At 31.3% G+C, this 72,089-nt stretch overlaps 2 protein-coding genes across 2 annotated transcripts in view; one reads left to right on the top strand and one right to left on the bottom strand.

The window, feature by feature from the left end:
• LOC143079557 (cell adhesion molecule Dscam1-like) overlaps positions 1–24,421 on the top strand; it is a 30,664-nt gene extending 6,243 nt beyond the window's left edge. The window contains exons 6-24 of the mRNA XM_076254965.1: positions 197–478; positions 1,801–2,112; positions 2,983–3,270; positions 4,246–4,383; positions 6,044–6,068; positions 6,503–6,570; positions 8,011–8,035; positions 8,922–8,983; positions 10,683–10,698; positions 12,020–12,081; positions 12,715–12,730; positions 14,514–14,575; positions 15,064–15,079; positions 16,752–16,822; positions 17,199–17,226; positions 17,891–17,961; positions 20,127–20,154; positions 20,531–20,601; positions 22,282–24,421. Coding sequence (XP_076111080.1) covers positions 197–478; positions 1,801–2,112; positions 2,983–3,270; positions 4,246–4,383; positions 6,044–6,068; positions 6,503–6,570; positions 8,011–8,035; positions 8,922–8,983; positions 10,683–10,698; positions 12,020–12,081; positions 12,715–12,730; positions 14,514–14,575; positions 15,064–15,079; positions 16,752–16,822; positions 17,199–17,226; positions 17,891–17,961; positions 20,127–20,154; positions 20,531–20,601; positions 22,282–22,352 — 1,712 coding nt within the window. The 3' untranslated portion in view covers positions 22,353–24,421. The remainder of the gene's footprint in view (positions 1–196; positions 479–1,800; positions 2,113–2,982; positions 3,271–4,245; positions 4,384–6,043; positions 6,069–6,502; positions 6,571–8,010; positions 8,036–8,921; positions 8,984–10,682; positions 10,699–12,019; positions 12,082–12,714; positions 12,731–14,513; positions 14,576–15,063; positions 15,080–16,751; positions 16,823–17,198; positions 17,227–17,890; positions 17,962–20,126; positions 20,155–20,530; positions 20,602–22,281) is intronic.
• Positions 24,422–40,696: 16,275 nt separating this feature from the next.
• LOC143079554 (synaptogenesis protein syg-2-like) lies at positions 40,697–71,804 on the bottom strand. The gene is made up of 19 exons (XM_076254962.1): positions 71,714–71,804; positions 65,974–66,294; positions 61,395–61,727; positions 57,374–57,706; positions 56,173–56,505; positions 55,222–55,515; positions 54,483–54,773; positions 53,031–53,324; positions 52,351–52,647; positions 51,580–51,837; positions 50,793–51,077; positions 49,100–49,417; positions 47,982–48,278; positions 46,758–46,892; positions 46,258–46,297; positions 45,584–45,642; positions 45,101–45,131; positions 44,396–44,469; positions 40,697–43,947 (listed from the first exon to the last, which is right to left on the bottom strand). The coding sequence occupies exons 1-19, from the start codon at positions 71,766–71,768 to the stop codon at positions 43,895–43,897; spliced, it is 4,101 nt and encodes a 1,366-aa protein (XP_076111077.1). The 5' UTR covers positions 71,769–71,804; the 3' UTR covers positions 40,697–43,894.
• Positions 71,805–72,089: the final 285 nt, after the last annotated feature.

Below are 72,089 nucleotides of genomic sequence, written 5' to 3'. Positions count from 1 at the left end.
GATTTAAGCATGCATGTTTATACCTAATTTCCTCGAGTTCTTAAAGAATAATTTAAATCAATGCGCTCAATGCACCAACAGCTCAGCTTAAATTTATCTTTGTTCCAAAAAAATAAGCTGAAAAAGATTGATGTATGTTTTGCATTGTACTTGTGAAATTGAATTGTTCATATTATTCATAATAACATATTTTCAGATGGTCCACAGCTATTAAACATTGTCAACCAGTATGATATTATGGAAGGAGATGACTTAATCGTGTCTCCATTAGTAGATTCTAATCCAGTACATGGATTGATATGGTGGACGAGACAGAATGATACAAACTTCAGACATGACAGTTCTGAACTAAAAATCAATAAAATCAATAGAACATCAAGTGACAACTACACCTGTTACGCAATGAACACCATAACTCCTTCGGGGATGGCTGAAATGAACAAAATAACTCAAAAGACGTTCTATGTTAATGTGCAATGTAAGTGTTCTTCAAAATCATCAAGGAATTTGTTGTCTCTTTTTATTCCTAGCTTTGCCAATGACTGCTTGATGATACATTGAAATCATATGTTAAATATTGAGTACAAACCAACAGTTGTAAATGAAGCAAAAGATAGGAAAGGGACATGCAACGTTATAAGTCGAAAAAAAAATGACAAGGCTATGGCTAATCTTCAGCACTTAATACTCATTTTCTTAAATTTCCTTCTGTGCAGCAACCCTCTATCAAAGACTTGGAATATCGTATCAACTTTGAGATATATACTCCGTATAAAGGCGCTGCTGGAATATTCCTACCAGAAAATGGAAAGTTTACAATTGAGAAGTTAGTATCATCTCTTTTGTCTTTAAGTTTTGTTTTCAATCGACGTTTTTTGTCAATATTTAGATATAAGTCAAGATATGAGGCATATGTACCTGTTGTATCCTTTATCTCAAGAGTTCGATAGAAAAGTGCGTTATATGGGATAGATGTTATTATATTGACTCACTTAATCTCACTCCCTATCAGTTTTTGAGACTCCGACTGTTCTTTTTCTTTCTGAGTATGTTTTTCACCGAAAAATATAGCAAAACAAGAATGTGTCCTCAGTACACGAATGCCCCACTCGCACTATCATTTTCTATGTTCAGTGGACCGTGAAATTGGGGTAAAATCTCTAATTTGGCATTAAAATTAGAAAGATCATATCATAGGGAACATGTGTACCAAGTTTGAAGTCGATTAGACTTCAACTTTATCAAAAACTACCTCGACCAAAAACTTTAACCTGAAGCGGGAGTACACGAATGCCCCACTCGCACTATCATTTTCTATGTTCAATGGACCGTGAAATTGGGGTAAAATCTCTAATTTGGCATTAAAATTAGAAAGATCATATCATAGGGAACATGTGTACCTAGTTTGAAGTCGATTGGACTTCAACTGAATCAAAAACTACCTCGACCAAAAACTTTAACCTGAAGCGGGACAGACGGACGAACGGACGAACGGACGAACGGACGCACAGACCAGAAAACATAATGCCCCTCTACTATCGTAGGTGGGGCATAAAAACAACATCTGTGCACTGCCTTTACGTTGAATTTCTATTTTAGATCGGTGCTGTAAATCAGATAAGAGTTATAATATAGCTGCGAATAAATATGTTAACCAATGAAAACAGATTGAAAGGATAAAGACTTAAAAATATAGTATTTTTTCCAAATATATAAAACGGTCCAATTTGTTTTAAATAGAGGTTATTTGTGTGTTTTCTGCTTGTGTAATACTTTGATTTTTTTGTTTGTGATTTTTAGTTAAACCGTTTGCTGACTATAGCAGTCCATATTCATCCTTGCATATTACTGCAAAGAAAGGCGGTACTCTTCTAATAAAAGTCACAATAACAGCTAATCCTACACCAAATATAGAATGGAGCTTCCAGGCTGAGGCGGATTTTGGTTCCTGCAATTTTAGCACATTATTATCAAACACTACAACCACTCGATTCCGTACTTCGTCATTCATAGCCTTCGATAGTGTACAAATAAGCAACTTTGGCGATTATACTTTCACAGCTAAAAATTCAGCTGGCAATTTCGTTCGCAGATTTTTCGTCACGGAAGAAGGTAAGTTATGGTAAGTAACTTAATGTACATGTGTAACATTGTAATTCGTATTGTCATTCATACAATTTTGTTTGTACTAAAATAGCTATTTATATCTCATCCTGTGAAATTCTGATCCTATTGACTATTTGAAAGTTATATCTGGTTAGTGGTATCTTCTATTATTATAAGAAAATTAACAGATAAAAAAAAAACACTTCTTGTTAACAAGAATAAATTCAAAACATAATTTTATACTAACAAGCCAAAGTATTTTCTAGGGAATTTTTTGTTTATTTTCTTACTTGATATAATCTTATTTTGTATTGTTATTTTCCTTTGTTGTACGTGTGTATGTCTTTTTTGGCACTCCATGTTACTATGCATGTTGAAACTCTTTATTCATAATAATGAAAATAAAATCTTTTTAAAAGTGAAGGATATTTACAAGGTTTTAAATTTGCAGTATATTACAATGTTTAGTTTGGGTTATATTTTGTTCAAAATATATATCAGCAAGTCAGTGAACATCAACAACTTTTTGGGAATAAGATAAAAGTGACTGGTCAAAAGAAAGGTGTTATATATAAGGACATTACGATGGCAAATTAAGTTCAATTCAATATGATGCTAGACGTATCAAAGTCAACCATTATAGAAATTATCTTTAGTTTAAAAAATGATACATTTGTATTGCTTTCATTTGCAGAGGCTGTAAAAAAAAAGACAGTAGAACGAAAATGTATTTAACATTTTATTTTATACTGAATTTTATATAATTATTTTATAAATATTAAGAAATTCGTGTTGTACGAACAAAAAATCATACTAATAGTATACAGATGGAGTCTTTCATAAAATAAATTATATATATTTATGGTTTTCTTGTAGTCGATGCCATACCACCCTCATTAGAATATGTTGTATGCAAGAGCACAACAGCAATTGTCATGTGGAAACTGATTTCTAACGGAGACAGATCCTTGAAATTTTATGTACAGTATGGTGAAAATGGACGAAACATTAAATCAGAAAAATTACAACAGGATTACACGAACCAGCTGATGGCATATACAGTGAATGGCTTAAATCCCAATAGAAAATATACGTTCTCTATCCTTGCTGTTAATTTATTGACCGAGTCTAAGTCCCGAACGGTCGAATGTTTAACTGATGTAGGTAAGTTGTACTTGTTACTATGAACATATATTACTTACAAGAATGTAAGTATAGATACTGGTGCTATCGAAAATTGATGATGATATGATCGCACATTTTTATCAATGTACTGGAATCTTGTGCAAATGACATGCACATGAGAGGTTTGGTTAGCTATAAAACTAGGTTTAATCCACCATTTTCTACATGAAAAAATACTTGTGGGGGTCAGACATATTACAGTTGTTGCTCAAGCGTTTGATAGGTTTAGCTCTCGGTTGCCATTTGATAATGCATATTCCGTTTTAGATGATACTCAGAGGTCGGTATTTTTGTTGTTTTCTCTTTTCATGGCATCAATTTGAAAGCAATTTACATTCTCTTTTCCTAATTATCATTGTAAATTTCACCGTAAATCCTTGTGATGGTACATGCTGATACGAGAAATAAAAGGTAATGGACTTGGTTATCTTTGTAGTTTTTTCGTTCCATCGTTATATTAAAGATGCCATCTTTTTGTATTTAACATGTTTAAATTTGTCTATTTAAAAAAATATAATGCTAATTATTATAACTATTTCTTTATAAAGTATATTGACTGCTTCAATGTCCACATTTAGAATATGTTCTTACAAAGCCTTATTTTACTTTGAGGCGTCAAAAGCATTGGCACATGTTTACACGAATACAAATAACCAAATGTTTTTAGTGCAACCATGATCACATTAACATTTAAGGGTCAATTGTAAACCTCGTTAACCTAAATTAACGCCAGAGTTATATAAAAAAAAAAGATAGAGTGCAGATAGTATGAACGTTTTGTTAAATATTGTCATTTAGTGTTTATTGTGATGGTCTTACATGCTAAAAAACAAAAATTCGACAGATACAGATAATTTGAACGTTTTAACGCTCAGTATGTTTGTTATTTGTGGCTCAATATTAATGCAATAAGTACATTCGAATTTATGACTCAACAAACATATTTTTTTATAGAATGTTTTGTTGCATGCTCAAACAAAGAGGCGTGCGATCCCGTAAAAGAACATCCTGTAATGTTTCAAGTAGGACTAGCAATGTTAATTGTTGGATTGTTGTTCCTTACTTTCGTGGCAGTATTTGTTGTCTGCAACAGTAAGTTTATCGTTTTACGGTAGTATGTTGACAAAAAAAAGATGTGCGAGTCTTCTTCGCCTTTGGAATATCCCACAAACAAGAATTTCTCAAATAATTGTGATACATCTACTTTCTATTTTACTAACGATATCTGTTAAACGTTGAACTGCATAAGTTTCAGGAAGTTATTCCTAAATATGATAGAATTTTTCCAGCATTCTATTACATGTTCTCACTTTGCAGCTCTATTATGATATAATGTGTCCAGTATGCCAGCATTATCCAAAATAAAAATCTCACTTTCTCTAAGGACAGCATGGACAAAAACAATAATAAACGTTGCATTTGTTTTAATGAAAGTTTTATAATCTGAAATAAAAGAATGTCAATAAGACGTAAATAATGATAGAACACTATAAGATGTATCCATCGTATTAAAAAGTAAAAGCAGAAAAATACTGATCTCCGAGGAAAATTCAATCGAAAAGTCCCTAATCACATGACAAAACACATCAAATGAATGGACAACAACTGTCATATTCTTGACTTGGTACAGGCATTTTCAAATGTAGTAAATGGTGGATTGAACCTGGTTTTTATAGCGCTAAACCTCTCACTTCTAAAACAGCCTCATCAAGTTCTGTTATATTTACAACCATGCGTGAACAAAACAGACATAATAAATAAAATAGTCAAAATAAGGGTACATCAGTCATCACTGTGTTACAATCTAAAAACAAACAATTTTACAAGAAAGCACACAAGAATCTATCAAATTAAAAACACATTTATTGCTTCGCGATATAGATCAGAATGGTCTTTGTATGAAGGTGTAAGAATAAAAAGGTCCTTAATCTAATATCTGACACAAGCATGCCTAAGCATTAATAATTGATTTAAATGTGCAGGGATACAATGTGATAATGAAAATTTTCTAATATGGATTTTTGTTTAAAATGATCCTTGTTTGAAATAAGTTCAGAGGAAATTAAACCTACTTCTTTTCTTACTGAAATATCGGCTTTCACGGTTTTGTGTAATGATAAGTCGCATTTTCAAACTTCATATGAACTACTTAAAAATGTACATAAGAGTTTTATGGTTCCTAACAAAAGTTCAAAATATAGATCTTTTCAACAAATTTCACTCGTTTACAATTATTAAAACGGTAAGATAGCACCGCTGATTCCCAATTAATTGCGATTAATATAAAGCTCTTCCCCAACTATACTGATTTAATATAATATGTGAGTATAACAAAAAGTTTTGTTATTCGATTTGTCTTTATTTCTTTTTCTTCGTTAGATTGTTCTAGATAATGGCTGTTTCTATTGCCTGAAATTCCGATACAATGAACAAAATTGTAACGTTTTACTTGTTATATTTGTGTGTATCTAAGTAAATGCTCATAATATGTTATCGGTAATTTTGCTGTCGAACAAAGACACATTATTTATTTTATGTTCCAAATATATTAGATATGTTGTTGGAAATCAGAATAAACCTTTGAAACTTCGATATTTTTTTTTGATAATTTTTTCATATTCATCTTTGGGTACAAAATGTATGTGCGCAACAGTGTAATAAAGATACATTATTCATGATTTGTTCTACATATGTGGTTGGAAATCAGAATAAACCTTTTGCACTTAGATAAATTTTTTTATATTTATTTTAGGTTTCAAGCATAGTGGATCAACTAAGTATGTATTAAATGGCATAGTTTAAAAGCACGTATCATTATTTGTATTTGAAAAAAAGTCACCATTGTGTTATTGAAAACCATTAATTAGATATTTGAAGAAAAAAAGAACGTGAAGAAATTAACCAATAAAGAATTATTCAACCCCACAAACATAATATGTATTTGAATAAAGTGTTAAAATTCATGTTTATGACAAGTATGAGAAAACAAAAATTCACATTTTATAGTGCAATATTTGTTGTGCAATTACACACACGTCCAATAAAATTACACTGAAATACATTACTTTGAATAATCAAGAAAATATAAAAAAAAAGAAAAAAAAAAAACATAATAAGATGATACGATATCCGATTTCTTGATTCTTTCTACAAAATTAATTTATTAATGACCGTTAAATAACATGAATAAGTTGATGAATAACTTTTACAGATCTGTTGATAATAAGGAACAAACAAGTAATACTATCTTAAGAAGTGTAGAAAACATGCCTGAGTTTGGTATGTACTTACTACATTATCATCAAATTGTTATATTCATAAAAGCAAAACTATATGATGTTATCATTTTTAAAAGGCTAAAACAAGTTTTAATGTGTTGAACGTTTTATTCTGTCAGTGTTTCAGTCACAGATGTCAGAAATCAGTTGGAATAAACTCGATATAAATACCAGTCATAAAATTACCCATATGACACGCGTTTCATCTACAAAAGACCTATTCGTGACGCTCGAAATAAAAATAATAAAATTAAGAAACAATTGATGCAAGCTATACTTTATTGTAGTTTTAACATGGGTAGGCATTATATTCGTGATTATTTTTACCCGAGCGATAGCTTGCAACAATTATTTCGATTCTGATTAGGAAAATTAAGGTAATTTCTAATTCCGATACGTATAAGGGTAGAGCTTGCGTGTAAGGTCTTCCATAAGCTTCCCTTTTTCCCTTGTTAACAAGCAAATGAATGGCAATGTGAGTCAGGAGTTTTGAACAGCCAATATGAACGGTTGTCGTATCTAGGTCAAATATGTCAATTTCGAATTGCAACACACGACAGTAATAATAAATTAATTAGTAACAACATGTCATCATTTAAGAGTTTGGAAGTGTTTTAAATTAATGAAATATCTTAAATACGTGCTAATTTGATAAAAAAAATCATTATTCTGCAGTGGTAAATATACACATGCGCAAACAAATTTTATTGGATTTAGATCATGGGTTAATTCACAAAGCCAAAGAAGCACGTCATATTAGAATGCAAAATAAAGCACGACATTGATAAACATTGAGACCACGCCGTTACTCGATTAAACATACTCGACTGGGTGATATGTGTGTGCAATGCGTGTTTTTCTTTATGGTGCGAAAGGATTTATCGGTTAATATGTTTTTAATTATTTTGCTTCCCGAGATGAAAATGACATGTCTCAGACAGACTAATATCCTGTAACAAAACATGAAAAGGGCAGTCGTTATTAAATAGTCCGTTTCTATGTATATTGGCGTTTATTTTTGTTGTGGTTCAGTGTTTATGTTGTTCCGTTGTTTCCCCTTATAGTTGATGTGTTCCCTCGGTTTTGTTTTGTGGTCTGAATTTGTTTGAGCTTAATTGTTTATGAGTTTTAAACAGCTGTTATACCACTTTTGCTTTTTTATAGCAACTAGATCACTCTTGTTGCAGCTTCAAGAGTACGACGAAAACATAATCGCCGAAACAAGTCACAGTACTCTGAAAAGCATTGTTTTCAAACGTTTTTTCAAAGTTGGCATAAAACAGTTTCTAATTATTTCATGTGTCTTCGGTTTAATCTAGCCTAGAGATCAATGTCGAAATTCATTTCTCATTGGAGCAAATAACCGTGATAAGATTGAGGCATTGTGAAAAAATTATAAGAAAAACAAGTTGTTTGAAATTGTCGTGATTTTTTTTTTCAGAATCACGACCACCTCAAGACCAAAGGTATTTATCAAAGCTAAGATACATATATAAATTATAAATTTGGTTCAATATAATAAATTATAAATTTGAATTATAAATCTGGTTCAATATAAGAAAATAACCTTATTGTGCCACTATGAGGATTACAAAAAATGGTGTGCAAACTGAGTCATTTCAAATCTTAATTCAAGCTCAGGTATTATAATTAACAATTGGGTTGACTTGTATAGATTGTGTACGAATATATTGTAAGATATCGCATTCCGTTGATCATCTGAAAACTTGAAACAACGATTTCTGTGAACAGAGGGAGTTATGATAACAGATAAAATTTGAAGTGAAACACACACACATATACATAAATAGTCTACTCTCGTATCAAGTTTCATAAGATATTTTGTCTAATAGCTAAATGTTCAATTAAAAGGCAAGGCTGACTGACCATCTTACATGTATGAAATTTAACTGTCTATAGATATCGTATTGCACGAGATTTGGTGGTAGAATATGTTTCTCTGATGATTTTTTAGACAAATTGAACCATTCCTATTAGTCTTAAAAGCATAATTTTTTTACTGGTTGCTAGTGGCTTTGAACTAACTGTCAGTTGACTGCAAATACTCTCAGATCTGTACAGAGTATCTTTTTGTTATTGGGATGTAAAATACCCGGCCATGTCCACTTTTTCCACGCGTGGCGAGTCTTAAGTTCTCGTATAAATTTGTATTAGAGTCGGGGAGTTGTCAGGTAAATTTCTTGTTTTTCAATCTTCATGGAAGTCTAAATTTCACACGTAAATGTCGGTGTATCTGCTGAGGGAATCATTAACATTTGATTAATTGAACATGAATGTTATATGACTTTTTTTAACCAACAATTTAGTATTTGTTTTGTCTTTTCTACTTAGAACAGATTCAGAAAATATTGCTGAAGCAAACACATACGATGAAATGCCAACGCTACCAAAAGGTAATTAATCTTTTTTTTCAAATCTAATTTCATCTTTGAAGTGTGCAATAGCTTTATAAATGTGAAACATCAATGTTTTGTTTAAGAAACGCCATTCGTATATTTTATATCAACACTTACATCATTTTAAAATGCTACTAGCTGTATAGAAGTCGACCAACTTATTACGTATTCGATTGTACCAGAAACTTTTCAATACACGTATCAAGAGGTATACTGAAATGTTATAAATCTAATCCAAAGAAAAAACTTGATGTACTGCATTTACAAAAACTGTTGGTGAATAATTAGTTTACATCTGCTACTTCTTAAATACCTCACTTAAATTTTAGAGCCCAGCCATTAATCTTTTAACTTCAATTGTATGTTTCGACAACTTTTAATTACATATCATTGAAATCAAAGGTTCTAATCATTCATTGTTGTAACAAAATAGAGACTATTTGGAATACATTTTGCTAATTAAGATTTGTTTTTTAAATTTGTGTTTAAATAAAACATTAACACAATTCATATTTTGAAATAATGAATTATTTATTCTTAACATAAACCCAACTGTATTATTTTCATTTGGACGTGACGTGAAAAGTACATTTGACGTTATTTGCACATATTGCACACATATTTAATCATGCTTTGTATGTATTGTTACTAAATTCCATTTGATGATTTTGTACTGTTTCCTGTTACCTTTTAGTCGTCTGTATTCGTTTCGAGATATAATATATTGGCCAAGTATACTTTTCCCAAGTTACCGAGTGAAAGAACCCTCCTTTTTTGCAAATCACCACCGCCGTCCAAACAACAACTTTTTTTTAAATGCAAATGAGACATCTAAAATAAATATTGATGTTCAATATAGATTCAAAACTTGTGATCACATGTTTTTGGGTACATCTCAAGATACATATACGTCAGCTTTTATGGTGCTATTGCATACGTTTTTAAGAGACCGACCTCTGGCCCGAAACCACAATTATTTCGTACTGCATTTCTTTTAGACAATAAATGCAAATTAAAAAAAATCCACCTGCGCTTTCTCAATAAATGTTTTACAGTGTGCTGTACTACTTTTGGGACAAATTATATCAAACTTATAGAAAACTTCATTGGCTCTAACTCAAAATATGGACAATTTTATGTTAAGGGGGTCTTGAAATCCTTTGACAGCTTCCGAAGTGCTAATTTTTAACCTTTTTCAACTGAACCAAATCACTTCTTTACCTTAAAATTCATTACCCAATTTTTTTGACAGTGTCATTTCACCCCTTGACTTACAATTTGAGGCATACAGCATGGAGAATACATTTGAAAGGGGTATAACAAAAATTGGCAAGTAACACACTGTCCACACTAGGGACTACATTCGTGGACAACGAAAATCAAGGGACGACAATTGTGGTCTCGGACCATCTATGAGTTGTATAAAAAGTTTTGAGAAGTAAGTTAAGCCAAGTTTCATACACGAAAACATATAGATATTTCAACTGCGTAGTCATAGTATAATGAGATAAATTAATAAGCAAAGACACTTGCAATTAAGTTATTGAATAAATGTTATGCATGGTTTTTTTTGGTTGAAGATCCTCTTATGATATTAATCCTTCCAAACACTCAAGCATTTTTTGTAAAAAAAGAGTATCCATCCATCATGTAGTGTATGTCGTAGGTTCAATTGAAATATTTGATTTCTTTTCAGATGTGGAACCAATTGAGTAAGTTTATATAAAAAGTCGCTCGTTGATTATCGTTTACGAATCCACTACTTCTTATCAATTCTCTACTACAAAATTGATAATATATCAATTATCTGATATTTAATGAGTTGCATATATGTCATTAGCTTAAATATTATATAAATTGTACATTAACAAGTACTTACCTTATTACTGGTATACCATATACTAACATTAACGTGGCCGGGATTAGGTACCGATACTTTATTTATGTCGAACAAATATGAAGTTCAAGCAAACAAATATAAATGACACGAAAAAATATTTATATAAACAATTACATGTAGTAATATTTAATATACTAATCGTAATATGATAAAAAGCTGGACAACATTCATAATCATTAATATCAATATAAGATGTAAAAAATGTTTTGTTTTTCTCAAAATATTTTATCTCTGTCCTTGTATAATCGGGTTAGTGATCGGATAAGTTTAAATATCTTTTGTTTTTATAATGACTTAAAATCTACAGCGATATTCTATATTTGGCTTGAAATAAAGTTTCTGAATTGTCAATTTAGATATAAAATAGGAATATATTACCTTAGCTGTATTTGGCAAAACTTTGAGGATTTTTTGGTCCTCAATGTTCTTCAACTTTGTACTCTATTTGGCCTTATAAACATTTTTTGATTTAAGCGTCACTGATGAGTCTTTTTTAGACGAAACGCGTCTGACGTAAATATAAAATTTTGATCCTGGTATCTATGATGAGTTTAATAGTAAACCACACACAATTGTTTCTTTGCTGTGATGATAAATTAGTAGTATATTTTGAAATTATTGTTCAATATAGAGCCATTCGATATTCATATGCAACATGACAATTACTGATCAGAATAATATTTATATTTACATAACTATAGATCTTTTCAAGTAAATTATAAGTATATATGTATGAATAATCATGATATTACTATGTTGGAGATATATTTTAATTTTGCAAAAACATGAAATAATATGAGAAACAACAAATGAACAAGTAGTGCAATTAAGTATACTATTAAAATGTCATTTTATATTACTTGACATAAATATCGGAAATTAGAACGACGATAAAATACAATCCTGTGTAAGGAGAACACAAAGTTTCATGTAGCATGTGTTAGATGACACAATTTTTAAAACCTTGTAGGGACCTGTTTAAAGTAAAGTTTCTGGTTCCATGTTCAAGTTTAGCAATCTCATTTCCGGGCGATTAATTTTGACAATCCTTTCCATATGATTGATAAAATATGCATGTTATATTTACAACTAGATATTTCAAAACTATCAAATTATATCATTTTCTTTACCAGGATAGATTCAATACACCTTTCTAAAACAAATGCATACGAAGATATAGACAAGAAATTAAAAGGTAACTAGTTTTATCTCCTTAATATTGTGACATCTGCTTTAACTTACTACATTGTAAAAGTGAAGGCTTGAAAAGAAAATGAACATGATTTATTGTATAATAGAAGCCTCTCATAAACAATATTTTCTTACTAGCTACGTATTATCATAGTAATTATAGGATATTAGCACATGATAGAAATGTATATTGCGATCAATGGAGTAGACTTTATTCATCCTAAAATAAAACGAATAGAACCTATATTGAAATACACTTTACCTACGGGTGCGGGAATTCTCGCTACATTGAAGACCCATTGGTTGCCTTCGGCTGTTGTTTGCTCTATGGTCGGGTGGTTGTCGCTTTGACATATTCACCATTTCCTTTCTCAATTTTATTTATATCATATTTTATATACCAATTAATGTGTTCTTGTTTTTCGTGCGCCATGGTTATGTTCTAATCTGAGTAAACTCAATTCCTTCGATCTTTTCAAAATTGACTGCAATACGATAGCAATATATCTTCTTTTTTCGACAGCATTTTGCACTCAAAAAGACACGGAATTTCATAAAATAAAGAGTATTGCACATATCAATTCTTATTTGTAGTTTGAGATCTTAAAATTCTTTAAAATATCTGATTTCTTTTCAGTTGAAGAATCAAAAAAGTAAGTTCATTTTAATAATCTATAATATCAAATATACATGATATTTCATATTTACATTGTGTCTAATGTATTCGTTCAGTGTATGTTTAGTTGTATTAATATGTCTTTTGATTGAGTTAAGCCATTTCAATTGATTATTTATTGTGTGTCTTTCTATGTTGCGATGTTATACGATTGTTGAAGATAAGGGTAAAGGTTGGTACCTATTGAAACGTTCAAACCCGATGCATTTGTTTGCACCTGTAAGGAATCATATGTTCAGTAGTTATTGTTTGTTGATATGGTTGATAAGTGTGTCTCGTTTCTCGGTTGTTTTAATAGATTAGACCGTTCGTTTTCTCGTTTGGATGGTTTAATAAGCCCTTAATAGCTTGCTGTTCGGTGTGAGCCAAAGCTCTGTGTTGAAGACCGTATTTTGACCTATAATTGTTTACTTTGAAAAATTCTGACTCTGATGGAGAGTTTTGTCATTGTCACTCATACACCACCTTCTTATGTTAATGATACTACATTGAATGTATGTATCTAAATAAATAACAACCAATAATATGAAACATTTCTCAGACAGGAGCAATATGTTAACATTCACATTCATAAATCTCAAGTCACGTTGTTCAATAGTTAACTTGGTCAATAATCTGAAAGATTAAAATCTGTTTGAAAATCCCTTAAAATCTATATCACTACGTTTGTTTGTTTGATTCGTTTGATTTCTCAAACCAGAAATTATCCTTCAAAAGCAATCGCATGGTTGTTCCTTCAATATTGTAATAATTCCAAAGTATGTTTTCGTACTTTTGTCCTATATAATAACTGTTCAATATCTTTTTGTTTCAACATTCGTGTTCAACATGACTTTAGCTTATAAAAAACAGTTTGTGTGTGAATGATGTTTCCCAGTGTAAACACATCTAATATGAAGTGTTTATAGTTTTTCGAACTGTATAGATGTGGTGCACACTATAATTTTTCTATTGCAACTAGTTGTGCTTTTTTCTTAAACATAGTTACACAGCTATATGTTGTGCAATGCCAATTTCATGATGGAACACTTTCTCCACAATAAGGGGTTCATTAAGGAATGAAAATAAGCTTGACATTTGTGTTATGATTGAAATAGCTATAAATGAATTAATAAAAGTTGGAGTATAAAAAACATATTTAATCAATGTCATAGAAATAGAAACTTTTTTCGGTAAAACCTTGCCCTTCTCTAGTTTCCAAGCCTCATACAAAAAAGTTTCTATTTTTCAGACATTGACCTAAAATTATTTATTAATTTTAAAGTAGATGAATTTAAGAAAAAAGTTCATATAAAGTAAAATCACAAAAATACTGAACTCCGAGAACAATTCAAAAAGGAAAGTCTCTGATCAAATGGCAAAATCAAAACCTCAAACACATCAAACAAATGGATAACAATTGTCATATTCCTTACTTAGAACAGGCATTTTCTAATGAACACAATGGTGAAGTAAACCTCTCACTTATGCCAGACTTGTATAAAAGTGGTTTACATAAAATCACAATAAACACCGTTTGAAAACAAAAACTATGTAAATATAATAAAATGTTTCCTGTGAGTTTGCTAAGTTCTCGAGGACGTACTACTGTTACCTGTCTAGAGATACAGCAACTGTTTCTCTTTATATAATCATGTTCAAATTTTCCAACGTACCTCATTAAAGGCCGATCAAGGTATTTTCATTCCGATTATTGTGGAAGCATCTAATATTAACCACTGACATTAATTCAGTAGCAAATTATCAACATTGTCTTTTAGGATGGACTCAACACACCATACTCAACCAAATGCATACGAAGATATGGGACCGAAATTTAAAGGTAATAATGGGTATTCTTCTTATTCTGTCCTTTCGTTGAGTGAAGACTTTAAAAAAAAGGAAATATTATTCTCTAATACTAGCCATTTATAAGCTTTAAATTTTTTATATATTTTCATGTTGATGATTTTATCATACATCGACTAAACTTAAGAGATGTAATTCATCATATGAATTGATTATGGCAAGCCAATTGAGTACACTTATAGTGAAAAGAAATATATTCAAAAGCATTTGTATATAATAAATGTCTTTCATGAATACATCCTGTTGAAGATCATAGCTAAGTAAACGTTTTTTCTATATAAAAATAAAATATTCAGTTTGAATAAACTATAGAGTATATATGTATGTTACATTTAAAGCATTGTAAACTAAATATCATAAAAATGTCTTTAATCATTGATAACAAAGGTATTGGAAATTTACATTGATCATGTTAGAATGAATATGTGACAGGGTCTATTAAAATGTTTTATTCCATTTCAGTTAAACAATCACTAAAGTAAGTACATACATAATTTCGAATATGAAATATCCCTGATATTACAGGAATATCATAAACAAGAAAATACAAAATTACTAATTAATGCTCAAAAATAAATCAATAGTAATTTATGTTGTAGAACTATAGGCACTGTTCCAATGTTTAAGTTTGCTTAATATGTAATAGGTATCAATGCCCGGATGATTCATTAATGTTTTTAAAGTTTTAAAAAAGTGATCATCATATCTACTGGAAGACAGGCATGTGCATTTAATTATCACGTTAATTTTCAAAATCATATATATATTGAGGTCGCTGTTGTTTATTGTTGTACTGGTTTTTAGTAATATATTTACCGATAAAATTTGTTTTATGTATAACAAATGTATCACCATAGATTAAAATTTTATGACGGGAATGCCATTCGATTTTTTTTTTCTTGAACTTTCCCCAATTTTATTCAACACGAACGTAATTATATAAAATTGGGTAATATAGATTCATTTTAACGTTGAGTCGTTTGTGTTTTCTCTTATTTTTGAGATATTGAGATAAGACGTGGCACGGTACTTGTCTATCCCAAATTCATGTATTTGGTTTTGATGTTATATTTGTTATTCTCGTGGTGTTTTGTCTGTTGCTTGGTCCGTTTCTGTGTGTGTTGCGTTTCGGTGTTGTGTCGTTGTTCTCCTCTTATATTTTATGCGTTTCCCTCGGTTTTAGTTTGTTACCCCGATTTTGTTTTTTGTCCATGGATTTATGAGTTTTGAACGGCGGTATACTACTGTTGCCTTTATCTACCACTTCATCGATATTTATCAACTCGAGACAGATAAATTTTCAAATTTAAAACACTTGGCTCGCCGAGATTTGGTGTTAGAATTTGTTTCTTTAATGTTTTTTTAAACAATAAGCAAGCAAACTTATTCCTTTTTTTCGAATGATTTGCAAAAATATGTGTTCTCTCTATGTGACGTCATCAGGCATGGTCGCCTTTTTCATGCTGTCACAATAGGAAATTCAGAGGAAAGCAAGAAAATTCGACTTCGTGAAGAACTATAGAGATGCAAATTTACTGCACTATTTACATTACAATTACCATGATATACATATATGTTTCATTTGTGTAATCATATGTACAATGGGTGTACAATGTTGCTAGTGTTTAAAAGTGAATTTATAAAAAAAACCACACAATTGAAAAAGTAATTCTTTTGGAAAAGTAAAATTTGATATTAAACTTTACGACAAGTAAGCAAATCAAAGGCTGTGTTATCAGATGTCTCTACTCAATAAATCAACAAATAGATGTCAAACGAAGTAATGTTGTATTAGTTAACAAAAACTCAAACCCTCATTTTATAAAAGAGAGGGGAAAACATCATAAGATAAATCCTGATTCAGCTAAAACAATTTACAAGGTAAAAAGGGCATTTCCGACTCATTGCACATTTTACTTGGTTCGTTGATGTTTTAACGTGTCTATTACATCTAGAATGTAGTTTTTTACATGATTGTAGATACATTGTGTATGTCCGTCTTACTATCTTTAAATAACAGTTTATACACCTTGTCATATAGTCATTCAATGTATTGTTTCTAAAGGAGTTATTATGCATGCAGATACAAATTATTTTTATATATTCATATTGAATATTATGTAATTGCTGTAATTTCTTTTCCTCTAAAGGAAAACAACGGAGGAAAACGTAAAAGACAGTAATATTAACATTTACGAATCGATGAAAGAACAAGCATGTGGTAAGCAAATTGTCACATTAAACATAACAAACATATCTAAATGTCTTACTTACATTCAAATTTTGCACCTATAATACCAAACAGTGCAAGCAAAGCGTGTATAATGCATTAAAACATACGATAGGTTATAGTAACATGCTATGTAGCTTATAGTAGTAAAGAAATTGGTACAACGGATATAAACAAAAATCCATTCTTTTCTAGTATTTCAACTCTTACACTAAATCAGCCTCCCGTAGTTCAAATAAAGGGCCTTGTTTATTTTCAAAGCATACTGACTTGAATAAAAATTCTATTTGCATCTAGCTATCTCGTGACAGTTAAAAAATAACAGGTGAAAGTCAAAATAGTTCATGTCCTTTGTTTTTATTTTCAGGAAATACACCAACAGAAGACCCACTGAGGTTATTATATGTAAAATAAACAAGGACTAGTAAAAACTCATGTTGTATAGATTTGACAAAAACAAACAAGTGGACTAATTTGTATCACCTTCCATATGCTGACAAAAGAAAAACTTTATATACATATTAAATTTACGTACCTTACAACATATTACATTGAATTGAGAACAACGATAGTAGGGAAAGGGGAAGAAGGATGTGGTCTATTAGTCCATAAAACAAAATAACTGGACAGACATGAAAAGAAACAGAGGCTCATGAATAATTGTTTAATTACTTGTCAACGAGAACAGTCTTAATGTATAAGGTTCTTTATTAAACTTCAAAACTTGTTTTTTTATTGAAATCTTTTACATCCAAAATGGTATTTTGCTTCAAAATGATTTTTTTTTAATTTTGCATTGAAGCATCGAGTGTTCGAACACATGGATTTTGAAAAAGAGAATGATTTGTATAAAAAATAAAGTATCTTCATTTAGTATTATTAGTTTTCATAGATATGTATTAACAGTAATTCATTAGCACTTCAATGGAACTCATTGATATTTCATATCTTGATGTAAAAATGTTACACGAGGTAGCACTCAAAATGAGTAAGAACAGACACTATTTTTATACAGTATTTTGTATTTCATGAGTTTCTTTGTTAATCTTTCAAAATCAGGGACATAAAGCTCAAGAATCCAGCAGAAAATAAGACAGTGCTTTACGAATCTATGAAGATGTCTGCACAAGGTAAGAGAATCTGCAATGTTTGCCAAGAGAGTATTGGGTATCACTTTCAATATTTTATTTCAGAATTCAAAAGGCATCATAATTTTAGAAAACAATGTATTAAAAAAAGAGGCATACGATACCAGAGGGACCTTCAAACTAAACTGACAAAAGAGGGACGAAAGATACCAAAGGGACAGTCAAACTCATAAATCTAAAACAAACTGACAACGCCATGGCTAAAAATGAAAAAGACAAACAGAAAAACAATAGTACACATGACACAACATAGAAAACTAAAGAATAAACAACACGAACCCCACCAAAAACTAGGGGTGATCTCAGGTGCTCCGGAAGGGTAAGCAGATCCTGCTCCACATGCGGCACCCGTCGTGTTGCTTATGTGATTACAAATCCGGTAAATAGTCTAATTCGGTAGGTCAAATTCATGAACGGGAAGGGGATTGTAGTAACGACGTAAGGAACATATCCGATATCATTTGTGAACGCAGTGGCTAAAAAGGAAAAAGACCAACTGACGTGCAAATATACAATAGCACATATAACATAACATAGATAAAGCTGAATACATATCATGTTATACTACTTACTGGGTACTTAAAATCATAATAGGAAAATCGGAATAATTCGGATAAAGAAAAAAATTATTATCAAAGTCATTATAAGGCTCCTGAAATTGCAATAATAGTAAATTTCTCAGGACCTTCAAAATTAAATTAACGAATGACCAAGACAAGCTGAATATAAGCTGGAGACTTTAGTACATAATGGTCAATTGTTGTTTCATTATGATGTCATACACGTGCTGACATGGACATACTTGACCTTAATTGACATTTTTTTACGACTTTGGATCCTTAATGCTCTTCAACTTTGTACGTGTTTGGCTTTATAAATATTTTGATATGAGCGTCACTGATGAGTCTTATGTAGACGAAACGCGCGTCTGGCGTATTAAATTATAATCCTGGTACCTTTGATAACTATTTATACTACTGGGTCGATGCCACTGCTGGTGAGCGTTTCGTCCCCGAGGGTATCACCAGCCCAGTTGTCAACATTTCGGGGTTGACATGAATATCAATAATATGGTCATTTTTTTAAATTTCCTGTTTACAACATTTTGAATTTTTCGGAAAAACTAATATTTCTTATCCCAGGCATAGATTACCTTTGCCGTATTTGGCACAACTGTTTGGGACTTTGGATCCTCAATGCTCTTCAACTTTGTACTTGTTTGGCTTTATAAATATTTTGATATGAGCGTCACTGATGAGTCTTATGTAGATGAAACGCGCGTCTGGCGTACTAAATTATAATCCTGGTACCTTTGATAACTTTTTACAAATAGATACGATAACAATGATACCAGCAATGCATGTGTTAGGTATATTTGCTATATTTGTTGCATTAAGTACCACACTGATAAGTCGGCCATTCCTTTGATATAAAAATAAGGAGACATAAAAGATTGCCTATGAGACAATTATCAGCCAGAGTTACAAGGACGTTAATGTAAGTAAATATTGATTACCTTACGACCTTCAACAATGATCAATAATATACCGTATAGTCAGCTATAAAGGGCCGCGTTAACCAAAGCAAGGAGAAATTTATTTATAAAAGAATAAATAATATACAATTAACGGAAATAACAATAAACTAACTACAGGCATAACTGCTGAAGAAGATATTTAATATCAATGATGAAATCATATACTTGAGATATTTACACAAATCATGTACTGCTGTAATTATTAACACGGAAATTAACACAAATTTAGATAACGTTTTAAAGGATCTCCTTTTCTACCAAAAAGTCGTACATAACATATGTTTTTATAATCATATGTTCTGTTCAATAAAGTTCTATGTTGTTTATGTCGTGCAATTTTATAAATTCAAAGATGAATATGTAAATTCACACGAATAGTGCTTAAAAATATCAATCCAACTTCTTCTTCTTTTTCTTCTTTTTCTTTTGATTCTGATATACAGTTTCAGCTTCATTTATATTGAAGATTACGAACTGTTGCATTCGTGGAATATGTGATTAAAATTATACATAACTATTTACGAAGAAAACAATGAACTAACAACAGCCACTGCATGACTTTTATAAGAACAGACACATGCATACGTATATCATCAGAATTTATTTTCAGATAATACACAAACGTCAGACATAGGGAGGTAAATATGAATAAACTCCATGAATATCTCTTTTTAATTCTGATTTTACAAAAATAATTACATTTGTAATTCCACCGATACACATGAAAGAACACAGAACACATCTAAGAAAATAAAACAAACATATCAGATGAATGAGAACAATAAGTCAATTTTTAAAAACTATACATAGATCAGTTGGAAAGTTTTTTTTTATAATGATATGCTTAAACCAAGATATTAATATTTGGGACTATGATCAACTTATAAAAGTTTTAGTAATGAGTAAACTGTAATACACAAGGTTTGTGTATGCTACAACACATAGTAGCATGACAAATGAATTAGTTGCTATTAATATTATAATTCTTTTTATAAAAATTGTACATTGGAACAGGGAAATAAAAGTTGAAAATTCCTCCGAAAGTAATGATCAACACGCTGAAACTGTGACTAAGTCTTTACAAGGTGAGATGATCGCTATTGTTTAACAGCAGTCTATTGAACGTGGTTGTTCAATTTATGTATACAAAAACAAATTAAAATTAAAATTTTAAACTTAAATGTTAAACATGGTCTGCGGAACCTTTGAAATGCCTTTGCCGATATCGGAGTACGTTATTCTCACCTTCAATATTACTTTTCGACTTTTGTCATCATTTAATGCAAAATTAATTTGACCCCAGTGTTCAATAACACGGTATTTCTCACTTTCCACTTTGGTCTGATTCTTTTAATCAAATTCATTTGTTTGATATTTGTATGTTTTTCATTTGATACTTTAACAATTTTTTTGTATTTGTTATATTTTACTATAAATTGGAGATCAAATGTGTGTACCGGTGCTTTGGTTGACTAGTATAGTTATGATACTGGCGACGAGTGATGTTATGTTCTTTTTATATAAGTTGTAATGACATGATACCTAACACTTCATTTTGCACTTCACGGGAGAGATTGAGCTTGATTTAAATATGTCGAATACATCATCTTTTAAACTGAGTTCCACCGTGCGTATTGCTGTGTGTATGTTTTTTCCACATTGTGCAGAGGTATAGGGGGACGGTTCAAAACAAAACATGTTTAACCCCGACACATGCTGGCGCCTGTCTCATATCAAGAACTTCTAGCCTTTATTAGTGTTCTTTATTTTATTTTGGTTCATCTATATGTTTAGAATTTTAGTGTCGTGTCCATTTCGCTCAACATTATACATTATTGTTTAGGGGTCATCTGAAGCACGGCGTTGGCTCTTTGGTCGACATATTGTCTCCTTTCCACATTCCACATTCCCCGTTTCCATTCTAAATTTTATTAAAATAAGTTAAAAAAAATCTTAACTTATCAGATCGAAAAAAGAAGAAAACCATCTAATAACGCAAACTGGATGTGGCATTGTAGTAATACATCCCTCAAAACAAAGAAGACATAATTCTGCATTTATTGCAACGCTTATTGTAAAACTAAGTATTAAGGATTAGTTGATGTTTTATTATTTTTTTTTAAGTATTACAAGCAGTCCGGTCAGTGCTATTATGAAGCCATCATGTTGTAAAAATGGGTGAAGTGTTCAAAGAAATGATTTTACCAAAATTATGTACATCCCATATAATTTTTTTCTTTTTAAATTTCTTATACATGTATTTTTCAATAATTCATCACAAAGAAGTTGATATAAAATGCTTTTTGTTCTGCCAAAAATCACAAATATACAACATTTACAGCATCGTCTTTTTGATTTAAAAAAAACCCACACGTTCTTTTATCAACTTCTTCCTATCGTGGTTTAATGTTTAATTTGTACAGATTTGTCTACCTCATCTTAAGTGAAAATGTGGAAAATCGTTTAAGTGTGAAACTGTTATTTGTTCATGCTAAAAGCCCGAAAATGGGTAAACAATTATGAAAAATGGGAAAACCAAAAAAAATTGTAATATTTCATATGGGCCAAGCAAACAAAGAAGTACATCATCATCATATATTTTGTTTGTCATTAATTACTTTTTTAAAGTCATATACATCTAAACATTATAAGAAATAAAAGTTTGATATGAGAAAGAGTCGGCTCCCTAGAAATATACATCCTTAATATATGTATTTCCAATAATTGAGTATGTACTGCATGTGCGAATATTTCTTTTATTACAGATACAAACGCAACAACAGAAAACAAAATTGTGGATATGTATACAAGTTTCAAAAACATAAACACAAAATAAAGACTGTTAAACCGAATGCAGAATGTGATGTTTCCAATATCTATCATTGCCATAAATCAAACGAGTTTGTACATGATTCAGTAATGTAAATCATGAAATGTCTGATTTTTTATTCTTTAAGAGGTCATATCTTATCTGTATCTTCTTGCTTATGTATTTTATACAACGTTTCTATATCTGGCATTATTTGATTATACTAGCATATGTATGTTTTATTTGTTATTTATCTACTAAGTCAAATATTCTAAGATTTAACCATGTATATTTTTTTTTTTAAATAAGCGTTTTCACTGAACTTTATTTTCAAATATCAATGCAGATCTATCGGTAACCGCTCCTACAGCTTGTATATGCGGCATTAACATATAAAGATTATGACTCCCGTTTGAAATGTGGCAGTGATTTTGTATCCCAATAATTTTTTATTGAACGCAGATAATGAGACTAGCATTGTAAGGCTGAAACATTCAATGAGTATTTTTGAATCAATAAGATCTTTGCTTCTAAATTTAAATTATCAAGGATCTGATAAATGAAGTTATTTTCTACGGATAAATAATAATACAGCTGCAAAGGGAAAACTACAAAGATAGGCCTGCATGCTAATGTATGAGATACATACAGTTGAAAGAAAACAACGACATGTATCAGACTTGAAGAACATTTCTGATTATTTTTTGGGTGAAATTTATGGGAGGGAAAAGATGTAAAAGTTTGCTGAGTGGAAATAAATAAGAAAGAAAAAAGTCCAAAATAGATCCAAACTATACAGTTCTAAGGTATCTTCAAGGAAATAGCCTGGAAGGTGATAAAGTATTAGAAAGTTCGAAACGTTTAGAACGAGGTAGTCAAATGAACATGCTGAAGTATTCACAACTGTTGTGTAGACATTACATATCATGATGCAGTTATTTACTGTAAATATTTTTATAAATATTAGAATCAATTAAAGTAAGAGTTTTGCCCACTATTTTTCATTGATGTCTTCATCGGAATTCTACTTCGTGAAATAAAAAAAAATAAGAATGTGTAAGTGCATATACAAATATATAGCTATACAACTAAAAATGACCTTAATCATTGGCCAAATTCAGGTCGAGCAGTTGGAATCTTAGTTTCTTTATAATTCTCACTGACGTTACTTTAATTTCGTTACATGGGTTTTGAATGTTTAAATATGTGTAGGCTTAAACAGTGGTATCATCCATTGCTTGTAAATGAAAATATGAAAATAAGGAGATGTACAGGAAATTTAAAATTGAGAATAGTTTGTTTTTGATGAAACATTTCATAACTCGGACTGTAAGAATAACGATTAGTTGTTTTTTCTTAATGTTCTAGGTAAACTAAAATTATCAGTTTTTTGTTATACCATACCGTTCAATGATTGCTATGCAAACACTATATGTAGTTACTCGATCTTTCAATTTGTCTAATTCACTTTTGTGAGATCAAATTAAGAATCTATTTCGATAGTCATTTTAAAATGGTATTAACGATAATTATAATTTGATAATAAGTTTCAAATGGAGCTATTTTAAACACTAATTCAGGAAAATTACAAACAAATAATTGTCAAAAATTTGCACGACCTTTATATATAATTGTAGAACTAGGTAGTTAGTATGAAATTGAAATTGTATAAGTTCCAAGGATTCATGTGTCTAACGACCGTTCTAATAATACACTAGTTTTGTATATGCATATATGATTATAGTATTGTCCTCGCTCGGATAAGATTAATTCTGTCTGTAAATTCAGTAAATTATGTTTGTAACGGCTACGTAAGTAACATAAAAAATACAAATTTTACTGCACCAGTTCCGTGTTTCGACCTCACTTTCTCTTTGGTAGTGTTCGATGTAAAAATACTTGATATTAATAGTTCAATATGTAAATCCTCTTTTCAATTTTCAATGAACGTAAAGAGTTACACAAATTAGTGAATGACTCACGAGTTATCATTCCTTAAATAAAATTTCAAGATAACGTGATTTTATTCATTTATTGAAATACAATTTTACTAGTGCGTGTTTTGGATAACAGCTTACGTGTTTCTTTCATAATGATAAAGAACTATTTTTTTTTAAATCCGTTTGTTCATTTTTTTACTTAATTTAACACACAAAATAACTTATCATTACAAGAAGCTTTTCATCAATTATTTGTGAAATCACTCCAAGAGTATGTGTTTTTGCTTCGCATCACGGTGCGGAGCTATAAGTTTCAATCGAAATACACGCCATCTTGAATAAATTATTTTTCATGTATTGGATGCGGCTGAGATACAGCAACATCTATTGGCTTAAATGAGATAAAGAATTACAGACTTTTCTCGGCCAGGATAAAACATTAAATGCCGAAAAACTGACTATGTGTATTTTTGTTCCCATCAACTGTCATTAATTCATGTTTGTTTTATAATGCATACATTTCACAGATGAATTCAATATTGAAATATCAATTATTAATACGTGTTTATTTGCTTTGTTACTCTGCAATTTGCACGATTTGCTTTGCTAAACAATGTTCATATACAATGTTTACAAAAATGCATTATCTGTAGTTTATAACTTCTAACATCTAGGCACACCCACAGAGTCGTGTCTATTTATAATTGTTTTAATTTTCAACAAGAAATTTAGATTTTTTAAAAGCATGTGTATATAACGCATACAGACACTCTTAAAGAACATCAATTTTTTATCAATCAATATCCAAAAATACCACATTTCCAAAACTAATTAACAACCACATGCACACATATTACCTTAAATAAGGGTAGAGCGAATCAGTCCATGGCTTTTCAGAAAGCTAAAACTTCTAGTGATTTCATTCTGGTAAATTCAAAATTATGGAGTATTTTCTTTGTGTATTTAATGAGAACATATCATGACGACCCAATCATGACCACCAAAGGTAAAGTTGTAACAAACCTCGGATAAGTTTAAAATTAAAGAAATAAATAGAATAACAAATCAATAAAAAAAATCAATTCAATTATTAAAAGAAACGTAATGGAACATTCTGTTAAAGAGGTTAAGAAATAGAAAGTAAAACTTGAAAATACAAAATGATAAAATTTATGAGGGAATTGCATGATCTCTAAATAGTGCAAAACATATTGAGTAGTTAGAGTAAGCATCCTTGCAATGCGTGAACCACCCGTCATGCAATTCTACAGAAAGAATTTTTACGACACGAGAGAAATGAGTTGTTGTAATTTAGAAACTTGTTTCTCGCAAATATAATAGAGTTGAAAGTTTTTAAAGGGATATCCAAACTCATAAGTCGAAAACAATCTGATTATGTCATGGCAAAAACAAAATACGACAAAAAATACAAATACAGACATGATAAGTCTATTTTTTCAGTTCACATTTAACAACGTCAGAACGGAATTGGGAATACGAAAATTGTACAAATCTGTTGTCCTCAGGGTAACAGATATTCAAAAACGGTCTGTAAAATATTCAAAAGGATGATTTTATTATTTCCGAACGTTTACCAAAAAAGGCGCAAATTTTCAATTGCCGGAAAAGAATCTTCATATTCAGTCTGAAATGATGACAATTCGACCAAAGGAAGTTACTCATAAGAACATTGATTCATGATAATTTATGAATATACAGATAATCAAACAAAATTAACTCATGAGAGGAATTAAAAAAAATTAAGCCATTGACCATTTGATCTGATATTTTTATTTATTTCATTTTAGTGGAAAAGGGGGGGAAGGACATTAACTATTATTTTCTTTCCACGAAAATGTTTTGACTTTGTTTTAATTAGTACAAAACATGGGTCATGTAAAAAAAAAGGGGGGGACAATATTTCCAAATTTTGTAGTTCCCCTTTTTAACATAAAATCAAAATTGTGTGATTTTTGAAAATTAAAAGATTATGACCACTAACAATCAGATTAGGGGCTGGATTTTGTTCTTTGTTCATCATATCTGTTTGTAAACATATAGTATTAGTTCGGAAGTCATCGTATCACTTTGTTATTTTCCTACGTACTTGGAGAGATGTTCCGAAAAAGTCCGGGAAAATATTACTTGCCTTTAACAAAAGTTCGGGAAAAACAGTCAACTTCCGGGCACGTAAATTTGAAATTAGTCAAAATAGTTAAAATCTTTTTATTATATGCTGGAGATGGACTAATAATGTTACGAACAATACCAATTTGATAAATATCAACGATGTGTGCGATCTGACGACAAGAAAGGCAAAAAATTCTACAGAAAGAATATTACGACACGAGAGAAATGAGTTGTTGTAATTTAGAAACTTGTTTCTCGCAAATATAATAGAGTTGAAAGTTTTTAAAGGGATATCCAAACTCATAAGTCGAAAACAATCTGATTATGTCATGGCAAAAACAAAATACGACAAAAAATACAAATACAGACATGATAAGTCTATTTTTTCAGTTCACATTTAACAACGTCAGAACGGAATTGGGAATACGAAAATTGTACAAATCTGTTGTCCTCAGGGTAACAGATATTCAAAAACGGTCTGTAAAATATTCAAAAGGATGATTTTATTATCTCCTCCTAAAGTTCGTGGTTTCACTAGTTTAGCCCAGTATTTATTTGTTCGATTTCTTAAAAACTGATGTTTTGTAGATAATTCTGTTCGTATAAAATTATTTTCTACGATACAAAAATTAAAATTAATGTGTTTTGATCGCCAGCTAGATCAATATACATCAGCGACAAAAACTCAAAGATGTGAACTACAAATTAGGCGTTAAATTATGAACAAAAATCATATCATAGAATAAGTAAAACATATACTGAGATAAAAAAAAAAAAGAGAGAGAGTCTTTTAATTTTGCAATTAACAAGTCCAAAAAACACTACATAGAAAGCTGAAGATTTACCACCATTAAACCAACCAAAAATGTAGCGCGTTCATGTCCATCAGAAAAGTATCTAGACCACACGACAATTTTAGTCTCAGTTTTGAGACGTAACAGTGTTGTCATAATTCACGAATATAGGATTGAACTCTGTTTAAGACAGAGGAACATATCGGTGGTCAAATTTAATTACCTTTGATAACTATCAGCATGTCGAAATGTCCTATTGTTATGTTTATTTGTGTTGTTCTCTGTCTGTAATGTTCTTGCATTTGTTTTTTACTGTAGTCCTGTCATGTAGTTCTTAGTGTTACATTTAACATTGCCATAAAAGCGCAAGATGTGGCTAGCCGAAAAACCAGGTTCAAACCATCCTTTTTTTAAATATCCTGTACCAAGTCAGGAAAATGGCAGTTGTTATCTTATGTTTTGTTTCTGTGTGTGTTACATTATAGTTTTATTTGTTGGGTTTTTTTTTGTGCACTTCAGTGTTTCTGTTGTTCCGTTGTTTTCTTCTTATATCTGATGTACAAGTCTTAACCTCGATTTTAGATTGTAACCCGCAATCGATTTGTGACTTTCGATCAGCGGTATCCTACTGTTGCCTTTATTTTATTCCGATATTGCATAACAGTAAACAAGACATTGACGCATTATTGAGGTGACAGTAGTTTACTTATATTAAAACGTTAACTTTGCGGAATTATCATTTCTCTTACTGTACTGATTTGGAACTTGATTAAACTAAGTTGAACATATATGTAGTCACCTGGACCTGCGACACAGATAATTCATAACGGCCAACACAATCAAAATTCAATTCTTAAGGCAACAATGATTTATCGATGGTCTAAGACATCCTTTCGACTATTTGGAACCACTCATTGATTCAATAGCTTTCTTGTAAGTAACAACACTCCGTCAAAGAAATTATCGAAATAACACACCGGAACATCTTGTCAGTTGGGAGATAAATACTGCATATGAAAGGTATGAAGTATACTACTTTATAATTAAAGAACAGACATCACGTTCACTCTGTGTTTTTGTTATATGTATTTTTATTTGTATACTTCTGATGGGTTAAGCCTTTTACGACTGATTTTTATAGTTTGTTCTTACATGTACGTTAAACTGTTACACCACTGTCCAAGGTAAGGGAGGGTTGAGATCCAGCCACGTTCTATATGTGTGTGCCTGTCAGTAGCCTGTGATTCAGTGGTTGTCATTTGTTGATGTGTTACATACTTGTTTTACCTTAATATATTTGTACATAAATAAGCCCGTTAGTTTTCTAGTTTGAATTGTTTAACATTTGTAATTTCGAAGCCTTTAAAAGTCCGGGAAAATATTACTTGCCTTTAACAAAAGTTCGGGAAAAACAGTCAACTTCCGGGCACGTAAATTTGAAATTAGTCAAAATAGTTAAAATCTTTTTATTATATGCTGGAGATGGACTAATAATGTTACGAACAATACCAATTTGATAAATATCAACGATGTGTGCGATCTGACGACAAGAAAGGCACGTTTTCCCAGAGAAATCGTTGGGGAATCCAGGTAGGTCAATCTATTTATTTATAGATAGCAGAAAAATGGCGTCGAGTTAGTTGCCTTTTTGTTTCTTAGTATGGATAGTAAAATTTGGTATTTTCTCTGGGTCATTTAAATCACTCGAAACTAGGTGAGACATGCACAGAAGTGATATTTATGTATTAAAAATATAGAAAATTGAATATTTTAATAAAAAAAAAAAAAAAAAAAAAAAAAAAAAAAAAAATCTGTATCATAGACCCAAGCGCCTGTGGTATTGTACAGATAAACAGCACAACAACTAAAGAAAAGACAAAAGACACAAAGTGTCTACCGCAGTTTCCAACGCTAGTTACCCCATACCCTCCTAGAAATAGAAACTAACTTAAAACCGTGAATAAAGGTTTCGGCATTTGGTATAACAAAGTTTGCTTTCTAGATTGTAATGCCCAATTTAAGGGTTTATGACCATACTCCTTTCTGTTCCTCCCCCTATAAAATCCGATTCAAAATAAGATTCTCAGACAAACCTATAATTGATCTTTGCTAGATGTTGGCTGTTAAATATATTGTTTTTATTCAGGACAAATATCACCGTGTAGAACGCCACATGCGGGGTGTCGGCTATGTTTGACACGGGGTGGCAATTTCGAAGCGAAGAAAAACTGTCAAAGTAAGTTCAAGTATCAAAATTTCTTTATTTAGAATTCTAAGTACCATATAATGTACTGCACGGAAGGAACTGAAACACAATCTATTTCCTGCAAGCAAAATCAGTCGTTTTCAGTGCTCTGTTTTCTCAAACACCTCTCCCTAGTTTTCCGTGTTGCAGATTTTGAGGCTTCATATGCAAATTTCTGGATAAAAAACTACTTTAGACGACTTCCCTCTGCATCATTTATATAGAATTGAATTTCTCTTATGGAATTTAACAAAATACCAGCTTCATACTTAAAATTAATTGGTTTAAAAACTAGTTTTTCATCAAAATATAAAGTGTCGCTCGGGGTGTCAGATTTTGCATCTCAAGGGGTAGAGGCTTCCAATAAAAAACTAATATATTTGCATATGAATCGTGTTAATCTGTCTTTTGTCTGATCCTTTTTAATTCAAACACAACTACTATATTATGATAACAAATAAAAAACTAAAAGTACTTCATTTTGTCTGTTTTTTAGTCATATAAGACATGTGCTTTTGATTTCATAAATAGTAAAAATGACTCAAAATAATTTTTTCACAGGTGGAAAAAGATTTATTTTCCTTTTCAGTTACTATCACGGTCAGAAAAAGTCACTGATGTGGCTCAATGCACCGAAACATGGTGGAAAATCACAGAGCAGACCTCCATACAAGATTTTGCCGAAACCACCAACAGTCAAACTCCATCAAAGTTCATCATCAGGCTCCTATCAAAAGCGGACGTACACACCGCAAAAAGCTCTCACTCCAAAACGAATTCGGTTACTCTCGTCAATGAAACACTCACCGGCATCTTTATCATCAAATGGCAACACAGCTCCGAGGAGACCTGCAGACGATGACACTTCTATTCTTGACTATTTCAAAACAGCAATTCAAAATCTTGAAAAAAATCAATTTGGCTGCTGATTTCCTAATTTTTATCCAAATGGTAAATTTGATAGGTGGACCAAAAAGTATTGAACATATTACAGAAAGCTTATGTGAGCGCAGAATGGTCAACCCTCAAGACGAATAAATAAGTTTTGCAGTTCCAAGTCATAAAATACTATCAGACTTCATCGCCATGGACTTTGATACTTAGTATCCTAACGTCTGACATCTGTTTAAGATATCTTGGTTCTAACATTGAAACATTTCATCATGTTCCAAGAGGCTGACATGGTTTCTTTGATAAAAGATGTCTACTGTGCTTTCATTACCATAATGGGAGTTTGTTCCAAATATGTCACTGGCACTAGAAAGAACCGAGTTGATACAAGAAAGGCAATTTCATCAAAGTTCCGTTAGCTGAAACAACGAAACACTGATCACAAACACAAATCTCGATTGATGCCAATTGTCACCCGCCATTCCTTTAAACTTTTAAAGACCAAATTTTTGGCGGATGGCGAGCTTTTTACGGCCTTTCAATCGTAGACCTAAATCTTTAGGCGCCTCATGTGCTCTTTGACAAAGAAAAAGTTCCAAAAACTTGTTTATATCCAATAATTGTTTGCTTTGTATTTATTTGGTCTTCTAGAAGTGTTTTTCTTTCCTTGAATATTTTCCATCTACAAAACCGTCAGCACATAACATAAACTAATAAATTTTCAATACAGGAAAAAGAATGCCAAGTCACACTTTGGGATATCAAGGTCCATGGCGATGAGGTCATTCTTTGGGATATAAATATCTATTGCGATGAGGTCTGATAGTATCTTTTGATTTAAAACTGCATAATTGATTCCTGCATCTTGGGGATCGCCCATTCCGCGCTCACACAAGTTTTCGGTAAAGTATCCAATAATTTTTTGTCCACCCATAAACTATAAAAATTTACTGTGAAAAAGTCTGTAGCGAGTTTTCCAAAACCTCTTAAGTAGTTGTTTCCCGATACCATAGTTCCAATGTTATTTTTTTGACATAAATCTGACCGTCCCAAAGAAAGTCGAAGAGAAATATTGTCGAAAGGATATTTATTTGCTTTTATCGTTCGGATAAAAAATAGAAAATCAACAGCCATATATATAAAGTTTTTTAAGATTTTGAATCGCTTTTTAAAATTGTTGAGAATAGAGTGTCATCGGTTTCATGTCTCCTTCAAGCAGTATTGTCATTTGATGATAAAGATGCCGGTGAGTTTTGCATTTGAGAGAGTAATCGATTTCGTTTCAGAGGGAGTTGTTTTTGTGGCATGCACAGACGTTTTTGAGAGGAACCTGATGAAGACCTTTGATGCCAATGATAGAGTTTGACTGTTGGTGGCTTCGGCAAAATCTTATATGGAGGTCTGCTCTATGATTTTCCTCCATGTTTCGGTGCATTGAGCCACATCGGTGACTTTTCATCTGACCGTGATAGTGACTTAAAAGGAAAAGGAATCATTTTCTCGCTTCAAATCAAAATATTTTGATTCATGTTTAACTATTTATGAAATCAAAAGCACATGTCTTATATGACTAAAAAACAGGCAAAATGAAGCTCTTTCAGTTTTTATTTGTTATCATGATATAGCAGATGTGTTTGAATTAAAAAGGATCAGACAAAAGACAGATTTACATGATTCATATGCAAATATATTCGTTTTTTATTGGAAGCCTCTACCCCTTGAGATGCAAAATCTGACACCCCGAGCGACACTTTATATTTTGATGAAAAACTAGTTTTAAAACCAATTAATTTTAGGTATGAAGCTGGTATGTTGTTAAATTCCATAAAAGGAATTCAATTCTATCTAAATGATGCAGAGGGAAGTCGTCTAAAGTAGTTTTTTATCCAGAAATTTGCATATGAAGCCTCAAAATCTGCAACACGGAAAACTAGGGAGAGGTGTTTGAGAAAACAGAGCACTGAAAACGACTGATTTTGCTTTTTTTTTGCAGTACATTATATGGTACTTAGAATTCTAAATAAAGAAATTTTGATACTTGAACTTACTTTGACAGTTTTTCTTCGCTTCGAAATTGCCACCCCGTGTCAAACATAGCCGACACCCCGCATGTGGCGTTCTACACGGTGAATATGAAATACCTTCCGTTGACCCTATTTGTGTTTGGATTGTGGATTAAATTGTCAACATCAGGTAAGTGTGTCATGTGTCGATTTATAGCAGAATAAATTAAAACATACTATACAATGCAAGAACATAAACATTGTTTTATCGAGAAAATAACGGTGTCAATTTAATAGCTTCGTTTTATTTAGATATATTAATTTTGTTGGTAACTGTTCATTGCAGATACACATCCATATTTTTGTCAAGTTTCATTGTTTTCTATTTCAACATCAGTATCATGTCAACAGGTTTCGTTCAACTAAATTCCAAGGCACTGTTGGAATGTTGCATCAGAGAAATGGAAAGTTCACTATGTGAATAAAGGAACATATTGGCAAGACTAGGCAGTCAGTTAATTCCAATAGGAATATCTGTTTTCGATTGAAAAAAACATATATATATATTTATGGTATTTAAATTTGTTTATGATTTTTGTATCCCTTCTGTAAATTACTGAGGAAAGCACAGTACAGGAACACAAACGGATAAACTAAGTCAAATAAAGACACTAGTAGTAAACCGTTGTTCAATAGTCATACATTTGTAAATCGATAAAGAGAAAACAAATCCAGGTTACCAAACTAAAACCGAGGGAAATACATCACCTATAAGAAGAAAACAACGGAACAACAGAAATATTGAATTGCAACAAAAACAAACGCCAACATGCATTTAAACGGACTATCATATAACAATTGCCATATTCCTGCTTTGGTACAGAGCATGTAAAGAAAACAAAATGGTGGGTTGATTTTATGAGTAGCCAAACATTCTGCTCATATGTTAATGTTAAAAATGACATAACTACGTGACATGAGTACAGTACAAAAACAAACATCAACACATAGAAATACATAAATGAAAAATACAATTTAATATAACAACATGTATTTGGCTTCTCTATCGAAATTTATTGGTTATCAAAATATTGAAGCAAAAAATCATGACAAAAATACCGTGTGCATGCTAAGGGAGATTTGAAAAACAGGGCAGGTCCATAAATCTCAACAAATATTTTAGAATAAGTATGGACTCACATAGAATATTTCAGGATTGAAGGAAATGTATGTTTTGGCTGATTTTAGTTGCAGTCTTTATGAATGTGCACCTCTTTTAAAATTTATGGTTTGTTTGATTTTGTGTTCTTAATTTTCACCAGAAACACTACAGTGTCTGAATATGTTAAAATGTTATAACGAAGAAAAGTGCATTTCGGAGAATGATCTTTGTAATGGTGTTAACGATTGTTTTGGTGCTTCAGACGAAGATCACACGTTGTGTAGAGGTTAGTGTTTAATATAAAATTGTCCAGCTTTTGTATCCTCCAAATGGAGAGTAAAATTATAAATCATTCAATGCATAATGGCGACATATATCGTATACCGACATTGCACTAGACGTTAGTGTGCTATTCTACAGCAGTTTGTATACAAAATATCTAACAGCTAGACAAATGTTAACGATATTATGTCTTTTCATTCAACAATAACTTTCTGATGACAACTTCTCATCTTAATTGATCTTGAAACAAAATAATAATTAAAATGCTTTCTCATCAGCATGATATCAGCTGTACTGTATGGAATAAGTACTTCAAGTTATATATGATTTAGAACCTGTGCTTCCTATGAAGGATTAATGTGTTCAATACAAATCAACCGCGGAGGAAAACAGATTTAGAGTTTCTCAATAAATTTAAACCCATTATTTCGGTCCAAAAAACATCAAGAGTACCCTTTACAATTTAAAATTTAGTTGAATTGAAATTATTCACAGTTAAGATTAATGAAATTGACATGATTGAGTCCATCGATAAGCATTGGGGAAAACATTCTGGTTACATGTCACATTGAAGTGCGCACATGTAAGGAAAAATGTAGAACAAGACGCAACGTAGTTTGTGTTATCATTATACCTAAATAATATCATTCTATAAGTAAGATCTATTAAACCTATGTTAAAAAAAGTTTCTAGTTAATGAGTTTACTACACTTTAAAAAAAGAGATTTTGTAATGTTTTAACACATTTTAAAAGAATTATTTTGATTGACTAAGCTTATTACGATACCAGGTCTTGTTCTGTTACTACCGATTACAAAGTGAGAGATAAGTCAACCAATATTTTTTACGTTTTATTTAAGTTTATAGCGTTCAAAAAAGTAAATTTAAAAGTTTTGACTTTTAAATATGTATCCATATTTATATATCTAAATGTTTTCTTACATTAAACCAAAATGCTTCATTTTATTTGTTTAGTCTATGAGTGCCCCTTCTGGAAAGGCAAAATGTGCAGATGGTCTTCAATGTTTTTCTAAAGAAAATTATTGTGATGGGATTCTAGATTGTTACGACGGTTCTGATGAACCAGCAGGAGATACTTGTAAAGGTACTGAATAAAGACAGTGACGTAATGGACACACGTGATGCGCAAAATGTCATTTTGGTGCATTAAGTTCCACAAAAAACAAAACATGAACACTGAAACAATAGAATATATGACATTTAATTCAATTCATGAGAAGAATAATTTTATAAGTTACATATACGTTACTATTTTGGTTGATTGCTTTTCAGGAAATGCTTACCCTTCCGGAGCACCTGATTTCACTCCCGGTTTTTAGTGGAGTTCTTGTTGTTTCTTAATTATTATTTATAACTGTTGATGTTAATTTCCTTGGTTTTGTGAGTCTTTGTTTACTCCGTGGTTTTGATTGTTATTGTCTTCATCGCCCCTATACATATACCAGTAACGTTTACATGCTTAGCTAACATACTATAAGTATATATTCATGTTAATTTTTTCATATACCTTATCAGAAATGATTGTAAACCCATTATCCAGAGAAGATATTATATACTTAGTCAGAAAAATAAATTACGTCTGAATTCGAATAAATGTGGTTCTGTTTATTAATTTTGAAATTATAAAGTTTAAACTCCTTCAGAAAAAGATGACCTTGGATGCATTTGACTCAATTTTTTTGGGTCCTTTTTTTGGTTATTAAGCTATTCAGTTGATAAAGTACGTATACAAACTCGGCTTTCAAATTTTAAGCTTTGAGCGTCACCGGTAAATGCAAACCTAGACAAGCGGTACGGACGAATGCCATTTATCACGTGTTTGTTTCACTTGTTTTAAATATATGGACATCGTTAATTTTTATGACAGTCATTTTAACGCAACAATATTCAATTACAGAATTCAAATGCAATTACGGTTGGACAAAATGTAAGGATAATATGCAATGTATTCCAACGAATGAAATATGATATGGACGCACCAGTTGTAAAGATCGTTCTGATGAAGACCCTGATTTTTGCAGAGGTTATGTGTTTATATTCGTACTGTTCTAATGATATGGGCAATCTTATTGTGATAACCTGTAGTAGGATACATTCATTAACATTCTTAATTGAAGCATTATGTCCCTCAGAGCCCACAAAAAAAATGATTCAGAAAGAAAAAAAGGAAAATATTCATTTGTTGGAACGATGATAAAAATGTTTAGTTTGATTTTGATTTAATCACAGCAAAGTTTGGGGTTTTTATATTGACCCGTTTTTTTTAAACATAAGAATATAAAAATAGAGATATGGTAACAATGTCAATGAGATTACTCTGCATCAAAGTTCAAATAAAGTGCATGTATTATTTTTTTCTTAATCCAAAGAAATAAGAAAAAATGTTCTAATAAAAAATATTAGCAAACAGTTAAATATCATTGATGCTTAAGTTTTGGAGCATTTGTGAAAAATAGCCGGTAATAAGATAGCGATGGCAACCAAACCCTTATTATCCAATCATACTTTAAATAAACCTTGCCTTTCATCATCTTCGATAGTAGTATGTTACATATAAGTTAATCATGGATCATTTTCTTTTCTTTATTTATGATTAATGAATTACAGATTTTAAATGTTCAAGTGATGATGTAAAATGTAAGAATAACATAGAATGTGTACACCAAGGTGATCTTTGTGATGGATATGACAAGTGTACCGACAAATCTGATGAAGATCCAGAATTCTGCAGTGGTAATTACTGACAACTTCAACTGTTTTATGCCATTTTCTTTCTCTTCTTAGCCATATGTATTCATATTTATCTTATCAGCACTTGCCAATCTTTTGATTTTATATGGACAAGGAAATGTAGTCAAAACATATTGTGGCATTAAGACTACTAATTGGAAATGTTTACAAAATTGACGTTTTTTAAATAAAAAACGGCTAGATTATAAACTCCTCATAGAAACTAACATTTATTAGATATTTAGAAGATAACAAAATGATATAACACACTGCAATTGCCTTATTCAAAAGACACAAACATTGCAGTTAAATTTTTAATATATTTTTTGGTAAATTTTGCACTCAAGAACTTGGATATATAACTCAGAAATATTTTGCGATATTTGCTGTTTGTTTGACCCGTTAATTTTTAATCATGTTAGTTCTAACAACAATGGACCTATCGTTCCAGCAATAGTCGTTTAATTCGAGGAGCATAACTTATTTTTAGTTTAGGACTCATATAATATGAAATATAGCTTGTTTATAAGTTTTAAGATAAGATCTTGAACAGTATTTTAATTCCTCAACCGATATCGCTTGTTTCCATGTGTTCATAATTTTATATGTATATATTTTTACACAACATTACACTGTCATCTAGTAATTCGCATTAAAGCTCATGGCTTATGTATTATGTTTTATGTCGACAATACATATAAAACATATATCGACCTTTTGGGAAACAAATATATTTCAGAATTAGCTTATATTAACCAATAAAAAGGCAAAACGTTTTCCTTTCAAATTTCTGTGCATTAAGCAATTATAATACTTTTTTTATTAATATATTGTGAATACTGAATTTCAGATTTCAAGTGTCAATGTGGTTATATCAAATGCAGAAACAACGTGCAATGTTTTCCCATTGAGTACCTATGTGCCGGAACAGACACTGCCTTCTGTTTAGATCGTTCGGATATCGATCCTGAGTTTTGTAGAGGTAATTGGCTCTATATATAGAAATTAAAAATCTATTTTTTTGTACCTATTCATGTTGGTTATCGTTTTTGGAAATTTGAACTCAAAAGAACGAAAACCTTTTTAGGTGTCAGACCACCAATTAAAAGCCCCTATCTGTTCAACCAAATTTTGCAATTTTCACAGCTTTCTAAATATTTTATCTTAAGTTTAACTTCATAGAAACCAGGTATATCCTGAATTGTACATGTATCAGCTTTCTGCATGCCAATTTTCAACATACCTTTAAAGCCTTCTAACACAAGAACTGACCTTCAAAGAGAGGCACTCTAAAAATAACCCTTGTTTTTTTGGAAATCTTAAATTAGTATACTGTGGAGCGCATTAAGTCTCAATTTTTAATGCAAACTCATAAACATGTAACTTTTGGCTCAAAATGGTCTAATTATATTTCTCTTTCACCAAAAGTTTCATTTCTGCAAATTTGTTGGTTAGTTTAAGTAAACAATGACCTCAAATGCAATTTTTTTTTTGTCCGAGTAGGCCTACTTTCACATTTGTTCTAAATTGGAGGGAGTAATTGGTTGTGTGACACCTTTTAATCTTTAATAACCATTTAGGTTTTAACAAAATAAAACTAGTGCCCTCTCGACATTGTTCCTTTATCTGTTATAGGTCAAAATTACCATACCCTAAGGGTTTACTAAATCAATGTCAATGACAATGTTAGGTATATGAAAAATCAACAGAGAATCATTTCTCGCCAAATTATCACTTGAGTATATCTGCAGAACAAGAACACAGACCTTGAACTTTTTTTCTGACTTTTCAGTTTCTTTATTTTGATACTACCAATGCAACTTATTACAGTCTTTTCAAAGGGTAATTATTTTGAAACAGAGGAATGTACATCATTAACACACATCACACACAGATAAAATTACTCTTTTATCTAGCTATCCATCCCCACTTAATGTAAATCCCTCTAAGGGGAGACAAACCACAACGATAAATGATTTCTAATTACAGGATTCATTACGGACTTCACAAAGAGTATTTTGTATTTTTTGACATTTGTATAATTTTATAAGATTTGATTACTCCAAAGAATGTGCTGATGGGGAAATAAAATGTAAGAATGGAATACACTGTATTCATCCAAAGAACCTGTGTAATGGTATTGTTGATTGTCCAGATGGGTCAGATGAGGACTATACCAGGTAAATCGCCAACATTTCTATCTCAGCTGGAAACAATGAATATTTAACAATAAACTTGTTTGTATTAATCCTATTTTTTCTAAACCAGACACTCTAGATTTGAATACAACATCGAATCTTTCTCTCTTCAACTACTATATTACTTTCCCAAAATATCCCTACAAGCTAACTAAAAGTATTGAACTTGTGTTTGGTGAGTGTATTTTCCAGTCTCATTGTTCAATGTAAGTTTGCTTTGATATTTGACGTATTTTTCTTTTAAATTAAGACTTTTTGTCAAGATTGGTTTGATTTCTTTATTTACAAATATTATTTATCAAACTTTTTAATTATTTGATATTCGTTAAAACTTGATCACATGTACATCTGAATTCACTCAGTTTGTATGTCAATAGCTTTCCGTAGTTCAAAAACAGAATATTGTACAGGAATAAAGGCAACAGTTCGAAATTTATAAATCGATTGAGAAAAAAACTAATCCGGGTTACAAACTTAAACTAAGGGAAACGCATCAAATTTATGAGGGGAACTACGACACAACAGAAACCCAGCATTAAAATGTAACACACACAGCAGAAATGAACTATAATATAACAATGGCCACTTTCCTGACTTGCTACATGACATTTTAAGAAAAAAATGATGGGTTGTACCTGATTTTGTGGCATGCCAAACCTCCCGCTTTAATGGCAATGTTAAATATAACATTTAAATGACAACATTACATAACAGGACTACAATACAAATAAATGGGAGAAAACATAGGACAGAGAAACACACGAATAATAGCTAACAAAAGGTACCAGGTTTAAAATTTAATACGCCAGACGTGCGTTTCGTCCACACAAGACTAACCAGTGACGCTCAGATGAAAAAAGTTTAAAAGCCAAAACAAGTTTAAAGTTGAAGAGCACTGAGGACCAACAGTTCCAAAAGATTGTGACCAATACGTCTAAGGTTTTCTGCCTTGGATAAGAACATCCTTATAATTTGGAAAAATTCATAATTTTGCAAACAGTATTTTTTTTTAATGACTATATAATAGATATACATGATAAAAACCGAAGTGCTGACCAACTACAGAATAAAAACTGATACATTACGTAAAGCAACCTAAACCAGAACATAATTATACACAGCCGAGTCAGCCAGAGCCATAACGCACACGGAGTGACGTCACAATTGCATTTCTTAAATGATTTCCCAAAAATAAGATAGAATTAGGATAGAATTCAAGATAAGATTTGTAAGACTGATATGAGATTTATTAATAACAATAAAAATTACAATACTTATTAATATCAAATTGTTGTAGCAATAAGATAATTAAATGCATCATCTAGCTATGTCGGTGTTACAAACAGCATGTAACTAAAAATACATTGTAGGAATTCCCAATTTAACTCTGTTCACGCAATAATTGTTGATCAATAATATAACTATTATAGCCTTTGATTGAGGTCGATTCGAGATTATTTAATGGATAACTGTAATATTTTTTCTGTCTATGAAAAAATAACATACAAATTATGGTGCACACTGTTTAACCCGCGTAGCGGGTTATTTTAAAGTGTGCACCACATTTTTTATGTTGTTTGAAATAGACAGAAAAAATATTACATTTCTAAATTAATTTTTTAAAGCGGAGTAAACAATGAAAAAACGTTGATGACGTCACGGTAGCATGACTAAATTATGTCTATGAGCTGATAAACAAAACAACATAAGCTAATCAGAAGACGCGTTATATCCCAAATTAAATTATATCAATATAAAGAAACATATCGAGCTAGCACTTCCTCCTCAGTTAATATAACTTCGTATCAACCTCTCACACATGCTTAAATTGTAAAGTATTTTTTCAGTACATTGAACAACGTTCTATTCATTATGTAGTTATTTGATTTTCTCTGCTTCTTTAATGAGTTTCAACTACGCTGTATGGAACTTCAGATATTTTTTGTATCAAAATCAATCGTTCAAAAACTGAGTAAAACGGAAGGTCAAGGTCTGGTATTCAACTTTAATGGTGTTATAGCGACGTTTATATTGAACATTATTGAACTGCATGTTTTGTATTATCAAAAAGTAAGCTCACAAAAATACTGAACTCAGAGGAAAATCCAATCGGAAAGTCCATAATCACATGGCAAAATCAAATGACAAAACAAATCAAAAACGAATGGACAAGAACAGGCTAAAAATACGTGTCACATTTTGACGGCATCATGCCACCATTTTCATATCCATGCTTTGATACGAGCTTATTTTTAAAGACTAATTTTTGTATAGTCAATTGGACTTATTTGTATAATCTTTAATGAATTATAGTTTTATGGTACATGCAAAATTTCATTTATATTCGAGTTATGTTCCGATCAAAAAATGTTAGTCTTGACGGAGTTAAGAACTAAATTTGTTCCTTTAAACACCTTAATAAATTAACCAATCGTGTTTCTGATCTTTTCAGTTGCTAAAGAACAGACATCCTGGATTCTTATAAAGCTGTACACACATTGAGGAGGTGAAAATGAAGACAACCGCATGCTGAAATATCGAACAGTGCATCATATATTCTATAACTGTTATTCATATACTAAACACTCAATATAAATAAAAACGTGCACTACTAATCTATTCATTTAATAAATGAAATTTCTCAAAATAATTTTTCATCTATACTCGTTTGTGAAGTTATCTTTTTTTTTTTAAACAACGTGTTTTCGATTGTTTTCTGCTTTTCTTTTGTTCAAGATAAACTGTGGTGTCAGGCTTCACATATCTGTTAAAGACATCATTATAGTAAATGTAAGCTCAAGATTATCGTATCAACTTAGAAACAGATTCTCCTGATGCAAATTCTACTGGAATGTTGCATCATTAAAAATGGACAATTAATTATAAGAAGCTGAAATGCAACAAGTTATATATTACAATATCACAATGGCAAAAGGAAAGTGTAATGAAATTGTGGCTAAGATAAGGAACATATCCGTTGTCATCTGTTATACAGATTCATGTTAACGTCAACCATTATCATTATGATGACCGTAAAATTTTCGAAGGATGACATCATCTTTGCCATATCTTGCATTGTGCATATAATGGGTTAGCTTTGAGTCGCTGTGCTGTTTGAGTTTGATTTGGTATATTACCTGTACGACATCTGCCCTAGATCGGCAAAAGGGAAATTTCGTGTCCATGTAAAACTGAATAAAGATCATTAAATACTGTGCCGTAACTAACACAAATAATTTCTCAATGATCAGCAGAATGAATTTCATTCCTCCTTTCTAAATGATTTGCAAAGAGATGTGTTATTTCTGTGTGTTATCATCAGTTATGGTCGCATTTTTTCATGACATCACAAAAGGAAATTTGATTGAAAGCAAAAAGACTTATTGTCATAATTGAATTTTGACCAATGAGGAATTTGAGATCTTATGAACCACACGTTGAATAAATAAAGAAATAAGCAGTAGGTCAGGGAAATGATGAATCAGGTGAGAACTAATTAAATAATATTTTTAGCACATGCACATATAAAAATGAAATACAAATGCAAAATCGAGATAAAATATTTGTATGATCAAATGAATATTGAAAACGTTTACACAACTCAATGTATACCGATAAGAAAGTAGTATATAAAGTATTATACAAAAAATATATAGTATCTGTATATAGACTTATTTGCAAAACGGTTCGTCAAAGTACTGTAATGGCGCTTTCAACAGTTGACAAATTATGATATTCATGTCCCCAATCACTCTTTTCTTTGTCTTTTTATTACAAAACACTTTTACAAGACCTTCAAACAATTGCATCCTTAGTGTTACCATTTACTGCTTATTCACGTTGTTTTATTCTACACAATAGATGTTCTTCGAACATTTTACACCAATTATATTTGTTATTTGCACATAATCTTCTTCAAAGATACAGTCATGTTGTAGATGGTTTGAAGGAACTTTTTAAATTATTATAACATTCCATTATCATGCAGAAACTTAAAATTTTAACATCATTAGGAAAGAGGTGTTTTATGATGGATAATTATCCTTAGTGTGTTAGTACTCATGATCACTTAGATTGATTGTAACACAGTGATGACTGCTCTAGCCATAATTTGACTATTTTACCGATTATGTCTGTTTTGTTCACGCATCGTTGCAAATTTTACGGAATTTCATGCGACTGTTATACAAGCGAGAGGTTTAGCGCTATAAAACCAGGTTCAATCCACCGTTTTCTACATAAGAAAATGCCTGTACTAAGTCAGGAATATGTCAGTTGTTATCCATTCGTTTGATGTTTTTGAGCTTTTGATTTTGCCATTTGATTTGGTTGGTAGGATACAAAACTTTACTACAAGGGAGATGATTTCGGCTTCCCAATTGTGACCTTTTCATTTTAAACCAAGAGTTTAAACCAAATGGTGAAGTTGAAATCGTTACTTCTTTAATTTTACGGACGTCATCACGAGAGTTGGGTGGCCGTTATAGAATATCCGTTATACATTTGATATCGGATAAGTTCTTTATGTCGTCACTACTATCCTGTTCCCTTTTCACGAAAGTGACCTACCGAATTAAACTGTTTACCTGCTTTGTAATAAAATAACCAATACAATAGGTTCTACATATGGAGCAGGATCTGCTTACCCGTTCGGTCCACCTGAAATCACCCCAAGTTTTTGACGGGGTTCATGACAGTTGTTGTCCAATCGTTTGATGTGTTTAATCATTTGATTTTGCCATTTGATTAGGGACATTCCGTTTTGAATTTTCCTCGAAGTTCAGTATTTTACTTTTTAGCTGATGTTAGTTTTTTTTATAATACGTAGCTGGTTTAAAGAGAATTTGCAATATGACGGATTTTAGTCAAAGGTGAAAAAAAGATATGAAACTATATCCAAAAGAATTAATATATTATGAAAACTTATGCACAAGTTAATTTATTTTTGCCGCAAATGTGTACATGGTCATCACCTTTTTTTTTCTCTGATACTACAGTCAGTTAAATAACTAGGTTATTACAAAACATGTCACTCACTATGCTGTCATTAAAGATTGATACCAATCATATATATATCTTTACAGCGGTTTCAGTTTTTATATGTATCGGGATGTAATAATTAATCAACGCAATATGGCAAGTAACCTGTTTTGAAAAAGTACAGCTTTCCAATTTAAATGACCATATTTGCATATATAGTTGATACATTGTCCATCTCCATTTGCTCTGCAATTGACAAGAAAATGATAAAATTCAACATGATAATAAAGAATGAAAAAGACAAATCTTCTACAAACGGCTAATATCAATGAGAACTATACAAAGTTGACATTGTGGAGTAGGATCTGCTTACCTTTAGGAGCACCTGAGATCAACCCCAGTTTAAGGTTACATTCATGTTGCTCAGTCTTTGGGTTTTTTCTGTTGTGTTTTGTTTACTTTTGATTTGTCAGTTTATTTTCGACTAATGAGTTTGAATGTCCCTTTGGTATCTTTCGCTTTTTACTCTACCGGTACAGTTGAAGATTTTTGCCAGTCCTTGAAAGGTTTTAAATCACAAACCTTTTACATGTCTGCCTATTATATCTCTGTTTTGTTTACACATTGTTGTCAATCTAACGAAACTTGATGCGACTGTCAAACAAGTATCTATACAAAAAAAGTAATTTCATACCTTTCTTGTTTTTGCAAACATTTTGATAAATCTGTCCGTCATTTATTCTCCCAATTTCTTCATAAGTATTTGCGCTTTAAGAAAAGAAAAATAACATTTTTAAAATCTTGATTTGGATTTATTCTTTTAAATAAAGTTCAAGAAAAATAATTACATTAAGGTGATGCATACACTACAGGAGATTACTCTGAAAAAAATCAGCTTGTTATTGTAAAGGAAATGTTAAGCATTGATTAAAATGAGTGTTTATCAAATTTTAACTGATATTTATGCAGTGAATATTTTCCAAAAAAGTGTGTGATTCATTTTTTTTATCTTTTTTCATGCTATCTTAAATAACAACAGTATATATTTCTTTTAAATATTACGAATTGTGACTTGGATAAAGAGCTGTCGCATTGGCACTCCTACCAAATTTTCTTATATCTATGACTATTATATACTTATTTTTTCGTTTATCTAAGTTCTCTAATGAAATTGTCAATGAATGTTAACAGAACAACATTCATATCATAGTACAGTGTTCATTTTTGCTAATGTTATTAATTATCATATATCTAAAAACGTTGAATATACTCTTTGTATATAGGAGTAACAGCATTTGTGAAGGATCATATTGTTTTTCTTTCATTTCAACGTTTTAGGACATAGCACTAGTTTAGTACGTTTGGTTTTAGTATCGTTGTAAATAATTACAAAAATTACCTATCAACTTCCTTGCCGTCAGTATTACAGTCTGTAAAAATAATTTTTGTTTGCATTAGATTAATTAGTAATTAATTGATTTAACTGGAAAATGAAACACATAACATGAAAGTCAAAGTGATCAGTAAAATTCTACACCTTGGAGTGATATGAAGTTGAAAGTATTTATTCAAACAGGCCGTACACAGCCTACTAAGATATAACGAAATTTTGATTGATGTCTTGTGTATAAAGTAATGATTTTCCAGATAGCTTGATAAGTTTGTTTGACCTTTTGTATTTAATTTGTTTCATTGGTTTTCTTGTAATCAGGTTACAGATGTTCCGCTTATCGTGTAACATTTTCCGTTTTTTCAAATATGTTTTATTATTTCCATTTATTTGAGTAGATTATTTTTGGATCCGTGTTAAATTCTGCACGTTCACACCTCCAAATTTGTGTAGTAGAGACAAACGAGCCAATAAGTATCAGTTATAACTTACATATTTTTTTTGTTTGAAGTTCACTATAATCATTTTCACCAGTATTTGTTCTTTGTCGACTACAAAATAAATTATCAACCAAATCAGACATCGAATTGAATATCATGATTATATTAATAAACAATGTTTCAGTCAAATGAAATTATACCTTTGGGTTCAATGTTTTTACTTTTTTTATATTAAAATCGTGTATTCAGTAACTGCGAGTACTTTGTTGTTAATTTGACCTGTTAATACTATTTGTAATGCTTTTTTGTTATTCAATGTTAACCTGCACATGAAGAACACGAAGTTGTATCGAGTACACAGTTTATAGTGTAATTGTCGATATTCAACCTACATGTACCAAGTTTCAGAATAATTAATATACAAGACATTTCTTGGTGTTCCTAAACGAAAGAAATAACAACAAAATTATTTTCATTTACCTGTGTATAATTTTGATATTTCAAATGGCATAATTGTTTTTTAAGTTGATGTTTTTTTTTTATAGTTTAACAATTCACAGCGGTATTGTACTTTTGATTTCCATTAGTATTTGTCAATAATATATAAAAACAGTAAAAAAAACCACAATATTAATTCAGGCAATCACTCCTATAACGAGTAAACCAACAATTTCCCCCAAATTTGTAGTTTTGTCTTCTATTAAAAAATCATTGGTTTATTCATACCTTGTACCAGGTTGGGTTGATTGATATAGTTTGCTGTCTTCTGAAATCAGAAAAAAATTTGAAAGGCAACTATGTTTAGCTTTGAGGCTTGATAACATTTTAACTTAATATCTCATAAATTGTTTCAACCACATAAATTGAAGAAGAGATAAAATATTTGCTCAGGAGGAGAACCAGCATATAAGAAATCTTTTTTGTTAAGTTAAAGGTAACATAAGAAATTAGATATAGGAAGATGTGGTATGAGTGCCAATGTTATATCCATTACATAATGGAGTTAGCAAACTGACTTCTCCCTCTGTGAACTTCATAGCATAGTCTGAATAATAACAAAGAGATGATCAATTATGATAGTTTGCTATCTCTGTCAGGTGTCATACTTTTTAATGCAGTAGAGATAGTCTATCAAAATAGCATGGCAAAAAAGTATAACTAGAAAATATTAAAGAAAATACCATAATATAATGTATTGTGCTTTTATATCTTTTGAACGCATTTACCTTTTTTAATATTCATCCATCTCCTTTTCAAAATAAAAAGTACAAGACTTGCGACTAGTAATATGAATACAGATGTTCCTATGGCTGCAGCAACACTCGTAACCAAAGAATTGTTCGATTGGCTACTTAATAAACCTTTGAAAAAATGGTGTATTCGTTATTTCTTTTGATGTAATACATTTCACTTACTACAATATCGAATAAGCCGTCAAAATATAGTTTAACAACCCCAAAACATATGATATAAAAAGAAATGTTCAAAAAGTGCCAAACCTTTCAAGCAATCATTTACGTTTGAAGACAACTTATAGTATATTCTAACAAGTCAATCCCTTTCGAACTATTTTTTACAAGTTGTTTCATGCTGTGTTGAGATAATTTGAGCGCTTAGATATATGTGTAACACCGTGTTTATGTGCCTTTTCAATTTTGTTTGGGTTTCAAATCAGAAGAAAGTCTATCAAGAATTTGCTTAAATTTTGTAAAATAACCTTCTATGAGCTATAAAGTCTTATAAGAAAAGATAAATGGGTGTTATGGGGCAAAATAGTTAACCTTGTATCGTATAAAAAACACCAAGAAGTCCGAACATCTGACACAAATTCCAGGACCTCACCCAAGTACATCCTTAATGGTATCTTATAAATTATTATAAAATTTAACTCAACAAAACACTGTTTAATATTTTTTGTCCATAGATAAATTACCAGGCATATGTATTTGACTATAACAAATCTGATGATTCAAAATTGCCGTTTCGGAACCAATAAAATGCTTATGATTAACTCTTTATCTGCCTCCTCAAAGTTTACAAAGTGTTATTCAGGAGCTTTCGTTAGCTTATGCATTTTCGTATAATCAATTGTTACAAATCAAGCTACTGGTTATCAAGTTTGATATGTTTTGCACTTTTTTGTCGGGCCTTTTATAGATGACTATACGGTATGTGTTTTCTCATTGTTGTACACTGTATGGTGACCTATAATTGCTTTCATCTACGTCTTTTGAATTCTGCTGTATAGATGTCTCATAGACAATCATTCCCTATTTCTTAATTGTTACATTGGTTTAGTGTTTTTTAGATAAACCTCAGCACCACACTGGCATAGTTTTAAAGTCCTTCTAAAAACAATTGACCGTATTTTTATCATTTTGTTTCTGTCTATGTTTGATATATAGGTCCATTATTCTTATCTAAAGAAATAATTTGATACTTTTACATACTTGATCCGGTGGTACAGTTATCATTATCAGATGATCTTACAATACCATGTTTATTGGTAGCTTCTACATATATGATGTACGATGTGTCTGAAGTCAAAGACTTAACTATATACTGCTTAGTCGAATCCTGGTTCAGTTCCATGATCTCAGATGAATATTCTGTTTTTAGTGTCTTGATATTCAACCATATCACTCTAAATGATTGTTGACTCCCTCCGTCGAATCCTGGTCGCCATGATACAATCATTGATGTAATTTCACATGCAACTAAAATATTTATTGGTGGCTCTGGGGGGCCTAATCGAGAAATAATTTTTGTATAAAATGTTAATTCGATAGATAATAGACATATAACATTCATTCAAGGAAATGTGTTAAAAATATCATTGGTTAAGTCAAAACTAATTTTTAGATGTTTTATGTCATTTAGATATCATGATGCTGGTTCAATTGAGGCGATTTATAGATTCTAAAATTGTATTCACATTGGTTGGTGTCAATTTTGTAAATTAAACATACTAGTGACAGACACTTTCTGAGTTCAACCGTTTATTGAATAAAGGCAAACTTGTACAATGTATATTTTTCTCTAGATTGTTTTCACACAAAAAAAATGTATTAGACTTACAAATATCCCGCCTTCTACTTAAATTATTAAATTATAATCCTAGTACCTTTGAAAACTAACTACTGCTATCATATGGTTAACAAATATAGATACTTCAGTGCTCATGCAAAATGTGAAGGTCATCTCATTTCGTAACTTTTATAAAATGTAACTTTGGTAGAAAGGGAATGAAAAGGGTGTAATTGCGGCAATTTTTTTGACATTTTGTGTTAAAAGTCATTACTGACGACCAATGACAAAGAGTTGTTAACATTTTTGCCATGAAGGATGTGCGTCTTTTTTAAAAATATCACATCCTTCATTTTTATTTCAAATTCCTCTTTTTTGGAATAAACTTTTTTTCTAAACGAAAATGAAATGATGTTTAACACAAAAAATTAATGTGCACAACTCAGCCAGTAGTTTCGATAATCTGTTATAGAGGAATTAGTCATTTAAAAAATGCGTCTATTACACATTCGATGAAACAATAAAAATTAAGATAACATACCTTCGGGAATAACATTGTAAGTAAACGTCGCTTTACCTACATCATTCACGATTATGACTGAATACAACCCAAAATTAGTTGCAGTTAAGTTAAGTCTCGAAAAGCAGATATGATGATTGGTCACATTATATGTACTGCAGTTAGAAGTCGAATACACTGTTGTTTCTGGGGAGTTTTCATCACGTTTAAATGTCCATGAAGATATGCCTATCGGAAATGCAATAATGTGTTGCGATATCGTAAGGTTTTCTCCAATTGCAAGTACTATCGGATTTTGGGACACACCGTCAGAATCACTATTGTGTCGTCTTGGGGAACCTGCAATATATAAAGTGAAAGAATTTATTTGCTGCTGAAACATGCGAAATTTCATTATGTCCCTCATTTCGGGAAATTGTATTGAGTATTACGACTTCGGTAGGACGAAACATTGCATGTACAGCGCCGTTAAACAATATAAGGAGTACATAAAGTATTCATAGAAAGGAATGCCTTTTTTCTTTTTCTTTTTATGATAAACACATGTTAAAACAACGGTGATTGTTGTCGAGATTTCCGATAATTAATTACGCTTCTATATTATTTAAAAGTTCCTAAAACACATACACTGTTTGTCCTGCTTTAACTTGGGTGTGATATTAAGGCCACCTTGTCAGTTGTTTTGATTCATCTCAAAGTATTATTTATTAAAAAAAAACATATTTACATCCACGATTTACAGTTCTACCATCTGTAAATACATATATTTTTGAATTGCACAAGTTCATGTTATTCTTACTGTACATTAAGTTATTATATAATGGCTGCGTACTAATTGATTTTTTAGGCGTTGATACATGATTTGGTATAATTTGTTATTTCGTTTTCAATAACCGCTAATACTCTCAGATATGTAGTTAAAAAGTTGCGTATTTGCGCTTTGTATTATCAGATGAATCAAACTCTTTTAATCTGATTTTTATGAGTGTTCATACTTTATATTGTTACGCAAATTTTACATGTTAACTTTGGTAGTTGGTGCAAGAGAAACATTTTAGCCTCACCACATTATATATGTGCCTGTCCATATTCAAAAGCTTGTTATTCAGTGGTTATCGTTTGTTGATCTGTAACATATTTGTTTTGTGTAATGTTTAGTATAAAACTCAGAATGTGAACATCTCATCGAATCGTTTTACATTTGTTATTTTGATGGCTTTTTAGCCTACTATGTGGTGTGTGTTTTGCTAAATGTAAATTGATGCATAGTGACCTAAGCTGTAAACTTATACGTAATTTGTGCTTTTTGGGGAAAAGTTGCCACATAGCAATTATATCACAGTTTCTCATTTTGATTCTAGTTCCTCATTCATCGTTAAGATATTCATTATAATAGACATTCAGTTGAAGGTGAAATTCTACACTATATATAGCTGACAAAATATATAAATCAAATACATCAAACTTGAAAACGTGTTGCAATGATACCATCTTTCAACATAAGGTTAGTGATTTTTTTCTTTGATATAGTATTGATCTGGTAGCGGGATTTTTTTTTACTGCGTTCAAGACACGTTGGTGGCCCTACTCGTTAGTCGGACTGTCGTCTCTTTGACACATTTCCCGTTTCTTTTCTTAATTTCAAATCTGCGTTTAATTAAAGATGTGATCATAAAAAATTTCATTATTAAAACAATTATGAAAATAAACTTACACTTGACAAACAACTCAATATCTTTCATAGAAGTGTATTTGTCGTTGTTAATAATGTTCATTGCCTTGCACGTGTAGTTACCCGTGTCCAAACAGTTAGCATTATCAATAGTTAAGTTGCTTTGAAACACATTGCTTATCCTATGCAATATTGTATTGCTTTCATGTTTGGTCCAAACTATATTTGGAGGTGGGTTACTTTGTACAGCACACTGTAACACAGCTGTGTTATCCTCTGCGATTGTGTTATGATTCATAACAGATGATACCGAAACTATTGGTGAATCTGTAAAATGAGGCAACAGGGAAAATGATCACTAATTATAATGTATTATCTGAATAGTATCGCTTATTTATTTATTGTTTGTCTTGCTGGAAGTATATAATTATGTAATTGTGAATGTTTACTTTTATCCTCTTGTATCGTCATACGTGTGCCTAAGTTGTAATACATTATCCTAACTCGCGCCTTGTCTGGCAACAGGATGACTGATTCGATTATTGACAATTGAACATTCTGAAAGCATTTGATAAAAGGTAGCATATCAAAGCGAGTCAACAGCATTTTAGTCAGTGCTTTTGCCCTGGTTGTTTCAAATCCAGGTGAAAAACAAAAACTCAAGCAATTATATCCTCTTCAAAAAAAGAGGGGAAACTGCTACGAAATGGGAAGTATCGCTTACTATATATAGCTATGCACCTTTGCAATTCATGAAAATCCATGAATCTCCTATTATGGTGCTGCATCAATAGTAACAGGATGACAATACATTTTTAAATATACTTACATAAAACAAACACCTCTGTTATTGCTTCACTTTTCCTTCCAAAACCATTTGATCCTGTACAGGTGTAATAACCAGCGTCTTTAGACTTGGCATCTCTAATGGAATAGTTCGCCACTGCCCCAATGATAGTGTTTGATTTATACCATACAAATGAGGCATTCCTTGGAATTCCATCCACTTCTGCACAAATCAAAACCATGGTCTTATTTTCCACCAATCTTATCGGCATTGTATTCACAATTTGAATGGTGGAAGAGTCTGAAAATATTTGAATGTTTATATAATGCACAGTTATTTTTGGGTGCATAATTTTGCAAAAAAAAAATCCCTTATTCATTCTTTCACCTATACATCATTTAGCTACGTATATTTGTAAATAATTTTATTTTCTGAAAAACTTGAGCCAAATTAAAGATAGGTTTGATGATTTTATGTATTCTTGATTCTGTCGTGTTTCTTTACTATACTTGAAAATCATGTTGCCACTAATCCATTTACAAGGCTTACAATGCAAGGTCTGATTTTTTATAAAGGGGCAAAACATACCAAAGGGGTATTCAAACTCGTAGATCGAAAATAAACTGACAACGCTATGGCTAAAAAAAGACACAGATAAATAATACTACACAAGACACAACTTAAAAGACAAAACCCTAAGCAAAACGAACCCCACCAAAAACTTGGAGTGATCTCCAGAAGGGTTATAGATACTGCATGTAGGAAACATGTTACATTTTGTCCTATTTATGGTACAATGTACACAGTACTTACAGTAAACTTGTAAAGTGTGTTTCCTTATCATATGGTTCGGCGTCCAGAGCCGATGTTGTCCTGTACATGTACAATTGTTACCATTATCTTCTTTGGTAACGATCTTCTGTATGCTAGACATAACTTTATTTGTAGGGAGGATTCCAGGTGATGTAATAGGTGTGAACCCATCGCATTGCCAGAATAAAGTAGCCAATGGATTGCCTCCAATGATTTCACATGTTAAAATAACCCTGTTATCTTCAACAATTGGTCCACTTGGTGTTTGTGTAATTAATCGAAAAGATTCAGGAGGATCTTCAAATCATAGAACAAAATGTGAAGTCAAATAGAAATAAATTATCTGTATTGTATGCCTTTCGGAATACTGTATTCTAATTACAGAGACAGTAATAAATGATCTTAAATAAATTCTAGAATCAACAAAATTGTGTCAAATGACCATGTTTACGTCTATATCATGTTTCAAAATGTATATGTTTCTATAATGTATTTTGTACATTATCTATTAAAAGTAGTATATTTACAGAAATATAAATCATTTTTAGATATGACAATAGCACGAAGCAAAAATATTCAACTATTTTTTCAAGCCTCATATTGAATATTATCATTTTGTACATTATGTTTGTGTTTTTTTTTTTTGTTACATATTCGTGAATACAAATTTATAATCTTACAATTGACGTCAAGTCGTATACTTGTTGATTTATTCTGGTTCCATGCGGGATGAAAACCATAGCATGTACACATTTCACCATTTTGGTACTTAGTTACTGGTAATTCTACACTGGAAATTGTTTTATCTGTTGGTTGGCTTGTCGTAAAAGCTATTGGTGAGGATCCAGCGCACTGCCATTCAATTATTGCTAAAGGTTTGCCTCCTTGTACTTCGCATGTTAGATTAATTTGAGTACCCTCATCCACATTACCGGATGGTATTTGAGTAATTGTTGGGGATATGTCTGGTGAGACTGAAAAATAATTCTAAAGATACAACGAGCAGAAAATGTCATAAATAAACTCATCATAGATACCAGGACTAATTTTTTTATAAACGCCGACGAGCGTTTCGTCTACAAAAGACTCATCAGTGACGCTCGAATCCAAAAAAACTAAAAAGGCCAAATAAAGTACGAAGTTGAAGAGCATTGAGGACCAAAATTTCTAAAAGTTTTGCCAAATCCAGCTAAGGTAATCTATGCCTGAGGTAGAAAAGCCTTAGTTTTTCAAAAATTCTAAATTTTGTAAACAGTTAATTTATAAATATAACCATATCAATGATAATAAATGTCAGCACAAAAAGTGTTTACTACTGGGCTGGTGAAAACACTTTGGTCAAGATATGAAAGTAAATAATTGATTGATTGATTGATTTATTTGTGTTTAATGCCAGCTTCGACACTATTGGTTTACTACATGGCGGTTAGTTGTCATTGGTAGTGGAAGCTTGAATGCCCAGAAAGAACCATTGATCGTCAATAGGAAAATGCCCAATCCCCGACAGATAGTTGATACGGCAACTATGTTTGCAAAAAAATCTGTAACAACTTCGGGATGAACTATGGTAATATTTTTACGACATGCAAGTATATACCGTATATTCTCATGCTGTATTTAAAAAAACATTAAAAAAAATACGATTTGCCTAAACGGTTTGCTGAGACAGAACAAAACCAAATGAAATGATATTTTTTAAAAGCTGTATTTGCAATCTTCCCTTAATTTGCGACAACAATACAGTAATTCAATCAAAATCATCCAATAGATTCCATCTGAAATATGATTAAGAATTGCTAGTTTTTGTAGAAGTTGATTATTGTTTCTCAAATTGATGGAATTCTGAAAGAAAAGCCATAGTTTTTGATATATATGTTGATATAAAAGTAAATTTGGTTTAATTAATAAAAATGTATTCTTCAGTTCTTTTTTATCTACATCCAAATTTCCATTCCTATATTGGACATTAATTGATTGTTGATAATTTACGTCCAATCAGTACTATTTTCGTTTATACTTCGAAATAGGCAAAAGTCATTAGAAATTAAAGGAACAATTAAAATCCTTATTAATTCGAATTGCTATTCATTATTGACATCGGAATGTAGATATTTTACAATAACATTACTTACAATAAACAATAAGGGTTTGTCTGGCCTCCCTATTTTCAGTCCAGAGAGGATGGTGTCCTCTGCATATGCATTCTTGACCATCACTGATTTTAGTTACATTACGTTCAATGCTGGAAATAACTTTATCGGTGAAAGGACTAGGACTTGCTGTTATATGCGTAAAACCGTCACAAATCCATGTAATAGTAGCCAAGGGATTTCCTCCAGATATTTCACAAGTCAATATCATCATGTTTCCTTCAATAATTGGTCCAATCGGCATTTGGTTGATTGTTGGTATTGTTGGAGCATCTAAAATGGTATCAGAATATTATCATATATCTTAACACAGCAAATTTACAGATCTAACATTGTTGGGTTGATGTTTAGACGAGTTGTATATTAATACATATATATATCTAAAAGTTATACAGAAAACACATACACGAAATCTTCACAAATTAGACGCCAAAACATTATTCTTTGGCAAAGAAAAATAAAAGTGTTAACCTTTTTTTTTTGTTGATTCTTATATTTTTCATTTTGAATTTTGTTTCCCGGACTGCGTGGTTATATGGTAACCATAATTTTAAGAGTTCATAATAATGAATGAACTTGAAAGACTTCTATTTATAAAACCTTAAAAACAGACAGCAGGAATCTCAGGAAAAAAGTTTTGCCAGCAAGAAATTAGGTATGATGGTTTTGAGTATCAGATAGCTTGAGTACATGTACTTGTTTTGCTAATACGTATACTTACATAATATGTTTAAAATAAAACTAGAAGAATTGGATTGCGTCCATGCAGGATGTGAACCAGTGCAGCTGAAGACAAATTCATTATACATTTTTTTCGCAATTAACTGTATATGAGAAACAGATGCACTAGTATTCATTATAGTTCCAGTTGAATCTACTGGTGTTAATCCATTATAATGCCATGTAATGTTTGCTTGTGGATTGCCTCCCTTTATTTCACATGTTAGAATTATCGTTGTATTTTCATTTACAGGCCCTCTTGGGGTTTGCGTTATTGATGGTGTTGAAGGCGAGTCTAAAATAAAACTCCTTTTTTATTGCAAATCCTCATTTTGAAAATTAGTGAATTAAGTTATAATACAAACTCTCATTTAAACAACGACTGATAAAGTAACAAAAGAACATTTACAAATGCAAACATTTCAATTCCGGACATTTCACTTCCGCAGATGTCATTTTCCATTGATAAATTTAGTAAATTAAGAAATTATAAAGAAAAAAAGGTTGCCGCTTTATTTGGCCTAGCTGGGCCTAGCTAGGCTTTGATGGATTTTGCTATTTTTAGGTCCTTTTTGTCATATATCTTTTTTTGAATGTTTCTATAAATGTATCCATTCCTGGTTTTCAAATTTTGATTCTGAGTGTATCTGGTAAAGTTCGTTCTGATATAAACATTCGAAGGCAACAAATTCATTATTCATTTTTTTCTAATTATGAAATGTAATTTTGTTTATTTTTACTTTTGCAAATGTACGTATATATCGAACTAGCTACGGAATGTAAATATACTAAAGAAGGAACTTATGAAACATTGCTTCAACGGAAAGAAAACTTGCAAGTTATCAATGCAGAAAAAGTATATCATGATAAGTTGTAATTTAAAAGTGAAAAAAGAATAAACTATTGTTGCGTTTTTAAAGTCCACCAGTACATCTGTTTTATATATACTTACATAAAACATCGAGTGTTTTATTCGTGGACCTTACTCTATATCCCTCTATATTTAACGCCGTGCAGTATATAATTTTCCCGCTGTCATCAGTGTTTCCAATGTATGTAAGTTGACTGGATGATATCATTTTTCCGTCAGAACAGTCTGTACCACATTCATCATATTGATTTGTAGCAAAACTTGTGATGTTTACATTTGAAATATACCATTGTATTGTAGCAGGAGGTCGACCAGCATCAGTTTTACATGTAAACAGTTTGGAATTATCTTTGATAACCTTCACTGGATTTTCATCTTCTAGTGTACTTGAAATTGTTACTGTAGTGATTGGAACTAAAAGTTGAGGAGTCAAAAAGTGATAAATGACTCAAATCTGCTCAAAGATGTGCAACGGTCAATAGAGATAACGTTTAGTAAAACAATATCATTATGATATATATTTATCTGTACTTAAAAAAAAATCAATTTACATTTTGTTCATTAGATTGATATAAAAGAAACTAGTTCTAATCATTTCAAATTTGATTTTTTTGTTGTTTTGATGACAATATAATAATTTGTAAAAGTGAACCTTAATAAGTTAAAGTACGGTCTTCACGCCTAACAAAACGCTATAAAGGTCCCAATAAGGACATGATTGTGTAAAATCATTCAAATGGAAAAACGAATGGTATAGTTTATATAACAAACGGGTAACACATTCATGTATGAACCAAACAAATGGCAACAACTGAACATCAGTTTCCTGACTTAATACACATATTGAGAAACTGATTATTCCAGATTATTAAGCTTATACTTTTCAATTGTATGAGGTTATTTGCGATTACGTTAAGTTTATTAGTGTTTGTCTGGAAGATTTCTATACCACTTAGCTGGGTAAACGTATTTGAAGTGTGTCTTTTTTAAAGTTGTGATTTACCTGGACATATCAACATCATTGTGAATTATGTAAAAAAATAACAGAACACTACGTATACCGAATTGATTAAAAGCTATTTGTCTGAGCAGTGGCAAGTCAGAAAATTGACCTAAAACTTAAAATCTATCATGTTTAGATTTTTTAGATTATTTTTCGGTCAAAATGACAGTTTTTAGACTATGATTCGTTTACCTGTGATACATAAAAGGATTCTTTTTAGAACGAAGAGAATCTATAGTTACCAATATATATATCTGTTTCATATATATATATACCTACCCAATACATCGATTATTTTGTTCATGGACATTACACTATATCCTTCTATATTTGAAGCCGTGCAGTATAGAGTTTTCCCGTTGTCATTCGTGTTTCCTTTATATATAAGTTGACTCGATGATATTATTATACCGTCAGAACAGTCAGTAACACATATATGAGATTGATTTGTAGCAAAATTTGTGATGTTCACATTTGAAAGATACCATTGTATTGTGGCAGGAGGTTTACCGGCATCAGTTCTACAGGTAAACAGTTTGGAACTCTCTTTGATAACCTTCACTGGATTTCCATCTTCTAGTGTACTTGAAATTGTTACTGCAGTGATTGGAACTAAACATTCAGGAGTCAAAAAGTGATAAATGATTCGATATAGTAACAGTTTTATGCTTTACAATATATTAGTATGTACTTAAACAGTAGGTTTTTTTTATTTAGAAATTTCTTTGTTTTAAAGGAAACCAATTCCAATCATTTCATATTTGGTATGTTACAGTGGTTTTTATCACTAATACTCATATTGAGTAATTGATTGATTGATTAAACTTCTGTTTTGTATTGTTACTTGTTATTAAGTAAATTTCATATGTGTGTTCGTCTGGTAGTTTTCTATTCCACTTAACAGGTTAAATGAATTTGAGGTGTGACTTTCTCTATGAAAACCTTAATTGCCTGATATACCTTACATTCAGACGGATAATTGTAATTACCGAATAAAAAATGCATTGACATTGTCTATTATTTTTCATTTCCATCGTTATCAAATTTTTAAACAAAAATCTTCTTTGCTTAATATTCTTTTTCTAAAAGAATCTTAAGGTTGCTCGGGCCTATTCGAAGTTTCTATCAGAAGTGCCGTATTTTTTGTTATTTTATTCTTTACAGAAAGTAAATTAGATTGGTCGAAAAAAAATTCGGGGTCACGGATCATTTAAGCTCAAAATTTTACATTTAAATAGGTATGTAAAAGGGACCAGTTTTCAATGAAATGATAGGGAAATCGGAATATAAAAAAAACGTTCTATGACACTTGGTCCAAAATTGTAATATAGCAAAATTGTAGTATAGCTGAAATATAGCTTCAAAGAATGATCAAATAAAAAACGTAGGTCACCGATAAGGGGGAAAAATATTTTGCCTTAAAACCCAAAGTGTGGCGGGAAAATGGCGAAAATGGGTGAAATGTCATTTTTAGCCTTTCACAGATACACATAATAACGATAATATTCTTTTATTTACATAACTACAATGATTTAACATTTCTAATCAATCAATATATCTAAAGATAATATCGCATTTACAATACATGCTTTTCGTGTGCATTGTAATTCATGCGTGAAATTATGCGCAGTCGAATAGTCCCGATCCACCTTAATCGGATTATATGTTTATTATACCGGAATGCTATATTCTATTAACAGAGGTCAGTTTATACTTTATAGACTGTTGTTATATTTGCCGCTGAGGCATTTTATCGGTTATCAACGAATGCAATGTAGAAATTGTCTCCTAATGATTAAGCTAACTTGCCTTTAAATTTAGATTACTAATAGTCTACCAAGTCATCTCAAACCAGAACTGCATGGCATATTTTTCGTCATTTTGACATTATTTTAAGCGTCTACAGTTAAAGTCATCAAGTATTTCCTTGAACTTTTTTCAAATTTTAATCAAATCATCAAATACTATTAGTTACATAGTGTGCTAGTGACCTAATACGGTATATATGGGGTCAGTAAATTCCATATGGGGTGAAAACGAAGCTCGAATCCTCATATGGAATTTACTGACCCCATATATACCGTATTACGTCACTAGCACACTACGTAACGAAATTATCTTACCGACTATCTTATCGTGTAGAATTTAAACTTGTGATCTATCAAAATGGACAAGCCAGTCTTTAATACTGTTAGCATTAAGAAACTACTTCCATTGATCCTACAAGAATAGCCAACGATAACAACTTGTTAGGTTTAAATGTGTTTAATGAATTTATTTCAATCTTAATTATCAATTTCTTCGTCTATTGAAACCTTTAAGATTTTTCTCAGTTCCGTTTTGTTTTTATAAAGGGACGTAACACCACCACTAACCGTGTATGAAATAAGCCCCGCCTCCCTAATACCTAATATGGAATATAAAGGGACGTAACTCCACTACTAACCGTGTATAAAATAAGCCCCGCCTCCCTTCGAATTCTAACCTAATATCAAATATACTCGGACGCTTTTAACCAATCACATTCCTAGAAATGTATAGGAGGTAAGATAAAAATCTTTTTAAAGAAATTAAGATAATACTCTATAAATTTCATGCGTCCGTTGTGCTTTTCCGATATCAGGAACGCTCTGTACTGCATATTAGTTTTTGAAAGCCAAAGATGTATAAAAACGTAGAAAATATGGGAGCTATATAATCGAAAGGGACATCACATGAAGAGCCATATTCATAAAAGGCAATTTTTTTTCTGAAGAAGTTGCAGCCTTAGTTTATTTATACATTTTTTAAATTCTAAATTTAGCTACAATAAAATAAAGAAAATTAAATTTTAAGAATAAGAAACTGAGTTTCCAATTCCCTCATGATTCTTTTACTCATCATGCACTAGTTAATCAATGTTTATCTGAAACGGTAATTTTGGTACGAACAGCTCAACTAAGACTGAATTTAAAATACTATTTAATTATTTTCAATGGTTCACTCAATATTCAGTCTTAACCACTGCGATTAGAATTGGTACTTAAGAACTAATCAGACAATTCGCATGCGGTCAATTCAGATCTGTTCGTTTTAAAGTTGTTATTTACCTGTACACGTCAACAAAATAGTGAATTATATGAAAAGTTACTGAGCACTACGTATACCTAATCGATTGAACGTGAATTGTATTGAATTGACAGCAGTGGCAGAGTGTGAAAGTTGACATGAAAACTGAACAAAACTGAATAATGTGTTCCAATTTTTCGGAGGATTTTTAGGTCAAAGTCGGTTTCAGATTATAATTTATTTACTAGTGATGCATAATAGGATTTAACAAAAACATAATTGCATATAAATGTATATATATATATCATGAAATGTATGATAAGAATGAGAATATTTTATTTTGCAAATGCCAGGGCCCATCAAGAGCATATATATCAAGTACAATGCTTGAATTAATTCAACGATTAAGTCAATAATAAAACATTACAATATGAAATATATATCATTATAACGAAATAAGCCTCAGTCAGAATCAGAGCGAAAATATAATTAAAGTTCTAAGCAACAAATACGTTGATATCAAATAACAGTACCAAAAACTGTTCGTCTTAATTCAAAAGAACTACCAATAAAATCAGCAATCATTTTCCATAACAGTAAAGTTTTCTCGTGTTACTTGTAACATCCGTACAAATTTGGAAGAATCATCTAAACTATTAAAGTTCTGACAAGTGCTAGAAATATACTGAAAGAGTTCATCTCTCAAATTATTATAACGTGAGCAATTAAAAAATGATGATCATCCTCAACTTTATTAGCTGTACAATTTTGAAAGTAGCGCTCAGATCTATCAATGCGATTTTTTGAATATCTGGCAGTTTCAATTCTTTTATAGGTGAGCACTGATTCTAAATATAAATATGGACTGCCTTTTTTAAAGTCACTAATCTTAATATTTTTCTTTTTGAAAATAATCTTTAAATGAAAAATAAGTGTCCAGTTTGCCTTTGTCAGTGTTGATTGTTTGAAACTTAAGACAATTCCGAAATTAAAGAAAACCGTCACACAGTTTTTTTAACAAACTAACACAGAGTATTAGCTTTTGATTAAAATTAGGTAATTAAATCTCTTTTGTATTAATTATATACTGTCAAAACCATGTATTTTCTTTAAAAAAAATGTAACTGTTTATTTCAAATATAGGCATCAACTAGTAATTCATATTGTAGCCCTTCTAGTCTATGACAATATTTTAACATTGATAAAATAACCGTGAAATAAATAGAAAATCTACCAAGTTATGTATACCTACCCAATACATCGATTGTTTTGTTCATAGACATAACACTATATCCTTCTATATTTGAAGCCGTGCAGTATACAGTTTTCCCGCTGTCAATCGTGTTCCCTGTGTATGTAAGTTGACTCGATGTTATCATTTTTCCGCCAGAACAGTCTGTTGCACATATATTAGGTTGATTTGTTGCATAATCTGTGATGTTCACATTTGAAAGATACCATTGTATTCTAGCAGGAGGTCGACCTGCATTAGTTCTACATATAAACAGTTTTGAATTCTCTTTGATAACCTTCACTGGATTTCCATCTTCTGGTGTACTTGAAATAGTTACTGCTGTTATTGGAACTAAAATTTGATGGTTACAAAAGTTATGAGTGACTCGTATCTGATAGAAGAGATGCAATGGTAATTTTAGATTATGTTCGATAACAGTTTCAATCACGCCACTGACAACTTAGTTGATGATACACACTCGGCATAAACAGTCAACAAGCAGTGTTATCAGTGAAGTTAAAATTCTTGCGTCCGAAACGCTTTTTTTTTTTTTTTGTTAACCAGCAAGCATCAGAACACTCAGAACTTAACATTTGAAAGCCATTGATGTATTACTGCTAAGAAACGTCAGGGGCAATTATTGTAACAAAAAGTAGCTTTCAAAGCATATAAAAATTCATTTTATGCTAACTTAAAAAAGTAAATCAACTTATAAAATGTAGGAATTCAACCCCTGAAATTTATGGGAAGCCAATCATAGTCAAAACGTTAATTTGACAGAACATTAAAAATAAGACAATAATGTACTTAACTTCATTTGTTGGTAAAAATATATCATAGGATATATCTTTGAAGCTTCGGGTTAATATTTTTATCTGCTGATATCAAAACTCGTTGTTACTGGTTTGTCTATCTATTTATATATCCTCCCTCAACGTGAGGAGACACTTATCCAACAAATAGTCTTTATCGTGTCAAGACCTATCAATTGGGCCTTATAGTGTGGCTAAGGCTTTAATGCACTTTCCATATTATGAAATAAATTGTTGATTACACAAATGAATTCCGATACCCTACTACTATATCAGAAATAATGTCTTAACTGCAATAGTTATACCTTCAAACTAAATAAGTTAATGGGTTATCAGAATTGAAATTTTTTTTGTATTTTACGATGGGATTGTAAGGCAAGTTTTGACAATTTTTTTTTTTCGTTAATTTTTTTTTTTTTTACTATTTCAGGTAGTTTTTATGCAACAATTCGTTACTTATTTTTTATTTACTTACTATATTATTCGCTCATATTTACGTGTAATATAGTATTGATTATGTCAGAGTCATAAATAAAATAAATAAATTGAAAGTCCTTTATATTTTATTCTTTAATATTATTTTGACGCACACCCCGCCCCACCCACCTTCCCCCGTCTTTTAATTGTTTTTTTTTTTTTTTTTTTTTTTCAATAAACTGTAAAATAATTAATCAGACTGGGTCTAGTCAACTTTGCTATTTCAGGTAGTTTTTATGCAACAATTCGTAACTTATTTTTTATTTACTTACTATATTGTTTGCTCATATTTACGTGTAATATAGTATTGATTATGTCAGAGTCACGTGAATTGCTACCGTGGAGTTAACCTTTTTGTCAAAAAAAACGTCACTCAGTCATTTTGAAAATTCAAATTACAGTAACACATTGCTAAGGCTGAGAATGACAAGCATGACGACTTCTAAGCGACAAAAAATGGAGCAAGAACGTCTTGAGTCCTATTTTACAATTCTACAAAACAGACGGTTATACTTTATTACACTCACTTGATTAAAAAAACAGTTCCACAGCTATAACATTTACCTTGAAAAACCTTCTCGCCCTGTACAATAGCAATGGAACCCTTGAATGCCCTGTTACTTTTGTATGTTTACAAAAACATTGATCAGGCTATGAAAAAATCACTGACGATTTTTCTCGACGAAATCCGAAGACGATGCATCTGGTTAGACGACAAATTTGTACAGTAGACGTCACTTATAAACTCTCAATAGATGTGTTTGTGAAATATTGTTTTATTGATGAGTAAGTGAATAATTTAATTTTGGATGTAACGCGTCGTCTGATTGGCTGACGTTGTTTGGTTTGTCAGCTCATAGGCATAATTTAGTCATATGACCGAGACGTCATCAACGCTTTTTCATGGTTTATTGCGGTTTGAAATGGAGTTCAGAATTAAATTATAAGAAATAACTGAATATTTTATCTGTCTATTCGAAATAACATAAAAAATTTGGTGCACACTTTAAAATAACCCGCTACGCGCATATACCTATGAATTATAGATGCACAAGGTCGCGGAACCGTTACGTTATTGCATTTTACACTTATTTCATGTTTTTCACCCGTTATTTTTATTCTACCATCCCCTACCCCTGTTGCAAAAATCTTTGCCTCTGAATACTGTAAAAGAACGACACAGTACACAGACTAAGTGCAAAACGGAATTATTTTTTTCCGTGTTTCATAAAAAGGCAAAACTGATAATCTGCGGGGAGGGGATGTGGAGTCTTAAGGATTTTAAAACTAAACACGTTATTATTCTTTCTATGATGTGATGTTACAGCATGGTTTATAGGGCTTCCCGGAAATTGTGTCTTATTAACTTATTGATCTTGTTGTGTGTACATTGTACATGTATTCAATTCTGTATCGAAAGAAAATCGGACCTGACCTGCATGGGTCTTTTGTTTTTAATATACATGCACATTTTCATTCTTTTCAAAAAGAGGAAACCTTATTTTATTTAAGGTAGCACGCGCTGCAGCTAGATGGTGTAATTGTGACTTCACCAAGCTGATACACACAAAAAGAATTTGCAGAGAAAGACCAGACATGTGTATAAAGATTTTGCTTACGCATTTAATTTTCTTTCATTACAGGTCAGATGTTGGATCATGCCATATTTGTACGCATATTTACGCGCGAACAGAATTATCTTTTAATGCATAATTAGATATTTGATTGTAGGATTTTACTAATACATTTATGAGCTTTGGAGAGATTTTTGTGTCATTGATTTTAATTTCTCAATCCAGATTTGAACATCAAACAGACTGAACGTGATAAATACTGATAACGGAAAAATATTTTCTTGATTTATTTTACTGGTAAACTATTGTTCAATCGCCGACCACCAGTCTTCTTCATTGAGTGCACACAAAAATAATGCTGGTGTTATAGTACTTCAACAAAACGTTTATCAATTAATTTTGAATTGGAGCAGATTTTTACTGGGATTGATTAGTATTTTTGAAAGAAGTTTATTCATTAAAGAGAAGGTAAAACAAGAAAAGATTCCTACAAATCAAACGGAGAGCAAGGGTGGAAGGGGTTGAGTATAGGCCTTGGATGATTAACAAAGATAAAGTGCATGTACGCATCATGCTACATGTAGCTGTAAAGGTTGAAGCTATGATTAGTTAATTTGTTTATTTTTTCATTTTATTGGCATGAAACCCCAATAAAATGACGAGTACCATTTCAACAAAAACTCTCCACTTAAATCATGTCGTGACTAACAGTTTGATCATATTTTTTTGTCGATACCCTCAACTTTTTCTAGGTAAAAACAGCATAAAATGTCAAAATTAAGAACATAACCTTGATCTTTGACCTTGGCCTCTTTTTTTAAAGATGGGACCCTAGGACCTCAAATAAAACGACTCTAGGTTTATATGGTTAACGGTTAGGGAGTTACAAACATACTACAAAAAATTTGTTTGGTTAAGGGAGATAACTCCGACAAGATTTCACTGGATCGCTTCGATATTTCTGAGGAATTTCAAAACAAGAATTTTGTCGTCATCTTTTTTTATTCCGAAGGTGATGCACACAAAAGAAAAACAGTGTTTGGGGAGATTACTCTAACAGTAAAAAGTGTTCAGATAATCAGGGTCAGCAATTACTGTTCGATATCATATGCAAAAAAATCTAAGCGATGTCTGACGTAACCACTATACATCGCACGAACAAAATGGGCGGGAAAAAAACTCTACCGAAAAGAGGAAAGGCCTAATAAAAGTAGTCAAAAATGTTAAAAGAAATGCATATTGTTGATAACATGTTAACCATCTCCAAAAGAACGGCGCTTATATTGCTTTTCTTTTCCTCAAAATCACAATGATGCCTTTAACATGAAACACACAAAAAACTCTCTCATTTCACTGCAAGTTGAAGACTGCCTAGCGCCGGTTTGATCGGAAATACATATGCAATACGTTGACAGATGTAACACCCCAAATTGCACCCGGTCAAACAAGAACATACTGGAAAGCAGTACATATCATAAACAGTATTTTTCTTTTTATCCTTGATTTCACTTGAGCAGTAACGTGATATTTATTGAATAAATATACCTTGTTTCATAGAATATATCACAATGAGTATGGTTTAAATGAAGTTATAGCAAATTTCATTATACTGGAAAATTGCCAATGTACTATAAAACATAATCAAGTGAGGCAATTTTTAATGTAGAAGAAGTGTTCCAAAACAAAAAGAAAAGGTTTATATATTTTATAACTGCATTACACATATATACTTACCTATTATATATAATGATATGAAGTTAGAAGTTTCAGTCGGATTAATTATACTTAAACATTTCCATATTGTGTCATGCAAGTTTTCAGTCAGATATATTCCTGGTATGGTTATTCTATACGAAGATGAATCACAAGTGTATATAAAGCTCAAATTGTAACTTCCAAGTATTTGGCAAGTGTTATCTGGGTTCGATCCAGTTATGACACAAACTCGCTTGTCGTCTTTTCGGAATTCTACATATCTGCCTTTAAAAGAGCATATGAGCGTAAGGTCATTTCCCTCAATTGCAGTATCCGGAAATGTTGTTAATTGGTATAGTGCTGAAAAAAAATCAGATATTAATTAAATTAAATAGTGAAGTTTATATAAAAAATAAAAGGAATTAATGCCACTTATTGTTGACGTTCATGAAATGAATCATTAGTAATATAACGAAATTCTTAAATTCACTTTGAAAATGATATTTGTCACTTCCAAGTTAACATTTCTTACCACACACTTTCAGTTCTTACTTGGGATCCAGCTGAGACACGTCAAGATTAAACTTAGAAATGTCAACTTTTTTATCTGAGCGTCACTGATGAATCTTATGTAGACGAAACGCGCGTCTGGCGTATTAAATTATAATCCTGGTACCTTTGATAACTATTGCAGTGAGAAAAAACCTAAATCCATGTAACCGCAAAATGTCAATCTCAATATGTCAAGTTGAAACTAAGATAATATGTCAACTTAAGACTTATGAATTTGATGTTAAAAGTGAGAAATGTCAAACTGATAATGAGAAATATTATCTTTGAAGTGAAAAGTTTCCCAAGCATAATGTCGTTATCGGTCTTTGATAAATATACCATCATTGTTATGATGATTCCTTTGTGAAGTCATCAATAATGGTTGAGAAACTCCAAATTATAACAAAACAATTTACAAAACAAGCAAAATTATGACATACGTTAACTATCGATAACCACTCAGCTCAGGCTCTTGACATTGGAAAGGCGCATAAAGAATGCGACAGGGTAAAAATGTGTGAAGGTGACAATCCTCATCTAACCTGGGAAAAACAGCAAATACAAGAAGGGATGAAACTGGTATAATGGGTGTTTAAAATAAACCTATTAAAATTGATGGTAACAAACATAAACAACTCGAAGTTCGTGCTCAGTTACATACGTAGATAAATTGTTCAGAATTAGTTATTGGTGTAAAATTTAGAAGGATTTGAAAATGCAAAGTCGTAGCGAGATAACAATCATGTCACACGCGATGTACTAATAAGGAATTAAAGGAGTAGGTCCGGTAAGGGCCGATTTTGGCCTCAAATTTCAAGTTCATCTGACAAAATATTTTAGACAATTTTCAAACACTTAAGTGTCTATTTCAGTTGATTCAATAAGTTTATGTGAAAGATTTTAACTGATTTACTCATTGAAAACGCTCCGATTCTAGCTTAGATATGAAAAATCTATCAAATATGCCCCAAAATGTCACTTTTCAGATGAAAGTGGCCGCATCCGTGTTCATCCTCAACCTTTATGTATGCTAAATATGTATTATCATCAAATACAACTTACATTTAAATATTAAAAATGAACACGAATGCGGCCACTTTCATTTAAGACGGAAACCGTCTAAAATGTAACTATAATGCTAAAATTGTGAAGATTCCAATAATTTACCATGACTTAATGATGCTAGTACCCGATATATGTGCATTGTATTGCCAAAAACAGCCCATATGTATGTAGCAGAAGCATTCTCCTTTCCAATGAATTACTAAAAGTATACAGTTTAACAATTTTGTGAAACTGCTATATTTTGGGGCCAAAAAGGGGTCTTACTGAACCTACTCCTTTCGTGCCACACTGTGTCATTGGGCGACGATGACCCAAATTTTGGTAAAAGTTCAATAAATTCCATAAAAAAAAGTCAAACGGAAACGACAATATAATCTGTACAACTACATACAATTGCGAATAATCATACAAAGTATGAGAGCGTTCTATCAAATGGTTAGTATGATAGCTCACATCATTAAAATACTCTTATAAAACTAGTTAAAGTCCAATAACTTCCTTATCCTAAATTACGTCTATTTAAAATGACTATATGATATGGTTACCTTTACATGATGGCACACATTTAAAGAATGAAAACTTTCTGTAAATTGTCTCAGAGGAGTTGCGTTCACGAGTGTTATTGTCACAATTCTAAAATATTTTAAAATCCTATAATAACTGTGAAAATAGTCGAATCACAATGAATTGATGTTATAAATGCCAACTAAAAATGGTATCAAACAAGTGTAACACGTATTAAAGCTTCGTGTGAAAAGGACTAAGAGGAGTCGCGTTCCCAAATTGTCATTGTGACAATTCTAAAAATAAATGACCAAAGTCCTGAAATTGTAGTCATGGTTTTCAAATACTGCTGTCATTTGTATTATAAAATCAATCATGAGCTAACAACGGTTACTGGTTGATGATGAGCGCCTTTCAAATTTTCATAATAGAGTGCAAATACGGTCAGTTTTTGTTAATGTGGTCATTTATATTTGTTATACAAACCAGCCTGATGTTTAAAAACAACTTTTTTCTGGCACCCAAATTGCTGCAAAACTTAGTTGCTAGCTGAACATTGAAGTCATTATTATATAAAGTCAAATACTCTCCTCTAAGAGTAGACTAGTCCGACAGATAACCAATCTATCTGTCTGTATAACTAGACTACTTTGAAAGTAGGGTAGTATACCTTACCTACTAATGACTTCACAGTTCAGCTAACAAGCAAGCTAATCAAAGATATTAGCTTTACCTACACACTCATTGAAATTAGCTGTAAATGTAAAATCACATCATATAATGAACATAGGCATATTAAGACACGCAGTCTTGGTATTCCATAGCGACCTTAAGGATTTATACTTAAAAAGACTATGTTTAGAAGACTTCTTTTAAAACATCATCCTGTTAAAATCATTTCTTTTATTTATATTTTCAAGTATTATGATTTTTCATATATATCTTGTGCAACTTCGAAGCTATGTTTACACTACATTTTCTTGGGCCAAACTTGCCCTGACGGTCTCTACCTGCTCCTTTCGAAATTTCAAATTCCAATGACATTCAAGTAATATTTAGAGGCCATTTAGATTAAAGCGAGAAAAAACATTCTGTATATTTATGCTACAAGCATTTCCTAAATTAGGGCATTTAATACAATTCCTTTACATTTTATTCATTTTCTAAATTAAGGCATCTAATAAAATTCCTTAAAATTTTAGTCATTTTATAATTTTAACATGCTTGCACGATTCAGGCAATTTACATAATGACTACTTTTGTTTATACATTCACAAACTGCCTGGAATATTCAAAGGCATTATACAACAATGATGCATTACACAATGTCTGTACCAAGTCAGAAATATGACCGCTGTTTTCCATTTATTTTTTGTACTTGAGCTTTTGATTTTTCCCTTTGATTAATCAGATCGCTACATTTAAGTCAATTTTAGAAATGTTTCAATTCAGAAAATGCCTGTAATATGTATATCACCAATTATTTCATCTAACATATTCCTTGTAACATCAAGCATTTAACTAAGAATATATAATCGTTTAACTAACATTAATTCACACATTGAATGCATGTTTTCAACCCCTTTATCATGTTTATAGTACCCCTGTAAAAATGTTGACTACTATAGTTCAATACACATGAACGTAATAAAACTTATATACCTTGATATAAATTGATTAAAAATGTCAACTTCCTGATTGAGTTTGGAGGTGAAATTCTACAGTTCTGATGAATTGCCACAAATTGTTTATAAGACAAATTATTATAAAATTTACGGTGAAATGCATTCTTTCCCATAATATCACATTTTTACAGAGAACTATTGATTTTGAACTGAGCTTCAGGCTTAAGGAGGGGATGCACCCGGCCTTTCAGTATCTCTCTTCCTAAACACGAATGTAAATGTGAATAATGTACAATTATAGTCTAATTTGTGACTATACATTGTCCTCTAACTCATTATTCTCAGGAGCGCCCGCCCTCTCCTCCCCTACATCACAACCTGGAATCAAAATGGAGGATCTATTCTACACAATACTTGATGTGTAGTAATGTTTTTATACCCCGGCTGCAAAGAAAGGGTCTACTCTGTTTTGGCAATGTCTTTCCGTTCGTTCTTACTTATGTCCGTTATTCTCATTAAATATCAGTCACAGTTTTCCCTAGAACTATACAATAGGTTCCTGAAATTTGTTATTGGGCTTGATAAAAGGATCCTCGTCGCTTCTAGCTTATAGTTTTTAACGGACTGAAGAAGGTCTGCTCATGACGACTGGCGTATCTAAAGAAAAAAACCTCAAAAGCGGGACGAAAGATACCAAAGGGACAGTCAAACTCATAAATCTAAAACAAACTGACAACGCCATGGCTACAAATGAAAAAGACAAACAGAAAAACAATAGTACACATGACATAACATAGAAAACTAAAGAATAAACAACACGAACCCCACAAAAAACTAGGGGTGATCTCAGGTGCTCCGGAAGGGTAAGCAGATCCTGCTCCACATGTGGCATCCGTCGTGTTGCTTATGTGATTACAAATACCTGTCAATGCACCGTTAATTTATCTCATCTTGGTCGATTTTTTAGATTTGAACCCCATTTAACTACGGTCTCATCAATTCATTAGATTGCTAAGACCAATGATTTTCCTTGAGGCAGTGAAAAAGACGAGACTCATATCTTCTTTAATGCCTGTCTTGTTAGGCATTTTTAAATTTGACTAAAAATTCAGTCATTTTACAAAATGAATGATTTAATTAAAAAAATGCCTGTAATATATACAAAATGAAGTAATCAATTTAAATAGTTATCAATACACTAGGAGTAATATTGTTATTGAGCTTGATATGAGGATCCTCGTCGCTTCTCGCTTCTTGTAGTTTTGAATTTTACAAAGAATCATTTCGACTATAAATATGTGTTGTTAAAATCAAGCATTTTACAAAGAATTATAACCGTTTTAGCTTTATCTTACATTAATTCACATATTGTATGCATGAATTCAACCCCTTTACGGTACCCCTGTAAAAATGTTAATTAGATATTAAACATGAATATAAAAAATATATATACCTGGATATATAGATTGAATGAAATTTTCAACTTCCTGGTTGAGTTCAATATTAGGCCAAATTGCGCAGTTCCATTTAATTGTCACACATTGTTTATAAGAAAAATAAAATATTTAACTGATAATAAAGAACAATTGGTCGAAACTGAGGTTAAGGTTTCAGGAGTGAAACACGAACGAAAATGTGAATAATGTAAAATTACAGTCAAATTTGTAACTTTACATTTTCCTATAACTCCTAATTCTCGGGAGTGCCCGACCTCCTCGATCTCCCCTGAATCAAACCTGGAATTAAAATGTAGGATTAATTCACACAACACTAGAGGTGTAGTAATGTTTTTATATCCCGGCTCCAAGGAAAGGGACATACTGTGTCCGTTATCATCATTATATATCCGTTACAGATTCATCATTTACCAACTTTCTACGTACCGAATATCTATTTTTTCTAGCACATACTAGTCAAGTATAGCTTAATAGTTTGATTCTGCATTCCACCTAATTCATTTTTTTAGAGCCGCTGACAAGTCTTGTGTCGACGTGTGTTAGTTTTTAATTATTTTATTATGTTATTAAACTTACCTTTGTTTTCTTCTAAACAGATAGTCAGTAGAATCCCGATCACAGTGTATTTCATAATTTAAATAATGATGTACTGCGTCTTCCTTTTTTGTTCGAAAATGTATTTGCGTGTTTTAAATATATATATATATATATTAAATAGGTCTTTTTAAATATGAAAGACGATCACATCCAATCAGATTGATAAAATATTCAATTTTACCTGCCTTTATTAAATTGTTGCATGTAAAGGACATAGTAAACAAACTGCTTGCTGTTCGGTGTGAGCCAAGCGTGTTGAAGATCGTACTTTGATTTATAATGGTTTACTTTTATAAATTGTGACTTGGATGGAGAGTTGTCTAATTAGCACTTATACCACATCTTCTTATATCTA

Source organism: Mytilus galloprovincialis, chromosome 6 (assembly GCF_965363235.1).
Source record: "Mytilus galloprovincialis chromosome 6, xbMytGall1.hap1.1, whole genome shotgun sequence".
Taxonomy (NCBI): domain Eukaryota; kingdom Metazoa; phylum Mollusca; class Bivalvia; order Mytilida; family Mytilidae; genus Mytilus; species Mytilus galloprovincialis.
The sequence above is the reverse complement of the archived record's forward strand: the minus strand, read 5'-3'. Positions and strand labels throughout refer to the sequence as shown.

Bases quoted from the DNA above. Each gene is read 5' to 3' on its own strand.
- LOC143079554 (XM_076254962.1), bottom strand. From the start codon at position 71,768: ATGAAATACACTGTGATCGGGATTCTACTGACTATCTGTTTAGAAGAA. The intron at 49,418-50,792 runs GTAAGTTTATTT...TATATATTGCAG, and splicing joins TATTGAGTTGTTTGTCAAGT to GTTCCCCAAGACGACACAAT. The intron at 46,298-46,757 runs GTAAATGCGTTC...TTCTGATTTCAG, and splicing joins ATGGATGAATATTAAAAAAG to AAGACAGCAAACTATATCAA.